At 47.3% G+C, this 69,596-nt stretch overlaps 2 protein-coding genes and 1 pseudogene across 3 annotated transcripts; 2 read left to right on the plus strand and 1 right to left on the minus strand.

Moving 5' to 3' along the window:
* Positions 1-25,491: 25,491 nt before the first annotated feature.
* On the plus strand, positions 25,492-43,213 carry SKIC8 (SKI8 subunit of superkiller complex). The gene is made up of 11 exons (XM_014780974.2): positions 25,492-25,542; positions 28,658-28,708; positions 29,614-29,641; positions 31,465-31,570; positions 31,974-32,146; positions 36,691-36,839; positions 37,067-37,160; positions 38,051-38,144; positions 39,940-40,032; positions 41,089-41,167; positions 42,927-43,213. Exons 2-11 carry the CDS (start codon positions 28,697-28,699, stop codon positions 43,014-43,016), a joined length of 918 nt encoding a protein of 305 aa, XP_014636460.1. The 5' UTR covers positions 25,492-25,542; positions 28,658-28,696; the 3' UTR covers positions 43,017-43,213.
* Positions 32,153-36,678, plus strand: LOC147917603 (zinc finger CCHC-type and RNA-binding motif-containing protein 1 pseudogene; annotated as a pseudogene).
* Positions 43,214-43,668: 455 nt separating the features above from the next.
* Positions 43,669-60,651, minus strand: DNAJA4 (DnaJ heat shock protein family (Hsp40) member A4). Of its 2 annotated transcripts, XM_004421870.3 has the most exons (8): positions 60,406-60,651; positions 59,915-60,053; positions 54,082-54,262; positions 52,165-52,269; positions 51,029-51,256; positions 49,722-49,952; positions 46,289-46,389; positions 43,669-46,192 (listed from the first exon to the last, which is right to left on the minus strand). In XM_004421870.3, exons 1-8 carry the CDS (start codon positions 60,483-60,485, stop codon positions 45,977-45,979), a joined length of 1,281 nt encoding a protein of 426 aa, XP_004421927.1. In that variant the 5' UTR covers positions 60,486-60,651; the 3' UTR covers positions 43,669-45,976. The 2 variants fall into 2 exon arrangements, with proteins under 2 accessions (XP_004421927.1, XP_087284895.1); XM_087428769.1 differs by lacking the exons at positions 59,915-60,053; positions 60,406-60,651 and adding an exon at positions 59,395-59,652 and having other exon boundaries at positions 43,670-46,192.
* Positions 60,652-69,596: the final 8,945 nt, after the last annotated feature.

Here is a 69,596-nt window from a genome sequence, read left to right on the forward strand (position 1 = left end):
ACCGCGGTCTCCTCCCTGCTGCCCAGCTTGTCCCTCTCAGCACCCGCACTCGCTCTGTCTTTCCCGGTGTCCCAGTGTTTCCCCAACACCCCATGTTCCTACAGCTCCCACTTCCCCCCAACCTCTATTCTTGAAGACCCACCTCCACATCCCCTGCTCTGTGAATCCTTCCCTTTCTCCCCCAGGCAGAGTGGAGCATTTCCTCCTCTGCCCTCCCACAGCCTAGGGTGGGTTTCACCAGAGGGGGTGGGAGCAGAGGAGAAAGAGAGGGAACTCACCATATATTGAGCCCCCAGGTGCGAGGCACTGGGCTAGGCCCTGTGCTGCACTGTCATTCAATTCTTATAACCATCCTGTGAGGCAGGTGTCCTCATGGCTGTTTTTCAGGTGAAGGAACTAAAGCTCAGAGAGGCTGAGGCACTGGCCCAAGGCCACACAGCTAGGTGGCTGTGTGGTGGCACTGGTTCCAAAGTCCAGACTCCCAGCAGGCTGCCTCGTCGCTGCCTTTTTTAACTGCTGGTGTGTATGTCTGCCTGACCCACCAGCCCATAGGCCTTTTGCGGGCTGAGACCACGTCCAATTTGTCTCCACATCCGCAGTGCTCAGTGCAGGCCTGGGCGCCTAGCAGGCACTCCATAAAGTTTACTGAACGAATGCCTGCTCTTGAAAATGACAACCTCAGCTTTCATTAGTCTGATTTATGCAAGGGCTGGGATCCTCTGGGCTGCAAGGCTGGGGAACGGGTGGCTATAATTTATCAGAAAACATGGCGACTGTTCCAGCTTCCCTTTCAGTGCAAAAGGAGAAAATAAATTGATGGCCAACAGCCCTGCACCGGGAAGGGCCCCCATCCTTGCTAACAGTGCACAGCATGTGACAGAGAGGCCCTCCGACCGTCCCCCACGTGGGGCCATCCACCTGCTGCCTGGAGGTGGCCACAGGGGGGTCAGCTGCCTCTCATTGATCGCCTTGCTCAGGATGCCAAATGGTGCCTTTGAAAGTCCATAAAGAAAGAGACACCCATGCGTCCCTGATCAATCACCTCTTGCTGCCCCTTGTGCGGCACGTGCGGGCGCAGCACAATGCCTGCCCGTCACGGGTGCTCAATCACCATTGCAGGATTAATGGTTTTTCAGATGAGAGCAACACCCACCTCCTTCTCCCTCGTCCTCAGGCCAGGCGTCTCCAGGACAGTGCTGCAGTGAGCAGAGAAGGCCCCAGCTCCCTGCGGCCCTCCTTAATCGAGATTGACGGATGTGGGGCATGTGAGTCTATAGAAGCCCCCGGGCTCCTGCAGGAGCCTGAGCCAGCTCCTCCTGGGGGCGGATGGGCAGGACAGCTGCCTCAGCCTTCCCAGATGTCCAGGGGAATCCATTCTCTTCTCCCCCTCAGTGAAGCAGCTGGGGGAGCCCTGGGAGCCCCACCTGAGGGGCTGCAGGCCCCAGGCCGGGCTGTCAGACCACATGGCCCCTGCTTGGGAAGGCCTTGGAGCATGAGAGCTGGGGCACTGGCTTGCTTCTCCTTCTTCCCCCCACTGACAAGCTCAGTGCCCCCTTCTTTCTCCTAAGGCTGCCCCAGCCTGGGCTTGAGTGATGAAGAGGGTTTTCCTGGCCTACGATAGGGATTGCGTTAGTGCTGATAACTTGAAAATTAATCATCATAATAAGACCTGCAGGGCTGCTGAGCGATACCGCCCTGCATTCCAGCAGCACCGCGCTTCCTGCCGAGCTGCAATCATGTCCTCATCTTCACGGCTCCCAGAGGCCCTGCAGGATGTGAATATTTAATTAACGTCCCTCTCCTGCTCACTGGAGTGTTTGTAAATATGATTCATGGGCCATATTGTTACCTCAGCTGAGCACTCCCGGCCTGCTTCCGTCGTCTGCCAGCCTCTCTCCGGCAGAGCCAGCTGTCTGGCAGCTTAACCCCTCCACGTCCCCCAAGAGCTGCCCACACCCCAGTGCCCACGCAGCATTGAGCATCGTCCTGGGGGGCGCTGGGCTTGGACACAGCCCACCTTCCCTTCCACAGAACCCCGGGTGGAAATCAGAGGCCAAATTTCACATTGCTTTTGGACCAGTTAGTTAACCGGCCTTTGAGGAGGGCCCCCCAGCAGCAGAGGCCTGACTCAGGCCAGTCGCTCTCCGGAGCAGGGAATGACCCCTCCCCCACCCCAAGGGAAGGCATGACTCCTCCCCACCCCCCACTTAGAAACAAATACCCACAAGAAAACTGGACGACTACTACCCAGCACCTTCCCCCCAGCATGAATGAGCAAGATGCCATTGCTCTGAGGGAAAAGCTTCAGATGGGGGAACAGGAGACTGGGGTCCTGGTCTGGCTTTACCATTATGTGCTTCCCTCCCAGATAGTCAGGGCTGGGAGGGCTAACTCGCTCACTGTACAGAGGGGGAACCAAGGCCCCAAGTGGGAAAGGGACACAGTCAAAGCTGGGTTAATGGTGGACCTGCTGACTCAGCTAGGGGCTTTTTCTGCAACAGAGTTTAGAAATGAACCATTTTATTCTTTCAGCTCAGTTCCCAGATTTGCTCGGTGGTTATCACTACAGGGAACTGAGGGAGGGCACTTCTCAAGACACAGTGCAGGCAGGAATTTTTTTTTGTTTTTTTGGTTTTGTTTGTTTTTTTGTTTTTATCTTCTCGAACGAGTGTCTTTATTGCTTGGATTGTACAAATACGAGGAATGCGGAAAAGCCAGTGGGGAGGAGGGAGAATTGTCAGATAAATGACATACACACACAAAAAAGAAAAAAGACCCCCCCAAACCAACCCCCACCCCACCCCAGGATGTCTTTCTGTGAACTATCTACTACAGGAGGTGGGGTAGGGAAACCAAACCCACAAAGACAAAATTCCAAACACCCGGAGATATTGGGAGTGTGAGGGGGGAAGGACAGGGCAGCAAATGTGCCTCAGCCGTGGCTTCCCCACCAGGTCAGCACCCCTCCTCCGGCAATATAAGTGGGTTCACCCAGGGGGTGCTGCAGCCATGGTTGGTGGTCGTGTGGTGGGCACCAAAGGCAGCTGGTAGTCTGGGCACATCCTCAGTCTTGGGGTCTATCATGGAGGACTGTCCTAAGCTGTCCCTGTACCTCCCTTAGAGCCCAGGCAGGGAGGACTTTGTGGGGTATCCATTTAACACCCAGGAACGGGCCCTGAGGACACCACAGGATGGGCCTTCCCTGTCCTCACAGCACTCGTACCTCCCTATGTCCCTTCTGCCTCTGCCCCCGCTGGGCCTCGTCCTCATTCTCGAGGAGGAGCCTCACGGATCTCCCAGCCTCCAAGTCAGTCTTCACTCGGCAGCTCACGGATTTGACTGCAGCATCCCCTGCCTGAAACCCTTCTGCCTGAAACCCTTCTACAGCACCCCAGCTTTGGAATCAGGTCCCCACCCTGGCCTCAAGGGCCTGTCTCATCTGGGTCCCTTCATCCCACTTTGCCTCATTTCCCGCTATGGTTGCTGCCTGGAAATCACATGCCTTTTTACCCTTCTTTTGCTTTGCACTGCTCTGCCTCATTCTGCCTGGCAAAACTCCCTTCTCACAATTCAAAACCAGCTCACATGTCCGCAACTTTGGAAGCTTCCTAGATCACGGCCTCTGCATCTCCCCCACCACACCCCGCCTCCCACAGCTCCCTGTCATACGCTCTCAGAGCACTCAGCCTATTTATTTATACATCTGTCTTTCCCTCAGTCTGATAGCAGCTCTGTGTCCAGTGCCCAGCCCAGGGCATGGTACAGAGTGGACTTCAGTGATGTCCAATGAGTAGATAAGATAGTGAATGACAGAGAATTTTCTAGGCAGGTTCTCAGGCTGCTTGCACACATATGCATTTCCACTTAGCAGCTGTTCTAGGGGCTGCATGCTTCCCTCCCACCCCAGGCTTTGTCTGCCCTACTCCTCAGGGCCGGGAGCCCAGGGGCCCTGGAAGAGGGAGGGGAAGGGGCAGAGGAGGAGAAGGGAGAGGTGGTGCCTGGAGCCCCATGCATCTGGAGCCCAGGCCCCATCAATGCAGTCCAGTGGGAGGCCCTGGGGTCTGAATGGCTGAGGCTCCTTATCTATCCCTCTCTCCCTGGGGGTGGGGCAGGTGGTAACGGTGGTCAGGGGCCTTTGATCGTTCTGTGTGTCCTGCCTTCCCCATGGTGGAAAGAAACAAAAATACGATCCCAGGAAGTTCTGCGGGGAAGCACCTGGTTTTGTGAGATGTGGGAGGCACTCAGGATGGAGTTCCTGCCTTCACCCAAACTGGAGGTTCCTCTGGGCTCAGGTGACCTCATACCTTGGCTGAGGAGGCCTTTGCCTGCCTCCTACCCTTTCCGCCTCCTTGAAATGCCGCCATTACTGATTCTGCCTTTGGCTTGTCCTTAACAAAGCTGTGATGCCCCTGTCCTACCTGGCCTGGGTGCCTCAGAGACAGGGAGAGTGTATCTTATAAGAGGAGGTGGGGGTTCCCTGCCTCAGTCATTTTGGGGGGCACAAATGAAGGATAGCAGTGGTCTGCTGCTGGTCTTCAGGGAAGCCAGGCCCAGTAGTCATTAGAGCCATCCACCCCAGCCCATGAGAGGGATCGGACTCACTAACTCATTAACGATGACCCATCCATCTTGGCTCTGCCCTGACACATCCATGGCCCCTGACAGCTGTCACGACTGTCCTGGAGGCATCATCCTCTGTGTGGGGCGGGGGGTAGCATTGTCCGGTGGGAGAATGAAAAGTCTGCTTGGGAAATTTCTTTATTGTTTCAACCACTTCAAAACCACAGAATGCTGTGGGGTCGGGATGGAGCGTGTTGGTGGAGTCGTGCAGCAGACTTGGGTTTGATGTGGGCTGCATCGCTCTCCTGCCATGTGGCTTTGGGCAAGTCACTTCCCCTCTCAAGGAGCTCAAGCATCCTCCCCTCTACAGTTTGGAGGCAAACCCCTTCCTTGATTGAGTGTTTGTAAAGTTAAGTAAGACAATGGATGGGACCTGCCAGCACTGCCCACCTTTAAGATGCCAGGATTGTTACCCTGAAAATGGCCACCGTCCTGCAGTTCACGTGCTGGGCTCACTTTGAAAAGTGGGCCAAGCTAGCCTGACCCAACAGGTTCGCATCCTGGGCCACAAGTCCTTGTGTGTGATTTATGAAGGGCCTTTGGAAACCAAGTCCAGGCATTGCCAACTTTCTAGAGGGGCACGAAAGTGATCAGTAATTGATGAGCTGTTTAATTCCCCAGTTGTCTGTGGTCCAGTCACCTGGATGGGGCTCTGCTTGCTCTTGTATAGATGTGGCTTTGGGTTGTCGAGCTGTTTTCTGAGTTTACTGACCCTGGACCTCTTCTCTCCAACCCCACAGCAGCCCTCAGCAGTGCTCACCAGAGACCCTCCAGTGGGCAAGTCCACTGCCAGGTATTAAGTTGTGTGGGCACAGAAGGGTTTCTCAGCTCTGTGTCTGAAGCCTCAGATTCCCAGGCTGGACTGGACCTTAGGCAGCTGGGGGAGACTCGCTCATCACGTGTGCACTCTGCCTGCACCCCTAGAGGTGCCCCCCACCCCCAGCAGCGCAAGCCACTGAGGGCCAGCGGCATAGCCTATGAGAAGCCCCTGCTCACCCACCTTCCCTTTGGGGGCCTCAGGCCTCAGCCCGTGGCGGCAATACAGAAATTTCAGAGAAAAGCCATGACTGGACCATGCTACCCGCTCCCTGAGCTTCCCACCGCCAGCACCCAAGCTTTCCTGATGGGACGGACACATTTGAGTTCCTTCCTCCTCCTGGTTTCCCTTTTGGGGATAGGTCCTGGTCTGTCAATGTCCAGAAAAATGTTTTACAGAAAAATTAGAAAATGGAGGAAAGAAAAACAAACCACTGTTTGCATTTTTGTATTTCCTTCCAGTTCCCCTTCACATCCATTATGGTGTGATCACACGGTACATGCAGTCATGAACCATATATTTTTTCTTAGTTTTATAGCATAAGCAGTTTCCATGCTGCTCTATGGTGTTCACTTTACTTTTTTTTTAATTTTCAAAAATAATACAATGGGATGATTCAATATTATAGAGCTTTCTATTCTGTCCCAAGGTACTAAATTCAGTTTAAGCACAATCAAAATGCTAATAGGATTTTTCATATTTGGCAGGTTGGCTTGAAAATTTATATGAAAGAATGAATATACAAGGATAACCAAGACAACTTTGAAAAGGAAGAATAAACAGGAGGAACTTGTCCCACCAGATGTAAAGCATTACCTTAAAGCTTTAGTATTATAAAACCATGGGAATTGGCATAGGAGTAAACAAACAGATCAGTAGAACAGATTTGAGAGTCCAGAAAAGTTTCGTCCATGCAGATGTAGAAATGCAGTACGTAAACAAGTGGCCCTTCAGACATGATGCACTTATATGATATTCAAACATTCCAGAATTAAGTACCTGTCTCCTCCTCCCTTTTCCTACCAGCTTCAGAGTCTTCAGTGTGGACCACTGCATCGTGAGACACTAATTTACTTCACAGCAGTCTCCTAGTGGACATTTAGGACTTGCCCATTTTTTAACATATGAGGGGCAATGCGATGAGCACCTATGTCTCTGAAGGTTTTTTCCTTCTGTTTTTGGATTATTTCTTTAAGAAACTGTCCCAGGAGTGGGAATCCTGGGGCAGAGGGTAGGGCTACGTGATGGCTCTTGGCAAGTCCGCCCAAAATCCTTTCCCAAAGGGTTGGCCTTCGGTCATTTCATTCATTCCTTCGTTTACCCATTGGGCTCCTACACTGGTGTCAGGACTAGGGACCTGGGTCAGACATAGCACGTACAATTCAGTCAGAGGAGAGACGAGGAAACGATGGTCTTCAAAGTCAGGCAGAGTGAAGTCACTCAGTGTGTCAGCACTTGGAGCTGTGCGTCGTGAGAGTCCAGAGGAAGGTTCCCCAGGGTTAGTGGCATTTAGACTGGGCTGCCTTCCCAAGTTGGGTGGGAGGTGGGCAGGATCACAGAGGGCCTCTGGTGCCAGGCCAAGGAGTTAGGACTGTGCCCTGTGTTCCCTGGGGAGCCATGGAATTGATGGCTGCTGAGTGATGTTGCAGCAGCTTCCTGGGGTGGCCTGGGGGCAGCTCCTCTGGCTTTGGGTCCTCCATTTCCCATCTCTGTTGTGCTGCTGGCTCTGCCTGACCCTCTGAAACAAGACAGCCTCCTACATCCAGCCCAGCCTCAGGCTCAACCTCTAAAAGCCCAGAAATGCACAAAAGCCCCATTCTGCCCTCTCTTGCCCTCCAGAACCTGCACCTTGTCTCAGGGGCACTGAAGGTGTGTTTAGTTGGATGTACACCGAATAGGGTGGGGGTCTCATCCTGGCCCTGCTGCTGATTCCTGAAGTGACGTTGGGCAAGTCCCAGGCTTTCTCAGGCCTCACTTTCCCCACCATAAAGTGAGGAGTTTGAATCAGCTGGTCTGAGAACTCTGTAAGCCTGGACCTAACACAGTGCAAATGGACCCCCACTCCACAAGGTCAAGCATCAGCTTTAATGGAAGAAACACTGGCATAGGTCAAGCAGAAACCCCACCTGACTCGTGTGGCTTCTCTGGGCCTCCTCTTCACTACTGCCTCCTTTCAGCTCTCTCTAGTTAAACCCGTTTGATCTGGTTCTGTTCGCAAAGGTGAACACAGGCTGCTTTCCACCCAACACCCAGCCCAGGTCTGTCGCAGGCCCCTGGTGTCCCCCAGGCAGCAGAGGCCTAGCACAGACAGGCCTCATTTATCTTCCTCACCACGCCCAGAGACAAAGGGCCTAATGTGTGTGCAGATGGGCCTGCCCCTCCATCATCCCTCACAAACAGCAGCTGATAATGGGCCTCCAATGAGTCCCCTGTGGCCACCCGCTGACCAGGGGGTGGCCAGGCAATGACACATGCAAACACAGGGACCGGATGACAAAGCAAACCTCTTAGGGGGAGGGAGTGGAGCGGGGAGGCATGATCATGGGCCCACGGCGAATCCCATAACTCATTTCTGACATGGATACATTATGCCCTTCAAAGACCACTTGCCCCTGGACACTCAGCTGCCAAATTAATTGACAAGAGATCTGCTGAGGCAGCTAGTACAGAGAGGAACCCCCATCCCCAGAGGCCTGGCCCAAGGAGCCATCATTTTCTGTGAGGACAAAATTATCCCCTGCCAGGGCAGAGCTCAGTGCCCTTCTGGGCTGACTGAGACCTCGGTCACTGCAGAGGTCCCATGCATGTGTGATTAAGAAAACTGCGCCGCAGGCAGAGCTGTGATGTGCTCCAAGCACACAGCAGGTTGGTGGTGGAGCTGAGGCTGGAACCCAAGTCTCCTGACTACCCTCCCCAGCCCTTTCTCTCACTGTGTGGACAAGTCCCAGAGCAGGCTGTGGAGGGCTCTGAGGCCACAGTTGGGCCACCCCACCCTCTGGAGGCCAGGGCCCATGCCTCTAGCCTGTCCTCCCACAGAGCCAGCACAGGGCCTGGACCTTCCTGGAGACCAGGGCCTGGTTTCCTCCCTTGGTAAAGCCACAGAAGGCAAGGTCCTTCTTTTTTTTTTTTTCAATAATTTTATTTATTTATTTTTTTCCCCCAAAGCCCCCGTAGATAATTGTATGTTATAGCTGCACATCCTTCTAGTTGCTGTATGTGGGACGCGGCCTCAGCATGGCCGGAGGAGCTGTGCGTCGGTGCGTGCCCAGGATCTGAACCCAGGCCGCCAGCAGCGGAGCGCACGCACTGGGATCCAAACCCCAGCCAGCCGCCAGCAGCTGAGCGAGCACGCACTTAACCGCTAAGCCATGGCTCTGGCCAGGCAAGGTCCATCTTAACAGCAGATACAGGGTGGATGAGGAGGGTGGGAGAAAGGGTGAAGGGAGTGCCAGCAGCCCAGAAGTCATCGTTGGCCACTCCCTGAAAGCCCAAGGACCGGTACTAGAGGGGCAGAGGCCTGCAGATGGGAGTGGGCATCAGGGGCCTCAACTCACATCTGGGCTCTGCCACTGGCCCACTGCGGGACCTCTTGTCACATCGTGCCCTCTCTTCAGACTTCAGTTTGCCTTTCAGCGAAATGAAAGATTGAAACAAGAATGGATGGTTCAATGAGTAATAGCTCCTGTTTGTGGAGCACTTTCTGGGAGCCAAGCCCTGTGCTGAGAGTGGCATGGTTATCATATTAATTTACTTCCTAACGACCCCAAGAAGAAGTTGTCTCTCTTTTACAGATGAGAAAACTGAGGTTTAAATAGCTGAAGTCACTTCTCTCAGAAGTGGCTGAGCCCGAGTTAGAACCCAGCCTGACACCAAAGTGGGTGTCACTCCATTGGGCTGCCTCTGGGCACTCCTCTGGCTTAGGGACAAGGATAGAGGGCGCCAGGGAACAGGGAGGGACAGACTTCCAGAGGCCCAGCTCCTGCCAGGAGGGCAGGTCAGGGTGGGTTCCAGAGGGGGGAGGCCCACCAGCCGCCAGGCCCTTGGCCCCTGGAGAGAGGCACATGCAGAGGGAACAGTGTGGTGTCACCATTCTGAGCTTCCCTGCCCACCCAGGAGGACAAGCTGAAGCCCCCTCCATTCCCCTCCTGAATCTCTGCCTCCAGCCCCCACCCCACAACAGGGTCCCCTTGGCCCCTCCTGCAGGTTAGTCCCACCTTCCTAGTCTCAGCCTGGTTGTTATGGCGATTTCAACCCACCCAGGCCTAGAGCCCTGCATGCTCTGGTCCTGGCCCTGATGCCCACTCTACCCTTGCTGGTTACATGTCCTGGGGCTGGGTCATGGGACTAAGTCACCTCGTGCCCCTTCAGCACCCAGAAACCCCACCGGTCCATCAGCTGAGTGCATCTACCCCTAGTACTCCCCTCCCTTCTCCTTCCTCTCAGAGTAGCTTTGTCTCTCTCCATCCTGGTCCCTCGGGAAAAAGACACAAAAGGAGCCCATGATGGGGCTAGGGCCTCAGAGGAGGATTCCTGCGTGCCCTGGCAAGGGCACTGAGTGACCACCTGGACTTGGGGACTACAAGGGGAGGAGACAGTGTGTGAGGGGAGAGGGGTCTGCTTGTAAGGAGAGTCAGCCTTGAAGTCAGAGAGGCGGGGCCTACATGCAGACTTTGCCTGGATCTTACAGCTATGCGCAGCAGAAATCCCCAAGATCTGGTTGCTGGGAGGGGTAGGGCACCTGGAGGGGAGATCCTGGTGTGGATTCAGCGGATCCTGGGGGTATTGGGGATTGCTGTGCTTACAGCTCATCCTGGATCTAAGGCTCCTTCAGCCTTCTGCAGCCCTCCCACCAACAGGAGCAATTTCAAAGTGACTGGGGAGGAGGGGAGGCATGTGGGTGTGGAGGGGGGAGAGCCTAGGAGGCTGCACTGTGGTCCTGGGGTCCTCTCTGCCAGCCTGCATTTGGCTGTTCAGCCCCAGTTTTTGCATCCCCCGGGACACGAGGCTTACCCCTCCGAGGCAGTCCCTGCCCTGTGAAATGGTTCTGCCTGTGAGAAAGACCCTTCTCACTGTGGGTCCCAGACACCTCTCTGTGGCCTTGCCTTGAGGTCAGAGTCCATATTCACCCGCTCCAGCCAGCATTGCCCTGTAGAAGTCTGTGGAGGAAGCTCAGCACCCACCCCCACCCCTCCCTTTCCACTGGTCTCTGAGGTCAGAGATGCTATTATTATTATTATTATTACCATTTATTTATTTATTTATTTAGTGAGGAAGATTAGCTCTGAGCTTATGTCTGTGCCCACCTTCCTTTATTTTGTATGCCGCCACAGCATGGCTTGATGAAGCAGTGTGTATGTCCACGCCCAGGATCTGGACCCACGAGCCCCAGGCCGCAGAAGTGGAGTGTGCAAACTTAACCACTACACCATGGGGCGGGCCTCAAGATGCTATTATTTTTTCAACTGTTCCTTGGGCACAACCTCCTCACCCCACCTCTGGAGACCCTAATTGAACAGGCCCCCTGCCCTCGTGACTAAGTGCTCAGAGCTGATATCTACAGGCTGGGGGCCTCTTTTACTTGACCCTCTGCTCCCCCTGATTCTGCAGGAGCCTGGAATTGAGGTCCATGGAGGACCTGGGTCAGTTCCTTTACATCTAGACCTTTGTTCAGAGAAGAACACAGTTCTCCAGGCACAAGACACCCCCAACAACAACTACTCACCCCCACCAGTTTGACGAGTTTCCAGACACCCCCACCCACCCAGCGCAGGCTCCTCACTGATCTCCCCGGTTCCAGACTTCTTCTAACACTCCCTCCCCAGGGCTGAGCAAGGCTCCTCAGAGCTTCTGCATTCCACAGGCCTTCTTACTCCTCCAGAAATCACCTCTGAATGCAGGGGAGTGAGAACCTCATTAGCACACAAAGAGTCACCCCACTTCATCAAAATAGTAGATTATTCTCAGCCATGGGCCCTTGGAAACTGTCCCAGCCTGGATTCTCCCTACAGCAGAGCCTGAGACAAAGACCCCCAGCTGGGGAGCTTATTTAGGAATGTGATGGGGAGCAGAAGTGAGGGAATGGAGGGAGGGAGGTGAAAGAGGGGAAGAAGAAAAAGCCAAATCAAGGATGCGTTATTGAGTTGGCCATAAGTGCCCGTGACTGGTGTTCAATACTGGTGTTCAATCCTTGTGACCAGTGTCTCAGAACTGTCCCTCAGGGGACAGAGGGGAAATGCTCACTGACTTCCATTCCCCATTGGTCAGGGCTGCCCCCCAGGCCATAATTCCCCCACCCTCTGAGTGAATGAGGAGGATCCCCAGGCAGAAAGATAGAGGTAGAGACTCAGGGGGAGGGGAGGTGCTGTCAGCTTACACTTGGGCTGAGCTGGTTGAAACCTGTGTGGACCCAGGGGAGTGGCTGGACTAGGCGGTGAGGCTGAGAGGATGTGCAGTGGTATACAAATGCCTCCAACACAGGAAAGAATACAGTTTAATTGTGCACAAGGCAGCTCACAGCCAAAGTGGCAAACCAGTGGCAGAACACCTTGGTCAAGAACAGCTGAGGTGGATGCAAAGGTCATCCGGAGGCACCCTAGAGCCAGTGGTCTCACTGGACAGACAGATGAGGAAACAAGACCCAGAGAGGGCTCTGGCAGAGGCAGGCTAGAGGCCTTCTCCGTCAAAGAAACTCCAATGGTTAAAGGAGGCAATTTGGGTGAAATGCTGAGCTTCATGCCTGACACACAGCAAGCGCTCAGAAATGGGAATGATAGCAACAACAGCGACAATAATAATAATAACAGCTCCCTAGGTGAGCTTCCATGTCCTGGCTGCTACACCTCCTGTGGCACTTTTGGTATAACTGCACAAGTTCTCCACGTGCCTTAATTTTTCTGCTCTTTTTTTGGTGCAGTGGCAGACAAAGAGAAAAGTTGGTTTTTTCAGCTGGAAATCCTAGCTCCATCATCAGAATGCTCTTTATACATCACTCACGTCCATTGTGTGGCCTGGACCCCAGCTGGGTCTGAGTTAAGGGCTGCGGGAGGGAGGAGCTTTGTGGTGAGGCTGTTCTAAAGCCACCTTCATCTCCTTGAATGCCCTTTATCCTTCAGAAGTACACTGGATACAGGATCCCTGGTGCTTCCCCAAGCTTTCTGGCTTAGTGCTAGCACCTGTTTGTCCGGGCAAGAGACTGTGCTTAAGGCGCAGAGGGGAAGGGATTCCCAAGTTCTACGGAAAGCTCCAAGCAGGAGTTCTCTTCCCAGAGCGCCTTTTGCCCCCTCGCCTCCGCAGTCCAGGCCACTTGGGTCAGCGTTTCCCTGCAGCCTGCACCCTGCCCTCAATCCTTTGACTCCCCTAACTTTGTCAATAAAAGTCCCCGTATTTTCAGCTCTTTTGTCGTCCCTTACTCCAACCCTGCTTTCCTCAGAGGACACCTCTTCCGGGCAGCCTCTGGAGTGGACATTGCAGGGTGCGCACATGCCTGCGCTCTGGGGTCAGGAGGGACATGGCCAACGATATGTCAGAATCACGAGGGGTGAGCTGGAGCGGCACATACCAGCCTACTATAGCAGGTTCTATGCGTTGTTCAACGACATCATGTCAGTAACTTGGAACCCCGCCGTGGGAGCTATATTTACACAACAGCAACTGGCATATGCTGTGAACCAGCTTTAGTTTTTTTCCCTGAAGAGCCTTGTTGAACATTTATCAGCACACCACTGGAACCCCTGCTCCTCCTCCCTCTGCTCCTTTGAGACTCACATGGTCCAGGTAGACCCCCTCCACCTTCGTCATCACCCTCATCTAGCAACCTCTCCCATCTCATTCACTGCAGACTGTGGCACTGGCTCACAGCTTCCCCACCCAATTCCCACCAACCCAGCCCACCACCCTCGCCTCCCTGGCTCCTCCTCCTACACTCTCAATTTCTTCCGTAGCCTGTTTTTGCAGCCTGACTCTGCTGCTTCCTCTGTCAGTAGGTAAATGCCAACAAGGCCCGAACGTCCTGGGCTGGGCCCCAGCTGCAGCAGAATTTTATGCGCTGCTGGGCTTGCCCAGCCCCTGCCCCTTCCCCCAGCACAAGGCCTCGTTCCCTCCAGCTGCACTTTGGCTCCCCTGAGCGTGTGGCTCAGGCCCCCAGTGTAGGCTGAGTCCACCCCTGGCTCCTGCCCATTTCTGGGGAGTGGGGGTATTGCAGGCTGTTGGAGATGGGGCTCTGGCCCTCAGGGGCAGACAGGCGGCCTGTACTGGGATTCAGGGGGCCTGGGTTCTAGTCTCCATTCTGCCACAGCTTTATTAGGCACTCTGGATTAACCTTGTGCTCTCTCTGTGCCAACTTTTCTCTTCTATAATGTGGGAATATTTAATATCTATAGCTCTGATGTAGGGAGAATCAGGCGGGCTCGGGCTTTTCTGACTGGAAGGCTGATCCCTGTTGAGGATGGTCTAGAGTCCTGGTGAGAGTCACTGTGAGCTCCTTGGTGGCAGGGATTCCATCTGATTCCTTTCTGGAGTCCCAGCCTGGCCCCACCCAGGCCAAGTCAGTGGACACTGGCAGAGTAGCCATGAGCAGGCAGTGACAGCCAACCCCTGGCCAGCAGCTGGGGGATCAAATAGAACTGAACCACCCTGAACAGTTGTTGGGTGCAAGGCAAGTCAGTTCCCAGGCCCTTTGGTCAGGTGTGTGCAGAGGGTGGAGGCCTCAGCTGCCCCTCCCCAGGCTCGCTCTCTCCTGCTCCTACCATCTGCTCTAACTCCCTTGGGGGATCTCCCTGCCAGCATCTAAGGGGATTACAAGTGAGAAGCCCATAGTTTTGTTTTGTTTTTTTTTTGTGAGGAAGACTGGCCCTGAACTAACATCTCTTGCCAATCCTCCTCTTTTTTGCTGAGGACGATTGGCCCTGAGCTGACATCTGTGCCCATCTTTCTCCATTTTGTACATAGGACACCACCACAGCATGGCTTGATGAGTGGTGCATTGGTCTGCGCCTGGGGTTTGAACCTGTGAACCCCAGACCACCAAAGCAGAGCGTGCAAACTTAACCACTACACCACTGGGCCGGCCCCTGAGAAGCCCATAGTTTGGTCTCCAAGGCCCCCAAAGCATTTCCATCATCCTCACTCCAGGCTTTGTGGGAACTTCTGCACCATTCCAAGAAGCTTAGCAACAATCCTTGGTGGTACCCAGCTTTCTTCCTCCATCTTCTCATTGGGTAGAGAGCAGTGGTTCTCACACTTCAGCCTGCATCAGAATCACCCTGGATGGGCCGGCCCTGTGGCTTGGTGGTTAAGTGCGCGCGCTGCGATGCTGGTGGCCCGGGTTTGGATCCCGGGTGCGCATCGAGGCACCACTTCTCCATTCATCCTGAGGCCGAGTCCCACATACAACAACTAGAAGGATGTGCAGCTACGACACACAACTATCCACTGGGGCTTTGGGAAAAATAAAATAAATAAAATCTTTAAAAAAAAAAAAAAGAATCACCCTGGAGGGCTTGTTAAAACACAGATTGCTGGGCCCACTCCCAGGTCTGGGGTGGAGCCTGAGAATTTCGCATTTTGAACAAGTTTCCAGTTGCTGCCGGTTATGGAAATCACGGTTTGAAAACCACTTGCAGTTAACGCCATGGTGTTACGACCTCCATTTTCTAGAGGAGAAAATTGAGGCCCAAAAGGCCCTTGCTCAGGGTCCCAGAACAGTAGGCAGTTACTGCCTCTGGTGTCTGGAGGAGCCCAGGAGGGCAGGTGTCTCCTATTCCATCCCTGTGGGCAGACACTGGTCAAATGGCTATGGGCAGGCAGTGACTGCCACCCTCTGGCCAATAGTGGTAAAGCCCCAAGCTGGTGGCTCCACTGCTGCCGCCTGTTCCCCAGACTGAGGCCTGCCCAGGGACCCTGGTTGCAGGGCAGGAAGCCAGTTCCAGGAGGTTCCCTGGCTCAGCCTCCCTGGACGAGCTGGTGAAAGAGCGATAGGGTCCCCTGTGGGTTTGGATATGAACCCAGACTCCTGCCTCTGGCCCAGTAACAGTCCTGCCCCCACCCTCTCAGCCAGCCCTGTTCTTCCTCACCTCCTGTTCCCTATCTTCCCCTCTCCTAACACTGTAGAATTGGGAATGAAGAAAGAAATAGCCATCTCCCAATTTGGCCTAGGCTTAAACCTTACTCTGCAACATGCTGGCTGAGTGACCCTGGAGAAGTCACTTTGCCTCCCTTAGGGTCAGTTTCCTTCTCTGTGTAAAGTAACGTTAATCTCTATGCCACAGCATTATTCTGTGCCATTGTGTTTCTTAGTGCATGGCTCGGTCCATACATCTGACAAGAAATTTTCACATATTGAGGTACATGGAGTAGCCATTCTGGTTTAAAACTGATTTGGCTTGAGCTAAAGAAGCTGGCTCACGGCTTATCAAACATACATTGTACATCTGCTTTAACTATTAAAGAGTGCATTAAACATTATCTCAGAGTAAAAGAATCACTCTCAAGATAAGAATGCATACTTCCCCTCCTATGCCCTATCAGTCAGCCCCCTTTCCCAGATATCAGGATCATGCTGACTTGCTAATTTGCAACTGAATACCTTTTTGAAACTTTGATGAATATGTATCCTGTGCATGTTTAATGTATGTTCTTTGTTCTAAAAAGGTATAAGACTATACTGAAAACCATACTTCTCCGGAACGCTTTCTTCCTTTGTGGGAACTCTTTCCCAGATTACAGTCCTCACCCTGGCTCAAGTAAAACTCACCTTACCTCTCTTATCTATAGAATGGTTATTGGTTATTTGCATCAACACATAGCTCTCCAAATGTTTAAAACCAAAACAAAAATTTGGAGATACTAGGGTCTTCAAAGTGGGATTTCTGTACCCCAGGTGGTGAGCAAGGCCATCCACTGGGGCATAGGAAGAAAATATTAGACCTGATTATATTTATTTTTATCTCATCCTTTTGAATTCTATTTTTGTGTTTGTTTTATAATAGATATAAATATATTAGCAGAATAGTGTATGCACATGATATATTAATAATATACACATATGAGAGTGCATGGTAAAAAACTTATAACAATATATATATACGTGGTCACTGCTGGGGGTGGTGTTGTCCTGTAACTTTCTAGAAGTTTCCCTGTGAGGAAATGTCCAGAGTAGATCATATCTGGGTGATGTCTGGGAGTTGCCCTGGCTACTAGCTTCAGAGATGCAAATACCGTTAGTTGTCCAGGGAGCCAGTGAAGGAAGGAGACCTCAGGGCTTTCAGGGCCTTCCTAAGAGTGGGATGTATGTTTATGACTTCCCAGAAAAACAATTGTATATGTAATAGCATTTACTCTTTATTGAGTATTTACTATGTGCCAGACCCTATTCTGAGTACTTTACATATGTTAACTCTTTTAATCCTTGTATCAGCTCTAAAAGGAAGGTACTACGATTACCCCCATTTTAGAGATAAGGAAATGAGGCCAGTGAGGTTGCATAATTTACCTAGAGCAGCCAAGATTGAACTAGCCAGTGTAACTGGCGTCCTGGCCCTAGAGCCCGAGTTGTTTAACCCCTATGTGCCCAACCTGCAAACAAGAAGGGCCTGGGGGCCTGTCTGTGGGGGCAAGGAGGAGAGAAGGAGGTGCAAGTTGATCCAAGAGTGGGAGAGTCTTGGGGGGCAGAGCGAGGGGTGGCAGACATAGGAGACGGGCAGCATGTGAGATACTGCAGACTGCAGGAGGGGAGGGCGAAGGGACAACAGGAAGAAGGAGGGGGGTGTCAGCTATGGGGGCCAAGGAGGGAGCCTGGGATGAACATCAGAAAGGTGGGGTGGGCGACAGCAAGCCCTCGGGCAACTTGTGGGCCCACATAGGTGGGGTGTGTGGGACCTCTGCCACGGGGTGAGTGGGTCGACCTATGTGGGGGCAGTGCATGCACAAGGGGCGGGCCTGTGTTTGCGGAGTGTGTGGGGCCTTTGCAGCTAGGCGACTGGGTCTGCTTCAGTGGGCGGGGCATGTGCATGGAGCAGGACTGTGTTGACAGGGTGTGTGGGCCTGCGGGCAGTGAGGCTTGTCAGCTGCAGCAGACTTGTTCTTCTCAAAGAGCCACATAGGGGATCTTTGCCACCTTCCAATGCCTGAAACAATTGTGTGCTGACATGCCTGGGGCCTGCCCCACCTAGCTGCACTCCTGAAAGAGCTGACAACAGCCTTACAGGCCAGAGGCCTACAGCAATTGTAAGCCCCTGAGCCTAGGAACCAGCCACGCTGTGCGCCTACATGCTTAGCAGAAAAACTGCAGTAGAAATGTGCTATTAGACCTTGCGGCCAACTGTGCTGGGGCTCACCCCCACTCCCCCTGCTTGATAAAGTGACTTAAGGGACCGTAGCAGCCACATGCAGCTGAGCATTACAACCAGCTGGCCAGGGGGACAGCCTAGCCTCTCTGTGCACCTGCAGCAAGAGCAACTCTGCCACAACAGAACGACACATGTAGCTCACACAAGGGACACTCCTGGAACACTTGGAACCGGTGACAAGAGTGAAGCACACTGCTGGGTCTCATAAGGCATCTCTTACATAGCCCACTTCTCTAAGATCGGGAGACATAGCTGATCTACCTAATACATAGATATAAGCCCAGAGAAGATGGCAAAATGAGGAGGCAAAGGAATACATTCCAGGTAAGGGAACAGGACAAAACTCCAGAAAAAGAAGTAAATGAAACAGAAATAAACAATCTACCTGACAAAGTAGACTAATAGTCTACTAATAGTCTAGCAGACTAATAGTCATAAGGATGCTCACTGATTTTGGGAGAAGAATGGATGAATACAGTGAGAACTTCAACAAAGAATTGGAGGGCCGGCCCCGTGGCTTAGTGGTTAAGTGAGCGCGCTCCACTGCTGGCGACCCGGGTTCGGATCCCGGGCTTGCACCGACGCGCTGCTTCTCCAGCCATGCTGAGGCCGCGTCCCACATGCAGCAACTAGAAGGATGTGCAGCTATGACACACAACTATCTACTGGGGCTTTGGGGGGAAAAATAAATAAATAAAATCTTTAAAAAAAAAAAAGAATTGGAAAATACAAGAAAGAACCAATCAGAACTGAAGAATACAATAGTGGGAAATGAAAAATTCACTAGAGGGAATCAATAGCAGAGTAGATGATACAGAAGAACAGATCAGCAAGCTGGATGCAAGACTAGAGGAAATCACTCAAGCTGAACAGAAAAAAGAGAAAAGAATTAAAAAGAATGAGAACAGTCTAAGGGACCTCTGGGACAACACCAAGCACACTAATATCTGTATTATAGGTGTCCCAGAAGGAGAAGAGAGAGACAAAGGAGCAGAGAATCTATGTGAAGAAATAATAGCTGAAAACTTTCCTAACCTAAGGAAGGAAACGAACATCCAGGTACAAGAAGCACAGAGAGCACCAAACAAGATGAACCCAAAGAGGCCCACACCAAGACACATTGTAATTAAAATGTTAAGAATGAAAGATAAAGAGAGAATCCTAAAAGCTGCAAGAGAAAGGCAACAACTTACATACAAAGGTAACCCCATAAGTCTATCAGTTGACTTCTCAGCAGAAACCTTACAGGCTAGAAGTGAGTGGCACGATCTATTTAAAATACTGAAAAGAAAAAACCTACTGCCAAGAATACTTTACCCAGCGAGGTTATCATTCAGAATGGAAGGAGAGATAAAGAGTTTTCCAGACAAGCAAAAACTAAAGGAGTTTATCACCAAGAAACCAGGCTTACAAGAAATGCTAAAGGGACTTATTTAAGTGGAAAAGAAAAGGCCACAAGTAGGAATAAGAAAATTATCAAAAAACAAAACAAAACAATAAGATCACTAGTAGAGGCAAATATACAGTAAAGATAGCAGATCAACTAGCTATGAAGCTAATATGAAGGTCAAAAGACAAAAGTACTAAAATCGTCTATTTCCATGATAAGAGGGTAATGGACACATATGCACAAAAACATAAAATGTGGCAGGAGGGGAATAAAAGAGTAGAGCTTTTGGGCCGGCCCTGTGGCTTAACGGTTAAGTGTGCACGCTCCACTGCTGGTGGCCCGGGTTCAGATCCTGGGCGCGCACCAAATCACTGCTTCTCCGGCCATGCTGAGGCCGCGTCCCACATACAGCAACTAGAAGGATGTGCAGCTATGACATACAACTATCTACTGGGGCTTTGGGGGAAAAAATAAAATAAATAAATAAAATTATAAAAAAAAAAAAGAGTAGACCTTTTAGCATGAGGTCAAACTTAAGAGACCATCAACTTAATATAGGTTGCTATACATGTAGGTTATTATGTATGAACCTCATGGTAATCACAAACCAGAAACCTATAATAAATACACAAAAAATTAATAGAAAGGAACCCAACATAATACTAAAGAAAGCCATCAAACTACAAAGGAAGAGAGCAAGAGAAGAAGAAAGGAACAGAAGAACTACTAAAACACCCAAAAAATAGTAACAAAGTGGCAATAAGTACATACTTATCAATAGCTACTTTAAATGTCAATGGACTAAATGCTCCAATCAAAAGACATAGGGTGGCTGATTGGACAAAGAAACAAGACCCATATATATGCTGCATACAAGAGACACAATTCAGACCTAAAGACACTCACAAATTGAAAGTGAAGGGATGGGGGCCGGCCTGGTGGCGCAAGCGGTTAAGTGCGCGCGCTCCGCTGTGGCGGCCCGGGGTTCGCTGGTTCGGATCCCGGGCGTACATCGACGCACTGCTTGGCAAGCCATGCTGTGGCGGCGTCCCATATAAAGTGGAGGAAGATGGGCACAGATGTTAGCCCAGGGCCGTCTTCCTCAGCAAAAAAAGAGGAGGATTGGCAGATGTTAGCACAGGGCTGATCTCCTCACAAAAAAAAAAAAAAAAAAGAAAGTGAAGGGATGGAAAAAGATACTCCATGCAAATGGTAACAGAAAGAAAGCTGCAGTAGTAATACTTATATCAGACAAAATAGACTTTAAAACAAAAACTGGGGGCCAGCCTGGTGGTGTAGCAGATAAGTTCACATGCTCCGCTTCAGCGGCTTGGGGTTCGCAGGTTTGGACCCCGGGCACGGACCGATGCACCACTTGTCAAGCCATGCTGTGGCAACGTCCCACATAAAGTAGAGGAAGATGGGCATGGATGTTAGCCCAGGGCCAATCTCCCTCAGCAAGAAGAGGAGGATTGGCAACAGATGTTAGCTCAGGACTAACCTTCCTCACACACACAAAAAACTGTAACAAGAGACGAAGAAGGGCAATATGTAATGATAAAGGGAATAATCCAACAAGAGGATATCACACTTGTAAACATCTATGCACCAAACATAGGAGCACCTAAATATATAAAGCAATTATTAATAGACATAAAAGGAGAAATAGACAGCAACACAGTAATAGTAGGGGACTTTAACACTCCACTTACACCAATGGATAGATCATCCAACCAGAAGATCAATAAGGAAACATTGGCTTTAAATGACACACTAGACCAGATGGACTTAATAGATAAATACAGAACATTCCATCCAAAAACTGCAGAATACACATTCCTTTTGAATGCACATGGAACATTCTCCAGGATAGATCACATATTAGGCCACAAAACAAGTCTCCATAAATTTAAGAAGATTGAAATAATACCAAGCATCTTTTCTGACAACAACGGTATGAAACTAGAAATCAACTACAGAAAGAAAATTGGAAAAGCCAGAAATATGTGGAGATTAAACAAAATGCTACTGAACAACTATTGGGCCAATGAAGAAATCAAAGGAGAAATCAAAAAATACCTGGAGACAAATGAAAATGAAAATATGACATGCCAAAATTTATGAGATACAGCAAAAGAGGTGCTAAGAGGGAAGTTTATAGCAATATCGGCTTACCTCAACAAACAAGAAAAATCTCAAATAAGCAATGTAACAGTGCAGCTAAAGGAACTGGAGAAAAGAACAAACAAAGCCCAAAATCAGTAGAAGGAAGGAGATACTAAAAACTAGAGAAGAAATAAATGAAATAGAGACTAAAAAAACAATAGAAAACAATCAAGGAAACCCAGAGCTGGTTCTTTGAAAAGATAAACAGAATCAACAAACCTTTAGCCAGACTCACCAAGAAAAAAAAGAGAGAAGGCTCAAATAAATAAAATCAGAAATGAAAGAGGTGGGGCTGGCCCCGTGGCTTAGCGGTTAAGTGTGCGCGCTCCGCTACTGGTGGCCCAGGTTCGGATCCCGGGCGCGCACCGATGCACTGCTTCTCCGGCTATGCTGAGGCCACGTCCCACATACAGCAACTAGAAGGATGTGCAACTATGACATACAACTATCTACTGGGGCTTTGGGGGAAAAAAGGAGGAGGATTGGCAATAGATGTTAGCTCAGAGCCAGTCTTCCTCAGCAAAAAGAGGAGGATTGGCATGGATGTTAGCTCAGGGCTGATCTTCCTCACAAAAAAAAAAAGAAACGAAAGAGGAGAAATTACAACAGACACATCAGAAATACAAAAGACTATAAGACAATACTATGAAAAGCTATATGCCAACAAATTGGATAATCTAGAAGAAATGGATAAATTCTTAGAATTATACAAACTTCCAAAACTGAATCAAGAAGAAATAGAGAATTTGAATACACAAATCACCAGTAAGGAGATTGAAACAGTAATCAAAAACCTCCCAAAAAATAAAAGTCCAGGACCAGATGGCTTCCCTGGTGAACTCTACCAAACATTCAAAGAAGACTTAATACCTATCCTTCTCAAACTGTTCCAAAAAATTGCAGAGGAGGGGAAGATTTCTAATTCATTCTATGAGGCCAAAATTACCCTGATACAAAACCAGACAAGAAGAACACAAAAAAAGAAAATTACAGGCCAATATCACTGATGAACATCAATGCAAAAATCCTCAACAGAGGCAGGCCCAGTGGCATAGTGGTTAAGTTCATGCACTCCACTTCAGCAGCCTGGGGTTCAGATCCTGGATGTGGACCTACACACTGATCATCAAGCCATGCTGTGGCAGCATCCCACATACAAAATAGAGGAAGATTGGCACAGAAGTTATCTCAGGGACAATCTTCCTCACACACACACAAACACTCAAATCCTCAACAAAATACTAGCAAATCGAATATGATAATACATTAAAAAGATCAGACACCATGATCAAGTGGGATTTATTCCAGGGATTCAGGGATGGTTCAACATCCACAAATCAATCAACGTGATATACCACATTAACAAAATGAAGAATAAAAATGACATGATCATCTCAATAGATGCAGAGAAAACATTTGACAAGATACAGCATCCTTTTAGGATAAAAAAAAACTCTGAATAAAATGAGTATAGAAGCAAAATATCTCAACATAATAAAGGCCATATACGACAAACCCACAGCTAATATCATACTCAAAGGAGAAAAACTGAAAGCTATCCAGCCAAGAACAGAAACCAAACAAGGATGCCCATTTTTGCCACTGTTATTTAACATAGTATTGGAAGTCCTAGCCAGAGCAATCAGGCAAGAAAAAGAAATAGAAGGTATCCGATTTGGAAAGGAAGAAGTGAAACTGTCACTCTTTGCAGACAACATGATTTTATATACAGAAAACCCTAAAGAATCCACCAAAAAAATTTTAGAAATTATAAACGAATACAGTACAGTTGCAGGATACAAAATCAATATGCAAAAATCAGTTGCATTTCTATACACTAACAATGAAGTCGCAGAAAGAGAAATTAAGAATATAATCCCATTTAAAACTTCAACAAAAAGAATAAAATACCTAGGAATAAATTTAACCAAAGAGGTGAAAGACCTGCACACTGAAAACTATAAAACATTGTTGAAAGAAATTGAAGAAGACACAAAGAAATGGAAAGATACTCCATGCTCCTGGATTGGAAGAATTAACATAGTTAAAATGTTCATACTTCTTAAAGCAATCTACAGATTCAATGCAATCCCTATCAAAGTTCTAATGACACTTTTCACATAAATAGGACAAATAATCCTAAAATTTATGTGGAACAATAAAAGATCCCGAATAGCCAAAGGAATCCTGAGAACAAAGAACAAAGCTGGAGGCATCACACTCCCTGATTTCAAAATATACTATGAAGCTATGGTAATCAAAACAGCATGGTATTGGCACAAAAACAGACACACAGATCAATGGAAGAAAATCAGGAGCCCAGAAATAAACCCACACATCTATGGAGAGCTAATTTTTGACAAGGGAGTGAAGAACATTCAATGGATAAAGGAAAGTCTCTTCAATAAATGGTGTTGGGAAACTGGACAGCCATATGCAAAAGAATAAAAGTAGACCATAATCTTACACCATATGCAAAAATTAACTCAACATGAATTAAAGACTTTCATGTACGACCTGAAACCATAAAACTTCCAGAAGAAAACATAGGCAGTATGTTCATAAACATTGGTCTTAGCAACACATTTTCAAATACCATGTCTGACCAGGCAAGGGAAACAATAGAAAAAATAAACAAATGGGACTACATCAAACTAAAAACCTTCTGCACAGCAAAGGAAACCATCAACAAAATGAAAAGACAACCCAACAATTGGGAGAAGATATTTGCAAACCATATATCTAATAAAGGGTTAATGTCCAAAATATATAAAGAACTCATACATCTCAACAACAAAAAAACTAACAACTCAATTAAAGAATGGGCAAAAGATCTGAACAGACATTTTTCCAAAGAAGATATACAGATATGGCAACAGGCACATGAAAAGATGTTCAACATCACTTATTATTAGGGAAATGCAAATCAAAACTACAATGAGATATCACCTGACACCTGTCAGAATGGCTATAATTAATAAGACAAGAAATAAGTGTTGGAGAGGATGTGGAGAGAAGGGAACTTTCATACACTGCTGGTAGTGGTGCAGCCACTACGGAAAACAGTATGGAGATTCCTCAAAAAATTAAGAATAGACCTACCATACGAGCCAGCTATTCCACTTCTGGGTGTTTATCCAAAGAACATGAAAACACGAATGCGTTAGGATATGTGCACCCCTATGTTTGTTGTGGCATTATTCACAATAGCCAAGACTTGGAAACAACCTAAGTGCCCATCAAGGGACAAATGGATAAAGAAGATGTGTTACACACACACACACACACACACACACACACACACACACACACAGTGGAATACTACTCAGCCATAAAAAATGAAATCTTGCCATTTGCCACAAGATGGACCTTGGGGATATTTTGCTAAGTGATATAAGTCACAGGGAGAAAGTCAAATACCATATGATCTCACTCATAAATAGAAGATAAAAACAACAACAACAACAAACAAACACATAGATATAGAGATTAGATTGGTGGTTACCAGAGGGGAAGGGGGGATGGAGGAGGGTGAAAGGGATAATTCGGTACATGTGTGTGATGATGGGTTGTAATTAGTATTTTGGTGGTGAACGTGATGTAATCTATGCAGAAATAGAAGTACAATGATGTACACCTGAAATTTTTACAATGTTATAAACCAATGTTACTGCAATAAACAAAAAATTAAAAAAAAAAACAGAAAACCAAAGGGTCAGATTGGTCAAAATTAAGGCAACTGGTTGTACAGGAAGACAGCAGATCACTAATCATTTCACTGCTAAAAGCCATTGCTTTGGCGACAGATATTAAGTCTTTTCCGCACTTTAGGAATCGGGGTCCCAGCCATTGCACGGTCAGTTTCTATGTATTTCGCTCTGGAACGTGCCTGAACACCAGAGCCCACTCAGCACTTAGATCAATGTGTTGACAACCGCCTCCAATTGCAGGCGTTGGAACCTAAAACTGCGCTTCCAGAAGCAGGTACGCAGATGCGAGGCGGGGAAATAAGCGTCCCTGGGGCGCGCCCTCTCCCCTCTTCTCCCCGCCCACCCTCCTCCGCGTCTGCCCTGCGTGCGGCGTAGCGGCGGCAGGGGGCGCTGTGGCGTGCGAGATGCCCCGCCCCTTCGCTAGCTCATCGCCGCGCGACGCGGGCCTACCCGGCGTCAGAGGTGCCGCCGGGCAGTGCAGCGGGGCAGTGCGGGGTGAGTTGCACTGCACGGCCGTTGGGGTTGGGGGTCCTTGGCCCGTGGAGGCCCCGGGCCGGAGGGCGGATTAGCGAGGTTGGGCCCGAGGCTGCCTCTAAGCAGATTTCTTCAGGGATGCTCCAGGCCGCGGGAGGCTTCTGTGACTCCGCTTACCTTTGCTGCCTCTTGGTGTGCCGGGCCTGAGGAGAGGGAAGGCCCTGGGTGGCTTCCTCTTGCATCCTGAGAATGTTCTGTGCAGCCTAGAGATGAGAGCTGGTTTTTCTGCGGGAGAGGTCTCTGCGTGTAGATGGAAGGGCTGTCTTAACCGAAGTTTTCCAGTGGTGGGCCTCGCTGTCTGCGGTAGCGAACTTCCCATCCCTGGACGGGTACAAGCACAGGCCGGGTTCTCTTTACTTCCAGCACCATGTAGTATTGTGGGTCATTGACTTGCCTGAGTACTTTAATAGAGGCGTGTGTAGTGTTCTTTGGAAACAATGAGGAGCGAGCAATGAATTCTGCCTGGGAAATTGGGGGAAAGTTTCCTAAAGAAAGAAGGTGGCAAAAGGGCTTTGGTGTCCTCTTAGCTCTGAAATAAGAGACTGGTGTAAGATGTACTCTAGCTTGGTAACCTGTACTATAGCTTGTATCCACCTTCTACTGTCAGACTAACCTTGGGGAAGCTTCCTTAACCTCTCTAAGTCTGACTTTCCTTATCAGGAAGGTGGAGGTGATAATAAGAATGCCTACTAAATGGGAGTATGAGGGTTCAGTGGGCTACTCCATGTGTAGTACTTAAAACGGCCTGACTCATGCTACAGCCTCAAATGTGCACTTGTTGGTAGAAGCACACCTCTGTCTTGAGGAGGCTGGCTTCTTGGCATTTGGCTTCCTTCAACCCTTCCTACTCTTTTTTTTTCCTCTGTGTTGCTAAACGTGAGGCCGGGATTGGAAGGGGAGAGGGCAGGCCTGTGCTTCACTGGGCAGAGGGCTGGTGCCAGAGCAGAGGTTGAATGCCATTCACTTCAGCGAAAGTGGCTTGAGCTCGTTCCTGTCTTTCCTGCCTTGGGCAGGACTCTGTTCTTGGGTCGCAAATTGGTTAAGCACTACCAACCTGATTGCGATCTTCACAGGCAAAGATTGTTTAGAAATCGTTTGTTTTTTCTGTTATTCTTGGAAAACCTTCACAGTAGCATTTTTGGGTTTGCAGATTTAAAGCAAATAACCTGAACCTGGATCTCTTAGCGGTATGGTCTCTTCTGTCTGTGGGTAGCATTGAGGGGGCCGTGAACTTGGATGAGAAGAAAAATTGCATCCTTATGTTCTGTAACCTCTAATTGAAATTTAGCATTTTCTTCAATTAAGAATGTAGGCAACAAATCACAGTATTAACAGTGTGACTTTGTCACCAATAGAAATCACAGATATTTTCATATCGTAGGATATTGTCTAAGTTCATCACAATGTTAAAATTATGGTAATTAGACTTGCTGCTAGATCTTGTTATATAATGTATTAACAAAGAGTCACGTGTTACGCTATCACAAATTTAATTTTCGTATTTTGGCAACATTTTCTTTCAGTATACAGTCAATCCTTTTTATTCTCAGGTTCTGTATTTGCGAATTAGTGCCAGTTTGAAGCCCCAAGGTAAATACTTGGAGTACTTTTGTGGACGTGTGGGAGCTGGTGAAAAATTTGAGTCGCCTGACGCAAACATTCTCAGCTGCAGCTGAACAAGGAGACGTTCTGCCTTCTTGTTTTAGCTCTCATACTGTAAACAAGTGTCCTTTTTTTCAGTCTATTTAGTGTCATGATTTTTCCATTTTTGTGCTTTTGTTGGTGATTTCACTATTTAAAATAGCCCCCAAGCACAGTGCTAAAGTGCTATCTTAGTGTTCCTGTGGAGTTTCTTATGGAGAAAATACATGTGTTAGATAAGCTTCATTTAGGCCTGAATTGTAGTGGTATTGGCTGTGAGTTTAATATTAATGAATTGTGAATCTATTAAATAAGATGTCTTTAAACAGAAACATACATAAAACAAAGTTACGTATTGATCAGTTGACAAAAAAGTTGTTACCAGAGGCTTACAGGAACTTAACCCAGTATTTCCCCTAAGAGCGATGGATTGGTATTTGCTAATTCAGTTTTCGCGGCAACTTTATAGAATATAACTACCTTGAATAACAAGAATCAACTGTACTTGGCTTGTTTCTAATCCTATGTATTTAAAAACAAACTGGGGACCAGCCTGGTGGCGTAGTGGTTGAGTTCGTGCACTCTGCTTTAGTGGCCCGGGGTTCACCAGTTCGGATCCTGGGTACGGACCTACGCATTGCTCATCAAGCCATGCTGAGGTGGCATCCCCCATAGAGCAACTAGAAGGATGTACAACTATGACATACAACTGTCTACTGGGGCTTTGGGGAGAAAAGGAAGAAAGGAAGATTGGCAACAGATACTAGCTCAGGGCCAATCTTCCTGAAAAATAAATAAATAATAAATAAAAATAAAAACATCCTGAGAAGGGGTTTATAGGCTTTACAAGGCTGCTAAAGGGGGTCTATGGCACATACACAAACCATATTAAGAACCCTTATTATAGCCCCGAGAAATTAAATCTGTTGTTAAAGTAAGAATGTGTTTAGCTGAGCTAAGTCCTGGAAGACTTTGATGTCTTTTGGGAGACCTGTGTCTCCTTTCAGCCCCTGCTCTCATTTTACGTGCCTGTAGGCTCTTGTAGGCACTTTTGGCTGAGACTCCTGCAAGGACTGTAAGAAGCTTGCTCCCCCATATTTGCTTGTTGAGTTTTGAATAAATATTTAAAATTAAAAGGGCTTGTGGTTTTCTCTCTGAAGAGTAGCAAGGGACAGAGACTGGTCCCTCTCTGTAGTCAGACTTGTAGAGAAGAAAACATGGGATAGAGATAGAATAGGTGTTAGTTGAGTCCCTGGGCTTCAAGGGAAAAGGAAGACCATACCACCTGGTAGGGCTTGTGAAGGGGATTCATAAAAAAGTGGCAGGGCAGCTCTCTGGCAAAGGGTTGCCTTATTTTCTTGGTCAAGGAGAACGTCCTGTAGCCCCCTCGGTCCTGGTGACACCTCCTTACTGAAACCCTGTGTTATTTCCACAGAGCTGTCTGGCCTTTAGGCCTTCATCCTTGGCTAAGGAAATGACCAACCAGGTAAGGCCTGTGGCAAGGGGAGAACATCTGTTGGTCTCTGGCAGGTTTGAGCCCAGTGTGTTGTCTGGGTGTGTAGTTAGGAAACTAGCGTCTGGTTCCTGCTCTGCTCCTGAAGAGCTGGGTGACCCTGGACACCTAGTCACCAGAGGGTGAGGTGGCACTAGTAAAATGCATAACACTAAGAGGAGGATTGTTTTATCTGAGTCTTTACCACAGTTTACAGAGGGATTGAGGATGTTTAAAAGAATTTGTACACAAAAACAAGAAAGAAACAAAGATCAGAAAAGGAGAAACCTATCTTTGTAATAAGATTAGGGACTGGGGCAGCCCCATGGCGTAGTGGTCAATTTCGGCCCTCTCGGCTTCGGTGGCCCCGGGTTTGCAGGTTCGGATCCCAGGCACAGGCGTAGAACACTCGTCAGCCGCGCTGTGGTGGCAACCTACATATTAAAAAAGTGGAGGAAGATTGGCACAGATGTTAGCTCAGGGAAAATCTTCCTCAGCAAAAAAAAAAAGATAAGGGACAAAGTTAACAGGTTATTCTGAGTCTATGTGGTTCTATACAACTGCAAAAATTAGCCACAAACTGGACTCTGAGCTTTCTAGTGATCAGAGCAGGAAAATTTATTAGTCTCCTACTGGAGTGGGGGATGGTAGTGGGGGAGGAGAGACTACAGTTTCTTTAAGAACTAACTTTTTTCTGGTATGGCTTTACAAATCCTGCACAAGCAGGAATCAAGGAGCTTGCAGGATGGGGTGGTGGCAGGGGAAGTAGTTAACACAATGGTGACTATATTTACTGGAGGGCTGGGTGGTGAGTTGGGTGCCAGGGGGTGTTTTAGGGAGGGGATGGGGTATATCTGAAATGTGACCATTGGTTTAATGTGTCTTCTGTTCTTTTTTAGTATAGTATTCTCTTCAAACAAGAGCAAGGTAAGCACCCTGCATGTTCAAGCAAATTCACCTGTGAAAAATTGTGTTGTCCCTAGTTTCTTTAAGATTTTTGTCATGTTGACCAGACATGCAATTCCCAAGTAGACTCACTTTGCAGAAGAATTGGCAGAGGCAGCTGAAAACAAATACAGTTAAAAACAAATGAACAACAGCAAAAAAAACAAACAACTAAAAAGAAAAAGCAGGGGTTTCATAATAGACTGGAAAATTGCAAGCTTGGAAAGCTTTCCCACCTGAGGGAGATGTAACTGTGAGCTTCTCAGCCACCAAGGTGCAAGAAGGAAACACTTTGAGCCTCAGAACTCTGTTAATGCCACCTCGTCTGGGGAGGTGAACTTGAGCCTGGCTCTAAACTCAGAACTTGCCTTGGGGGTCTTGAGTCAGGTCCTCCACTTACAACAAGTACAAGGACTCCCACAGAGGACCTTTGACCCTTAATGAAAGTGGAGGATATAACAGTGAAGTGAATTTCTGTCAAGGCCACTGAGTGTGGGGAGGGCTGGGGGCTGTGCAGCAGTGCAGTGGCAGTGGCGGGATGGGAGCAGGAAGCAGGTCTGAGTTCAGTCTGGGAATGTAGCTCACCAGTGATACTGGGCTTCATACCTGAAAGGAGTGTGTGCATGGACTATTCACACGTGTCTCATATCTTCACCACAGCCTGGATGAGTTAGGTAAAGCCTGCAGGAATTTGTGGGATGCCTAATAAAAGCTCTTCTACTCTAAGGAGGTAACTTTTAGGTAGTCTGAAGTTGAAGCCAAAAGCATTCTTCCAGGTTAGCTGGTATGGGTAACTAGCAGTGAATCAGGCATGGCAGTCAACAACCTTGTATGCGGCTAATGCCATCTAGGTGGCATGCTAGCAGGCTTGGGTCAGATGGGATTGTAATTGAAGCGATGATGCTGTATGTAACTCAGAGCTGTTGAATGCCCTTTTAGTTACGTCTTGGAAAAGGTGTTCCTGGAGAATTGCTGCCAAGTGTGAATAAAGCCTCCTTGTGCATTTGTCATTTATATACCTGCACCAGCTCTGCAGACCTGACAGAGTGGCCCCCCAAACATGCACCTTGCAGACTTAGAATTTAAGGTGGACTTTAGTTAGTGGAGATATTGGGTTTGAATCCCAGCTCTGCTCCTTCTTAGCTTTTGACTTAGGGTAAACTACTAGGCTTCTCTAAGCCTCTGATTTCTTGTCTGTAAAATGAGGATGATATTAACAGTAGCTACTTCATTGGGTTGTTGTGGTGATTAATTGAGATAATACTTATAAAAGGACTAATGTAATAACTGGCCTTAATCGTAATAGACATTTGTGGCAAAAGGCAGCTCATGTGTGGAGGCTGTATCAGGTATTTATTTTCAGACCTGTATTGTTTACAGTTGAGCTCCCTACTGATTTCCAAAGATTTCTAAAAGATAACTCTTATCAAGTTTAGGTCTCTTTTTTGGGGGTGGTGGGAGGGTTCCCTGCTAGTTTCACTTGTTTCAGTCGAGTGATAGCCATTCCAGACTGCTCTATGCTGGACAACATGCCAAAGTAGAAGGGAACTTGGATTATTCTGGTACTGCCTCCCCTCCTAGGAAACCTATGATTTGGAGTAAGTGGCTTCTTCAGAACCTTCAGTTTTCATGTGTGCCCCGACAGTTTCAATAAAAGGTGTATGGGAAAGCACTTTGCAAAACAGTAAAGCACATACAGGTGGCTGTTACCTCCGAATTACTGGAACAGTAGTCCAGCTTCATTTTCTCACATTCAGTTTAGAAGATGCAGGAAGACTTTTTAAATGAAGCACTTTCCATTCTAGCTCATGATGATGCCATATGGTCAGTTGCCTGGGGGACAAACAAGAAAGAAAACTCTGAGACGGTGGTCACAGGATCCCTGGATGACCTGGTGAAGGTCTGGAAATGGTGAGCATCCTCTCCCCAAACATATCGCCTTGGAAATGGGGCTTAGGATTTTGTCTCTGGGTTCCCAAGTTGCAATCAGGGAAGTATTAACTGTTTTCTAGGCAAGAAGCAATAGCAGTATGGTGGTATAAAAAGGCAGCTTATTTTTTCTCTTGTTTTCCTATTATTCAGAGGATAATTGTATTCCTATTTAATACAGAGTATTAAAGCTCTGTAGTTTTTTAAACAAAAGTCCCATGGTTAAAAACTTGGCTGCATTTGATGTTCTATGGCTCTTCGGTTCCTCTCTGATTCTGCATTTCACAGACCACTGGTAATGCATAGTCACAGGAACCCAGACTTTCAAATACTAGGTACAGTATGTTGTGTGTGAAGAAATCCATTTCTCTGTCCCCCATTGAAGGCGTGATGAGAGGTTGGACCTACAGTGGAGTCTGGAGGGACATCAGCTGGGCGTAGTGTCTGTGGACATCAGCCACACCCTGCCCATTGCTGCATCCAGTTCTCTTGATGCTCATATTCGTCTCTGGGACTTGGAAAACGGCAAACAGATAAAGTCTATAGATGCAGGACCTGGTAAGAGTTTTACTTTTAGGGAAGATGATGGAAGTTCATGATCCCTTTTCACTTACCTACTATGCGACAGGGCCGGCCCAACACGATCCCTTTTCAAAAACTTTAGGGATGGATGTGTTTTACAGTTGAGTTTTTCAGATTTAGAGGGGTAATATGGGTGTATGAACTGTATGTTATTCCTTCAGTGGGGCGGGGACAGCACTCTAATCAAACACTAATATCTCTACAACTAAACATGAGTATTTATACTAAGAGAAATAGAGGCTATAAATAGCGTTATATCAATTTGGGGCAGGTTTTGCTGCCAAATGAATTTTGGTACTAAACTTCTGAAAAAACTCCTAGTTTTCAGAGCCTTTTGGATTTCAGAATTGCCAGTCTGGGATTGTGGACCTGTATTTGGATGGTCCAGAGGTTCTCTGTTTGCCATATTCTGAGTTGATACATTCACTGCCTTCTAGAAGTCTAGAATGTAAAGCACCATGTCTTCGTAGATCTGTATCGTGGTAATTTCTACTAATTATGATTAAAGTGCCTGATTTCTAGTATATGCTAGATATGAAACTTTTTTAAGAAACAACTTTATTGATTTTTTTAAAAAATATTGTAGGACAGTATAATCTTGTCTGTCAACCTTGATAAACATTATCTGGGGTAATGGGAGTGAATTATTTCAGTGGGCTGGATTAGCAACATGACATTTTGGGGTTCCTTTTTTAGTCTTATAGTTACTTGTAAATAACTACAGCATTTCATGAGCAAAGCCTGTTTGGCCAGAATGGGTGGTGACCGCTAGAGGGCGCAGAGAGCCTGGCACCTCTCTGGCACACCCCTTTGTGGGTTGACTACAGAAGAGCTGCTCAGGTGTTTCCTTAACATAATTCCCTTGGTTGGAGCCCCAGATGGATTTGCCTCCCACCAGTTATGCTCAGTAGCTGCCTATAGGCCATCCTTGTATTAGAAAGGATGATGGTCCCAGAATTTGTAAGGAGGCTGGGTTGTCTGGAAACTGAGTGCATTTCCCCACAGGGGCAATAATCCATGTCTATGATTCTTACCACTGGAGCTTTTTAAAAAATACACATGCCCAGTCCCTGTTTTGGATCCATTGAATCACAGTTATTTGGGTGTATAGGCTGGGATATGCATTTGGAAAAAGCTACCCAGACATTCTGACTCCCGAGGTTGTTGTCTTTGCACGTGCCTTTACCCTACTGACATCGCTTACAGAGGACTTGGGTCTCCAAACCAGCCCACAAAGTCTTTTAAGACTCTGCTATATAGAGGAAGAGAGGAGGAAGGGGCAGATCTGTTGCTGCCTTTCCATCTCAAGCACCTAAGCCCTCCCTGGACCCATGATGCTAAGGTCACTGCATGGTTGTCGTGACCTAGGGCATACCACATTGAAGAAATGAGTACGGGATTGGCCCAGGAAAAGGATGGCATCTGCATCAACTTGCCTTCTCTGACAAACCTTAAACTGCATGTTGGTTCCACGTGTGCCGAATGGTCATTGTAAAGGTTACTGTTAGAAAAAAGAAGCTGAGAAGAGTAAAGGGGTTGGGTTTATTTATTTATTTTTTGGATAGGAATCTGCATAAAACTATACCAGCCATTAAACAGCAGTTATTTGGTTGAGTAATAGAAGCAAGCATTGCCATTGACAACTAAAGAGCAGCTGAATTCATCTGAAGATAAAACTACTTTGATAAATCTAGGTCTAACAAATGTAAGGGAAATGGACACTTATGTTATACCTGTCTTGAAAATATGCACGGAGAATGTGAACCACCACAAAAGAAAGAGAAAAAGAAAAGAGAGAAAATCCCAGATCCTGAAGAAGAAAGTGAGGAAGTAGAAGAAAGTGAAGATGAAGGGGAAGATCCTGCATTTGGCACCTCAGCCAGGTTATAGCTTTCCAGCAAAGCAACATTGGAAAAGATGGAAGGTGGGCGTATAGGGGCCTGTCAACATTAGGTGGTTCAAGATGCCCAAGAGTAGGGCCGGCCCCGTGGCTTAGCGGTTGGGTGCGTGTGCTCCGCTGCCGGCGGCCCGGGTTCGGATCCCGGGCACGCACCAACGCACCGCTCCTCCGGCCATGCTGAGGCCGCGTCCCACATACAGCAACTAGAAGGATGTGCAGCTATGACAGACAACTATCTACTGGGGCTTTGGAGGAAAAATAAATAAATAAAATCTTTAAAAAAAAAAAGAAAAAAAAAAAAGATGCCCAAGAGTAAAGAGGAGCAACTCGTTCAGAATGAGGTGGAACTTAGTGATTAAAATAAATATTTATTTTGCATATATTAAAAGAAAAAATCTTAGAGTGCAAGGTTTAATTAAAGAATAAAAATTGTTCCTTCTATTTTGGTATAGGGGTATTTAGTACTAAAAGTTAGATATTGGAAAACAGTTAATAGGGAAATGTAAAAACAATTTAGGAGTGTCATTTTATTAAACTCCAAGGAATAAAAATATATTTTCTAATAACTTTATTCCTTTAACAGCAAATTATAATAGGAATAAGAAAACATAATCCTGTTAGAATAAGTGCTACTGTCATTTAGCAGTGGAGATAGATATTAAAAAGCAGCTATTTGAGAGATTGATTCTAAAAGCTTTTTCAGATCTTGGTTAACTGAGCACTATTGAAGTTAATTTCATTTTTAAAACAAACATTTCATAAGAAAAGTGATAGAGCTAAATGATTTATTATTACTTTGAATATGTATATTAAAGTTTGCCAGAAATTATTTTAAAACTTACCCTGGTATATGGTGCTGACATATCTGTGTTCGCTGTCTACCATGAGTCAAGCTCACAGAGGCCTCACCTTCACTCTCCCGTGGGCTGAGAAGGGCATGACCCAGGAATGAGGAGAGTGATTGGGAAGGAGCCTTTCTCTTCTCTCCCTGACAAGCACTATTCCTGGGTGGATGCAGGAGGGGCAGGACTTAGGGCATGTTCCTGTATAAGAGTGGGCATGAGCAAAGGGACCTAGGGGGGTAATGGACCACTAGATCATTGCATGGCCTCCAGGCTCTGGCCCCAAAGGCTCCCAACACTCTTTGGGATGTAGGGCAGAGATTCCTTTGTAGCTGAGAAAAGAAATGGTAAGATACCATCAATGGTCCAGATGGAAATATAAAGCACATGTGCTTACCCAGGCTGCACATGAGTCTGGAGACCATTACATTCCAGCTGAAGAAGCACTGTGCTGCTCAAATATCATTTGAATAGAACTCTTTGAAATTAAGTTGTGTAGTGTAACTGAAAAACTAGTTGACTTTTTTTTTGTAACAAAGATTGCCTCTTTCCAGTCCTTATTCCCTACTAATTTGTGGTAAATACTTTTATCATATTATAGTTTTATATAAGAGTATTTCTGGTACATCTTCATTTATTTACAGCTTTATTGAGGTAAAATTTCACCTCTATAATTGCACTGTGAAATTTACCCATTGTAGGTATACAGTTCAACCAATTTTAGTAAATTTCTACGATTGTGCAACCATCACTCCAATTCAGTTTTAGAACACTTTCTTACCCCCAAAACGCTCCCTTGTGCCCATTTGTAGTTAGTCCCTGCTCCCACCCTCAGCCTCAGACAACCACTGATCTGCTTTGCCTCTGTAGTTTTGCCTTTTTTTTTTTTTTTGGTAAGGAAGATTGGCCCTGAGCTAACATCTGTGCCAGTCTTCTTCTTTTTGTTTGAGGAAGATTTGCACTGAGCTAACATCTGTGCCAGTCTTCCTCTGTTTTGTATGTGGGATGCCGCCACAGCATGGCTTGATGAGCAGTGTGTAGGTCCGTGCCTGGGATCCAAACCCGTGAACCCTGGGCTGCTGAAGTGGAGCACACAAACTCAACCACTATGCCACTGGGCCAGCCCCTATAGTTTTGCCTTTTTGAAAGATTTCATATAAGTGGAATTGTATTGTCTTGCACATCTTCAGTCTGTCTTTGGCATAATGTTTTTGAGGTTCACCCATGTTGTGGCTTATATCAGTGGTTTGTTCCTTTTTATTGCTGAGTAGTATTCCATTATAAGGGTATACCACATTTTGTTCATTTACCAGTTGATGGACATTTGGATTCTTTCCAGTTTTTGACTATTATGAGTAATGCTGCTGTGAACATTCACGTACAAGTCTTTGAATGGACGTATGTTTCATTTCTCTTGGGTAGATACCTAGGAGTGAAATTGCTGGGTGTTGTGGTAAGTGTTTGTTTTCACTTAAGAAACTGTTAAACTCTTTTTCAAAGTGGCAGTACCATTTTACATTCCCACTAGTGTGTGAGGATTTGGGCTTCTCCCAACATCCTTGCTAACACTTGGTATTTTCCTGTCTGTCTATTTTTATTAAAAACTTAAGAAGCCCTTAAATTAAATTGGTAAAGAATTAGCATCTTTACAACAGTTTTATGAATCAGGAGACTGTTTCTCTAATTTTAAAAAATGTATCTTTTGGTAAAACTTTAAAAGTTTTAAAAATTGTCACATCTTTTCTCACTGTATTTTTTTCCTTCTTTTTTCTGTTCAGTGGATGCCTGGACTTTGGCCTTTTCTCCTGATTCCCAGTATCTGGCCACAGGAACTCATGTGGGGAAAGTGAACATTTTTGGTGTGGAAAGTGGGAAAAAGGAATATTCTTTGGACACGAGAGGAAAATTCATTCTTAGTATTGCATATGTAAGGAAACTTTGCTCTTTTTTCTCTCCGATGCTTTCAGTTTACCTTTCCAGCCTGTTGAATTCCTTGGTACAGTTCTACACTGGTCTTATCAGGCAACTGCTGTCTCACTGGTGCGGTTTGCCAGCTAGCCAGTTAGACCTGTGGCCAGCAGGAGGTTTGCTTGTGTTTGGTGGGGATGGCTGAAAAACATGGATTCTCAAATGTTCTCTGTATGTTCTCTGCAGAGTCCTGATGGAAAGTATCTGGCCAGTGGAGCCATAGATGGAATCATCAATATTTTTGATATTGCAACTGGAAAACTTCTGCATACGCTGGAAGGTATGACTCATCATTTTATCTTGTGCAAACTGGGTTATCACATCACATAGGAAGAATTATTCTTTCATTAAAATGCTACTAAATGGTAAATGAGCATTAAATTTGCAAAATATCAATCTCAGTTGGAATTCTGAAATGCCTCCAAGTTTTAGTTTGGTCACTGTGGTTTCACTGAGACATGTTAGTTAGCACTGAGGCACCAGTGTTAAATGCTTGTTTTGGTGAACAAGCTTTTTATTTATATGTTAATAAATCTTAGTTATATGAATGTCTCATTTTTGTCATGTTTGCTTCTAAAGAACTTTGTGATTAGAAAACAACTTCTTTTGTTGATAATTTGGGGATAGATGAAAATGCTGTGCCTACCCTCTGCACTGGCAGCCTCTGGGCAGGAACACTGGGTGCTCTAGAACAGGGGTGGGGTGGGAGGGAGATTTGTACTATGTATTCTTCTGTACTATTTTGAGTTCTAACCAAGTGAATATGTTACCTCCTCACTTTATCCTTTACCCTACAACAAAGGATTTGGTAGGGAAATAGCATCTTATTTGTTTAACTGTACAAATCAGAAGCAAATCATATTTCCATGTTTGGCCATATCTGTAGCAGAGGAGTTAGAATTTTCTAAGCAATGTGTGTTGAGGTCCAGCTGGTCCTCAGGGAAGGGAACTGAGGAGAAGTGGCTTTAGGAGGAGGGGCCTAGGTTATGTGGATGTCTCTAGAACATTAGGAGGACGGCCCAGTCAGTACCCTCCTTCTCTGACTGAGCACCTGGGCAGTCCAAATCAGTGACTTATGGTCAGTAAAAGGGATATAGTGAGTGGGAAGACTGTCTGAGGAGACAGGAGACAAAGATTCGCTAGATTAACAAGGGCCTCTGTGAATTTCAGGCCATGCCATGCCCATTCGCTCCTTGACCTTTTCCCCGGACTCTCAGCTTCTGGTCACTGCTTCAGATGATGGCTACATCAAGATCTATGATGTGTAAGTTACCCGTCGAGATTCACGGCTTCTCACCTAATACCAATGCTTTGTCCCTTATTGTTAGGAGGAGCCCTAGCAAGTGTGCTGCTCCCGTTCCTGGGTCTAGTAAAGACTTGAGTTCAGGTCATATCAGACACTCTTGTCCCCCAGTCATTCCTCCCCCGCTCGGCAGTCCTCTCTTTGAGCTTAGAATGTCATGGAGGAAGATGTGCATAGGTAGGATCAGATACTCGCTACTTCTTCTCAAGCATCCTGTCTTGTAGGGCTCACAGATTTTAAATTCTTTTGGGTGGGTAAGTAGTGTACAGATAATGATATGGAGCCATGGGCTGTAGCTGGCCTGGAGTGATGGTAAAAAATTAGAACATCCGTTTTCTAGGGGTGGGGCTGTTCTAGCAGGCAGGCACTCTTCTGCCCTAGTTAGAGAACTGTCAGTTTATAAGCTGCCTTACTGTAGGTCTAGATGAGGAAGCCTTTTGTTGTTGGTTTTTGATTGCAGGTATAGAAGTGAGTTAATCATTCTCTTCAGTTCATGGCTCTCGATCATTATAAGCCTGTGCAAGTCTCCTTTCACTTGTCGTTTCCCCCATCAGTTCCCATTCTCAGTTCCCAACCTTGTTTCCCACTAAAGTCCCCCCTATAATGTGTTTGATACATATCCTTGATACTTTGACTCAGTACTGTGATCAGTTTGTCTCTGCCTTGCAGCTTCCCAATGCAGCATTCTAATCCACTGGGTGCATATGTCCTAATTCTCCATCACCCAGCGATGGTGCTGCAGTTGCTACCACCTGCATGTGCCACAACCGTGACATTCATATGCATGTCCTTTTTTGGGTCTGTGAGAGTTTTGCGGGAGTTTAATCTTGGGAGTAGGAATACTGCTCCTTTTAACCTACTTCTGGCAGCTTTGGAGGACAAAAAGTTGTCAGATAGACATGGGATTAGAACTGCAGCTTTGGGCATTAGAGCAGAATGAGGGTGCCAGGGCCCAGAGCGGAAGATGCCTCTCTAAAGCTGTCTGCTTGCTTGTTGGTAGCAGAGCCAGTATAAATAGGAGCAATTCCTTAAGTATCCAACTTTATTTTATAAGGCGTTCATGGCCACTGTTTCTTCCATCCTCCCAACAGCTGGTGAGGTAGCAGCGTGGATCAGTGTCCCCGTATTGCAGGGGAGGAGCCCAGCTGAGGTGGTGATTTGGCTAAAGTGGTCCTGCTGAACGAAGACCCAGGACTTTCCCTTCTCGTGGTCCCACTGCATTCCCCTGAGGCCACCTCTCCTTGTACCTAACTGAGGTCGATTCTACTCTGCTAGGGTCAGAAGCCACATCTGTTCTAAAGAGTGCTTCTTGATTCATACCTTGGACATAAGGCACTGGGCCCGTGTGGAAAGAATTCTGGTGCAGGCGGGGGTGCGAACCTGCTGCTGTCCTGAGGAGGCTTACTCACCCCTGCTCCTTCTCCATTTCCTCCAATCTTGGGAGTTGGCTGCTGAGCCTCTGTAGTATGGTTCCTTCTTTATCTTGAGCTTTTAAGCTCTTTGCTTGTTATGGATCTTATTCTTGGCTCTTGGTGGCATTAACACATTTTGAGTTAATGCTGCTATAAAAATTTGTTTCTGCAACGTGTGATGCTAACTTGACTGAAAAGAGAATTTTTAATATAGTAATACTGTCAGTATAAGGAGAGCAGATGTGGTCCAATTAAACAGGCAGAATTAATAATATACCTTCCACTTCAGTGACTGTATTCCAAAAGTTAATATCTCTGTCTTGTTTGACACTTTTCCATTTCAGACAACATGCCAACTTGGCTGGCACACTGAGTGGCCACGCATCCTGGGTGCTGAACGTTGCGTTTTGTCCTGACGACACTCACTTCGTGTCCAGGTACTTAAGATTGTCAGCAGTTTCTAAAATGCGAGGAAGGGCCGGCCCCGTGGCTTAGCGGTTAGGTGTGTGCACTCTGCTGCCGGCCGCCCGGGTTCAGATCCCGGGCGCGCACCGACGCACTGCTTCTCCAGCCATGCTGAGGCCACATCCCACATACAGCAACTAGAAGGATGTGCAACTATGACATGCAACTATCTACTGGGGCTTTGGGGAAAAAAAAAGGAGGAGGATTGGCAATAGATGTTAGCTCAGAGTCGGTCTTCCTCAGCAAAAAGAGGAGGATTAGCACGGATGTTAGCTCAGGGCTGATCTTTCTCACACATACCAAAACAAAAAATAAAATAAAATAAAATGCTAGGAAGATGAAAAGGATGGTCTTGTATGAATCGCCTTAAAATTTGAATAGTGTGACCCTTTTTTTATTCAAGTAGCCTCTGTTTTCTGTAGTGTTTTTTATATTTAAGTAGTGAAGTTAGTTGTCCTTAGCTGGAACAAAGGTGGATTCTTTTGAACAGTTAAACTCTTAGTTTTTCCTTATAAATCTAGGACTCTACCTACAGTTACTTTAAGGGTTACTTGTGTTTACATATTTAAAATATGCAAATCTGTTTGTAAAATGTTGTGCTTTTAGACTGCAGTGTTATTCAGATCCAGGATGGCCAAGACAGTTGAAAAACATGAGATCGACAATGGCACAGAGGTTTACAGAAGCCTCTGAGAGCCTTTATTTTGAAGTGTTAACAAGCCTCCCTGTTAAATACGTAGATTTGTCTGAGACTTCTGATGAGAGCACTTCATGTTTGGGCCAGGCAGATCAAAATTGCAGGACAATGGCTACTCCCTGAGTAGGGAAAGCCACCCGGTGATGCTGACACCCTCGCCACCCCCTGGGGCCCAGGTCAGCCACTTGTGCATACAGGCACCAAGGGGGTCCTCTGAAGGTAGGCAGAGTATAGGTGAGTGAAGGGGTGTGGAATTTTTGGTCAGATAACTTCCAATTTCAGACCAGTCTGAAAATTGTTTTCTGACACTAGTGTTCCCTTTTTTAAATAGTTCATCTGACAAAAGTGTAAAAGTTTGGGATGTTGGGACGAGGACTTGTGTTCACACCTTCTTTGATCACCAGGATCAGGTATGGCATAATTAACATTTAAATTCCTTTGTCTTTGGATTGCTAGCATTGTCTGACCACCATGCCCCAACTCTTTCCTTTTCCTGCCTTGCTGCTTGAGTTGTCAAGACGGGTAGACTCCCAGGGCTGAGCCACTCTGACTGCTTGGGTGTCCGTCCAGCCACTGTTCCTGTGTGCACTGTCCAGGGTACAGAGCCTAGGGATGTGCTGTCAGCCTAGCAACCCATGAGGCGTGATGTCCCTCGGAAGGCCAGAAAACATGGTACTAGGCACACAGCCTTTAAATGCCTTGTTTGGAAAATGCTGCAGCTGGTGCCTTGGGCATACCTGGGGCCCTTTTTTGGGGCTAGCCCAGCCATGGCTGGCTCAGGAAGAACTTTTCTCCTCAAAAGCTTCCATTGCTTAAACACAGTCATCACTTGTCATTTTTGGAGCTGTCCAAAGAAGTGATGTGTTTTTTTTTTTTTTTAATGAAGCCAGAAATTCTTATAGGTTGTTTGGTGATATTGATAACTTTTGTTTTAGTCTTTAAGTTAGGAAAAGGAGGCTCTGTTCTCACAGGAGTCTTTTTTGCCAACGTAAATGTGAAATGGTGAAGGTGTTCTAGTGCAGTGCCTCTCAATCTTAATGTGTACGGAAATGCCCTGGGGATCTGGTCAAAGTGCAGGTGCTGATTCAGTAGGTCTGGCCTGGGGCCTGTGATTCTGCGTTTCTAACAAGCTCCAGGTGAGGTCAGTGCCGCTGGTCCCAGCCACTTGGAGTAGCAGGGGTCTTGGGGGACTAGTCAGTATAAAAAATGAAATGCTCATCGCAGTATCAAGTTGGCTTTTAATATGTTTTAAATGTTTTTATAATGATCTCATAGATTTCCCCTGTTTGGAATGCAACTTCAAGTTAACATAATTGTTCATGCTTTTTTACATTTAATCTTAAATCATTGCCAATAAAGTTGAGGGGATTTAGTCTTGACATTCCACTCCTGGGTTTAAACACTTGACTCAGGGAGTAAGTCCTGGCTGTCTGTTGCCTTGTGTGTGGGGGTCAGAGCGTGGTGCTGCCTCAGAGGAAGATGTTTGGAGTAGAAGTGAGGCCATCACCTGGCCCAACCACATGCTGAAATCAGGGCTAGAACACCTGACTCAGGGTTAGGGTGTCAGGCCGACCTGACGAAGCTCCAACCACATCAATTCTGTCTGGGAAGGAGGTGTGAATCTGTTAATTCAACACATAGCAAATTAAATCGATCCACAATGTCAGGTTGTCTAGCTCCTGGGGACGGGCAGGCTCTGCAGGCCTCTAATAACAAGAGTGAGAATTACTGACTGTAGGCAGGCGGGCACAAGAAGTTAGGTGAGGAGCAGTTTGCAGTTGTCCCTGTAGGCAGTGACCTCGGGGTAGTGGTGGGGCCTTTTTCTTCCTGGAAACGTAAATGAGCACCCACGCTGGTCCCTTGCGGGTTACATCGTCATGGCATTAGGTCCTCCCTGGATTCTGAATCTTTGAAAGGTTGGTAGATATCTTGTGTTTAGAAATGAAATTTTCTAGAGTATGGGAGTTGAAGGGAGTGATAATTAAATAGTAGTAATGGAAGATGCCTGGTTAAAGAAAAGGCCCTATTCTCTCTGGTTCAGAAAGCACGAGAACATCCTCATCTCAGTATTTTTCTAGATTAAGTATAATGAGAAGAGAGTAAGGATGTTTTTTCATAAAGAATAAAGGCGTTGGTAGAACTTTTTTTTTCTTTTTATTTTATTTACAGGTCTGGGGAGTAAAATACAATGGAAATGGCTCAAAAATTGTATCTGTCGGAGATGACCAGGAAATTCACATCTATGATTGTCCGATTTAAACATCAAAGTCTTCCAGGCTAATGCTGCAAAGAGAATGTATAGATTGATCATGACATTCCTTACCTTTCTAGCTTATTTAAAAAATATATAGCATTTATTGTAGCAAAGACTTAAATTTTGTAGATACAATATAAATCTTTTCATGTTTTATTGGATATGCTGTTCATACTTTATCATAAAGTGTTCTTAATGCAAACACCCGTGTTCTTGAACATGCTTCTTTTTTCATTTGCCCTGTTACTGGTAGAACAGTTGGAAGAATTGGCATTGTTATGTGAAAGTGAATATCTGCCTCAGAGATTAAGAGATCCAGGCACTTACTGAACTTTACAGCTTAGAAATACAGGCTCACTCTTCCAGGGGACTGAGTCATGCAGAAGCTGTGATAAGGAAACTAATCTATTTCAGAACAGGGTCCTGAAGGAAACAGGATATTTGGGTGGGAATGTTCTGTATTCTTACCTATCTGGGCATCCTTCTATTTGATATATTAAAAATGTCCCCTGCTACACTCTTTTTGACCCTATTAATTTTAGAGAAGTCTATAACTCACTGGGTAGATATTCCTGCCTTAACATTGTCTCCAGGCTCAAGCCTACGCCTACTATGGTGGAACCCCAGCCCTGCCCCCGTTTCCCCAGACTACCTGTACCTCAGTTTTCTCTTCAGCAGCCCCCTGAGACTTGGTCTGCCTGTGAAGGGGAAAGGTGTAAGTAGCTAACACTCTGAAGTTTGTTGCTTTTTATGGGCCATAGATTCATATGCCTATAAGTCAGGTTGTGTGGTTTTCCTCCAAACTCCCCATCACCCTTAGAACAAAGCCTATGCTCTTTACCGTAGCCGCCTGCTTCTCTCTCCTGCCTGGTTGCCTTGCTCACCCTCCCATATACACATAGCCCTTGCCGTTTCCTCTGCTGGGATGCCCCTTCCTCAGAACTTCAGAGGTCTACTCACTGCGCTCAGGTAGCTGCTCAGATGTCAGCTCCCGGTGGAGGCCTGCCCATCCCTTCCCAGCTACTCTTTTTCTTCATAGCAGTTGTCACTGCCTGATGTTGGCGTTTGTCCCCACCTCCAAAATATAAGCTCCACGAGGGTGGAAACTTCATTCCATTATATCAACCAACATGAGGCAAGCTGGCACTTAACACTGTTCATTTGAGCTCAGGAAAAGAAAAAAACCAAAGCCATTTTTCTCTCATACCAGCTCAGTTTTAATTTTAAAGTGACAAATGTACAGGTGGAATAAATTTTAAGCAACACCCTCCACATTCCATTTACATGACAAGGAAGGAGCTGAATGTAATTTTGCCCCATCATCAACTAAACAGTAGTTCTCTAGCAGTAATTTATTAGGAAGTCACAGCACAGAAACAGAACACCCTGGAGTCGTGGTCCATTTGTGAATTGACTTTCACATAGGCTTAGTTGGAAGAATAGGTTTTATGTCGTCTATCCTGACCAATGGTCAAAGCGGGCACAGGTGGTCTCTTTCTGTGTCTACTTTGAGCAAATTATGCCCACCCACTGTCCAGCAATGTTCTGCTGGAGCCTGGTCCATCCAGCTGGCTCACCCTACCTGCCGTGGGTCTGATCTGCCCCTTTGACCCTCCACCCTCCTAGGGGCGGTCCCTGGTCTGAATCAAACTCAGGTACTGTATAACTAAGGGTGGATCCGACAGGTGGCCCCTGCTTTAACCCAGCAGCTCGGAAAGTAGCAGTTTTTCTTCATGACTGTCATGGAAGGAAAGGAGCAGTAATAGCTAAAGGTTGAGGTAACCCTAAGTTTAAATTGTAGTCTACCTGCCAAGAGTAAAATAATGTCTAATATCCCTCCAAACAAGCTATCATTTACAGTGGTAGTCCATACAGACTGCAGTCCATAGTGGAGCTCGGTCAGTGCAGTTCTCACCAAAACATTATGATGTGAGCAGGAAGCCCTTTGTAATATGGCTGTGCAACAAGAGGAATGATCCTTTGGAAGGGAGTTGAATCTGGGAGAATGAGGTGGAAAACGCTGAGAAGTTCCATGCCTTTCCAGACCCTCAAGTTATCCAGGATCACTGGTCAGGTGGGAAGCTGGCTGTGCCATGGGGCCAAACCACCAGCATTCTCCCATGGCTTCTGTTGCTGTACTGAGGCTGCTGGGGACATGGTTTAGTTTTCTTTACAAGTAAGCACTTTGGTGGGAGAGCACTGCAAAGGTTGTCACAGAAAATCATTAAAACCACAAAGCACAAGGTACAGGGGTCACAGGCAAATTTATATCGGCATTTCATTGAAAACACTGGTTTGTCATCACCACAAGGCTTGGAAGGTTCAGGAAGCTTCCAAAAGAGGTGATCAGACACACTCACACCCCATTCCAACCACTCAAGGGCACAGAACAGTGAACCAGGCACTAGAGCCAAGTCCAATCCACAGATGTGCTTTTATTCTTGAGGAGGATCATCTAGAATCTAGATTCAGAAGGGTCACATTAGCAGCCCTGAGACCATGCCCTCAGTAACTCTGCCACAGGAGGGACGGAGGGGAGAGAAACCACAGAGCTAGAGATGGGCCAGGATGCCCACTTGGTGCCTGGAGGTTTGCTAGGGGGCTAAGAGCTGCTATCTGGGCGTGCTTTATTGGTGGACTGAATTATGGCAAAGCCACTAGAAGCACAAAGTGTCAGTGCAGTCACTGGCATCTCAAAGGTATCCCAAAAATGTAAATAAAAAGATTTCATATGCAGACTAGAGGTGATTTACACTTAAAACATTTAAATATAAATTAAGCTTAACTTAAATTACAACCAAAAGAAAAACAAAAGGAAAACCAAAAAGATACTCAGCAATTGAGAATGCTGAACACATACACAGGACACCCCAAACACGAGGCCATTAAAGCGATGCCATTTTCATTGTGCCAACTTTACATTCATCATGTGCTAGTCCGGCCGGGCCATGCTGCTGGTGGCACGTCACGCCGTCTGGCACTGCACTCCGCCCCGGGGCCCGTCGTCGTCCTCCTCATAGGCCTCCCTGTGCTGGCGCCAGTTCTGCTCGTTGGGATTAAACTCCTTCAGCTCCACCTGATCCATGTCATCTGTAATCCTCACTTTCTGTCGAGGAGGGAGTAGAGCTTCCAGCTGAGGAAGCTTGTCTTGAGAAAGCCAGTGTTTTTCAGGAAAGATTACCTGCAAAAGGTGAGGTGGGAAAAAATGGTGGTTGTTTTTTCCCTTCCCAATTAAGGCACTTAATATGTCTCATGAGAATAAAACACGTGAACTTACTAAAAACTGTATGATCAGAATCCCTTTCTCCAGAGGTGCCTTGTAGATAGGCATTCCTTCATTACGCACACATTTCAGGTCCCCGTGCTTTATCACATCACCTGCCGCAGAAAAGGCTTAGTTATGAAACACGAAGGTGGAGGGCAGCCTGGAGAGGTCAGTCTCCCTTTTGGGAGAGCGTAGGGGCAGGCCCTGGCGCCAGCATGGCAGCAGGCAAAGGAAGGGAGAATGTTGCATCTGACTGGAAGCTGGCCTCAGCCAGAATGATCCTCATCAGAGGTCCTGTCTGGGTGAAGGGCATGAGGGTGAGGGGTCGGGGCGTGGAACTCTGGCCCACGCTCTGGGCTCCAGCACTGTGTCAAGGAGACAGCATGCTGGAGCCTCCATCATAAGGTAGGATGGTTTAAAAAAAGTGAAGCAATCAGACCACTCAAGTCTGGGTAAATAGGGCTAATACCTATCAGCCTGCCTCTTCACGTCATGACACATATCCCTACCATGAGTGGGAGGAGAACCTGCTCACAGATTCAAGCAGAACTCAGAGCAGGAAAGGGCCTCAGAGTCGTCCAACCAGCCCCTACCCGGCCTGAGAGCCTCCTGCGGCTGCTGGCGGTCTCCTTCATAGCTGAGAGGCGCTCACTTCCTCCTGGCGGCTGGGCTGGGGTCACCCTACCTTGTGCTCACTGGGTCTTACACCTACACTTTTTCAAAAGGCATCATGGGAGTTTAGACCCCCCCAGAGCACTAACGTTCTCCCCCAAGTCTAAAAGTGTTATTTCCCCCCAAACATGAAAAGAAAAGGGACTAAAGAGTCTCTGAAAAAGTATGCTCTTCAGCTCAGTAATGAAAATGCACAAAGAAGGAAAGAAATGTTCAGAAAAAATAAGAGAAGGGAGGGGAAGCTAAACACTCATTTACTCAGCAGCCCACTCTCCTAGGTGAAATCTCTAACAGTATCTCATGGGAGTTTCAAAAATAAAGCATGCCGAGGACTCTATCCTTGGGGGTCACTCTGTGCAGGGCTGTGACTCAGATGTGGCCTCAGAGCTACTGACTGCAGGACAGGGCACTTAGCTAAATGGCCCGAGGCTGCTGGGCTTTTAGTTTTTCTGTTTCTCTGGTCCTATCAGGTGTCACTTCTGGTTGCTCTCAAGCACAACTCCTCACGTTTCTGCTTCTCAACCGGGGGCTTGGGGGCTGGGAAACCGTGAGACCAAGCATGGAAAACCACATGTAAGAGAAGGACAGGACAATGAGTCAGGCTCTTCCAGGAGATAAGTATCTGTCCTCAGTCAGGGCATCACACCCTTAGGCAGCTCTTAGGGCACTTTTTTCATTAATCTCCTAATTCTCAGCAAGGCTCAAGACAGCCTAAGGGCCTCTGGTGAGGAAAGCATTTCAAAAGCAGAAGAGAGGAGGGAGAAGAGAGAAGAGGAAATGAAGGAATGCGAAATAAGCCAAAACAAGAAAAGAAGGGGTGAAGGAAAAGGAGAGGACACAGAAAAGGATAAAGGAGCAAAAAGAACAAACACAGAAGAGAAATTTCCAGCAGAAGGTTTTCTGGACACCCCGCCCTTCCTTAGAGCTAAGCAAGGAAATGGGCTTCCCGGGCTTTACCACTTCCTTGCCCCTGGCTCACTTCCTCTCTTCTGTCCTTGGCTCCCTGGTTCCCTGTGGCTGGGATGAGTGCGAGGCAGCAAGGAGTGCTGGGCTCCAATCCCACAGCGGGGGCCCGGCTCCAGGGAGCTCTGCCACACTGACCAGGGCCAGCCCCCTCTAGGCCAAGGACGAGCTTTCCCAAAGAAGTTACACACAGATGCTGCCGGCTCCTGCTCCCAGAAGGGCTGGAATCAGGGCTGAGACAATGTCAGGGGCCTTGAACATGACTCCAGGGGGTGCTGGGCACACACCTACTCACAACAGGTGGCCAAGGGCTTGTGTGAACTGTGAACCTCACAGTTCACAGTTAGAGGTGTGAACCTCAAACTTTCCTACTCTAGACAGGGGAAGAAATGGGTACCTTGGGAGGTCTATGGAATGGAACCTAAAGGAAGGTGTTGTATTTAAAGTTTTCTTGCCAATTCTGCATTATACTACAGTGCTTTCCCCAATCCTTAAGTATATGTATATAAACACACATACAGAGCACAAATGAAAAAAAATCAAATTGGGTTAAATGTTAACAATAGGCAAATCATACATGGGTGATCCTTGGACTATTTTTATTTTTACAACTTTTTGTTTGTTTCCAAATAAAAAGTAAAAAAAAAAACTGATCAAGGCTTGGATATATAATTCCATTTCATATTATGTTCAGAAAAGAAGGCAACAGAAAGAGCCAAAGAAAAAAGTGGCAGAGGAAGAGAACAAGGCCAGAAAGGGGAAAAGAAATGGGCAGAGGCAGGAAAGGTCTGGAAGGTGGTCAGGCAGGTGAGGTGTCCACTGCTCATGCCACTGGACTTCAGTCTTATCACCAGCTACCACTGCCCTTGGACAGGCTTATTGGCTAGTTACCTCCATTGCAGCCCCGAACCGCCCTTCTAGCCTTAAACCTCACATGCCCATAGGAAGTTACTCCCTGACCCCGTGGCCAGGGGGCACCAGAGCAGCACTGCTCACGGCCAGTGATGGGGTCGAGGGCGCCTGGGTGGCCTGGGTGGCTTAGCCACCACCACGCTGTCCAGACATTCTTTGACCTGAACAATTGACCTTAGGTGCTATTCAGAGGCAGCTTCAATTCAAGGTCCCTAGCCTGGCCTTGCTCCCTTTTCCAATCTGCCTGCCCTCCCCCTCAGCCCCTTCTAGGCAGGTGCTCTGGTGCCCATATGGCCTCTCACTGCCATGAACACTAGCCTTCCCGGAGCTGGGAGCCCGGAATCCATACACTGCTGGCAGGCTGAGGCTCAGGCCCTTGGGAACCCTTTTGGTCCAGGGGCAGCTCTGTCCAGCTCCTGTGGGTGTGCAGACAGGTACTTCTCTGGAAGCTTCCAAGGATAAGCTGATAGGCAGTGTCTTTTTTCAAGGAAAATTCTGTCTTAGAATGTCTCACGAGTAATCGACAGCACAGGAACATGTGGATGAATCAGCACAGATCACCAGGTGATAGAAAAACACCTCCTATTATCAGCTGTGTTATCTTATTAAACAAAAACAAAAATTTAAGTTTAATTGGCAAGTTCCGGTTAGAATTTTAGACCCTCAAGATTCCTATTTGAGGCTTTTCCCCTGACTCTGAATTTTTTTTCTAGGAGAATATAAAAGAAATTCATAAAATTCTTAGGAGTCAGTGGTGATGACTTTAAATTTAGAGGAAATTATGTCACACTAGCTTGTGTGACAGAAGTCAACCTGACACGTAAAACCAGGCTAAGCGGCCAGTAGTATTATGCCAAACATACAGAACAGTTACAATGAAACACATTGGAAATATTACCTGATTTGGATGTAATAATAAGGATTCGATCATCCAGTGTTTTTATCGTCTTCTTGAAGCCACAAAGGGCTTCAGAAAGCTGAATTTTCATTTTCATGATCAAGTCATGGCCTCGTCTCTGAAAGACACTATGATCCTTCTGATCAAGCACAATGATGACATCACCAGGCTCCAGCTCAGGCTCCTGATCTCCTTCTCCATGAAACAGTATCTTTTGCCCATCTTTCATACCTATGAAACATCATCCCTTTCTGATTAGCTATTTCTCTTAAAAACCATACTTTTGACAAAGCTTTTGAAGACAGCACACAGAGTTCTTTGGGGGTTCTTTACCCATCAAACCTCCCAACCTCGTGCAGGCATGGGGAGGAGAGTGGTGGCTGGGATTATCACTGAGAAAGAGGCCACGTTTCCCTCAGCGTAACGCGGGTCCTCAGCACAGCATGCAGCAGGGCAAGCGGGAAACGAGGCCGACACATCACAGGTTCATGGCACGCTCCCCACCCGCCCAGGGCCTGTGATGCCACAACTGACCTCACACTGCCAGTGCGAGGTCACTACCCACTGCCCATTGCACACACAGTGCACGGTTCTGGGGGCTTTCTGATCATCAGTGTGTGCACACAGGCACAGCATAAGGCCTGTTTACACAAGAAGTCCTGTAACAACAGCTGTGGTGGTTGGGGGTTCATTCTGTACTTTGGTTTCATCTCTCAGGCAGGATATATTCACCAGATTAGGAAGCCACAGAATAATCAGGGAATACTTGGAAAACAGCTAAGACTGGAAAAGGCCTTAAAATGATGGTGCCAGGCAAGATGAATAGTGGGGGAAGGCACTGTATTTGGGAGAATCTGATGCAACAGAGGGGAAACGTGTGGAGAAAATGAACGTACAGCTACAAAGACTTAAACAAGCTCTTATGGCCAATGAGCAATAAAAACTATTGGAAAGAATTCTCCAAATGATTCTAAAGGAATGATCTGAGAATGGCAGGAGAGGGCAGTTAACCAAAATTAAGGTCAAGTGACTTTCAGAACATTAGAAAACCTTAAAAAGAGGTTATTTTTGATCTCCAGGAAGCAGGCCTCAGCAAGAAAACCTGGGCAGGTGACACGGGATGGAAATAAAGCCAGGGAGGGTCAAGAGAAGATGACTTGGAAATAGGAATTTACGGCACATTCTAATAACACTTAAATACCTGCTGTCATATATCTCATTTCCCTGATACCTAACCCATGTGCCCCATGATTAGCACCCAAGAAGCATTTCCAGCCGAGTGGAGCACTATTTCCACGCAGCCTCACCTTTTTCCACGTGTACCTCGATAATCTTCTTCTCTCGGATCACCTTGGCACCATTGCAGCTTTCGCAGCGGTCCTTGGGGTTGATGCGCTCGCCCTGGCCCTTGCACTCGATGCACATGGTTTGGATCTGCTGCACCATGCCCGGCCCGATCTGCTGGATGTGAATCTGCATCCCTCGCCCCTTGCACAATGGGCACTTCTCCACAGATCCCTTCTTCCCACCGACGCCTGTGAGGAGGGGGATAGGAGTGACAGCTGTGCTCTTCCCTTAGGAGCACCCCTACTGGGTACCACAGCAGATGGGTAATGAGCCATTAAATGGGACACTGGGGGTTGAATTCTGACTATTTACAATCATGAAAAGCAATGTGGAAGAACCTGGATGACTTTAGCCAAGCAGATAATATCCAGATGTTAGCATGTGATCTCAAACATTTGTGTTTTGCCAAATTCATTACTTGAGCTTCATCAACTGTGTTTTCTTCCACCCCAGGGTGGAAAAACACCCATGCTTACAGGTGACTGAGTAGGCTATGGAGAACTGGAGAACACAGCCCTGTCCACAGGGGTGGCTACCCAGCTCAGCCAATTCCTTATGTGACAATGTGGTCTGGGGTCACCAGATCTGACTTTTCTCGAAAAATCAGATTTAATAAAATTACATTAATTATATTTACATTTAAGTCAAGCGTCAGTAAACTATGGCCAGCTGCCTGGTTTTGTAAAGAAAGCTTTACTGGAACATAGGCACGTCCACTCATTTATGCATTGTCTGTGGCTGCTTTTGCATTAAGAGTTATATGGTTACAACAGAGACCATATGGCCCACAAAGCCTAAGTTATTTACTATCTGGCCCTTTCCAGAAAAAGTTTGCTGACCCCTAGGTTGGGTGAACAGTCTTGATTTTTAAATTTTTAAAATAACTGTCAACATATTAAATAAATGTGCAGTCCAAATAAAAAATGTACATGTCCAAATAAAACAGATTTGGCCCTCAGGCCACCTATCTGCAATCTCTGTTTGACTCTCACATTTGAAAAAACAAATTATTTTTCTCTGAAATGTAAAACAATCAGAATTGTTTCCAGGTCTAGGGGATCAGAACTATGAGATTCATTCAAAAATTAATTTTTACCTTCACATTTCTCACAAATTACATTTTTCTGGAGGGCCAATTTCTTTGTGACTCCATTATATAAATCTTCAAGAGTTACAGACAACTGATGTACAACATTCTTGCCTTACCAAGGGGAAAAAAACACAATTAGTAATGCTGTATTACATACAACACTGCATTAAATACCACCCACGTGACACGTAGTGTTATGACGTCTCCAGAGACTCAAAGCCGTGCCTGTGTCATTCAGTCCCCTCCCTGCAGGAAGCAACGCTTCTATTCCACCTGGCCCATCCTTCTGGCCCTCTGCCAAGGATGAGAACTAACACCATCCCTAGCTATGAGCTAATTATTCAATCATTTATGGAGGTCAACAAAAAGCCTTTCCACCTTTATTTTCTAAGAACAAATCTGAGGAGACAGAGAGCTCTGAGAAAACCTAAGGTGATGTTAACCAACGAAACTGGTTAACTAGGTTCTCCCTATGAGAGGAGCCTTTTCCTCACAGGTGAACGCACGACAACGTCTCTGGACCTGTAATTGAAACTCTTCCTTGAGCACAAAGCTCTCTGCTTTCTCAGCCCTTCTGTAATTTGTGGCCAAGTGGGAACTCTTTCATCTGCTGAAATCTTGTCTGTGCATTCAGGACGGTGGGCCTCTCGTCTTCAGGGTGGGAGTCTGTCTGCCTTGGTGCTATGCCAGCCTTCAGGACCCACAGCCTCAGGTCCCTCACTGCTGCCCGCAGGGCTCTGGCAGTCACTGAGACAAACTGTTCTTGTTTATTGGCTGTCAACTCTGAGAGACAACTTAATTAAAGGCGTGAAGTTGTTCATCTCAAGACAGTGAGAGAGCTGGGCAAGAGCATACCCAAGGTTTTTATAACATCCACATTGTCAATTATGCGAGCAGGCAACATACCCAGACAACAGGGCAAGGATTTTTCCCTAATAAACACTTTGTGATTTTCAGCACACTGTGTTCACAGAATTGACAGCCAGGCTTTTTGAAGCTCAAAGTCAATTATAATGTGAGAACAATAACAGCCTTATTTATCCAGGGGCCTCCCGCTGACCCAAACTGCCCTTCTTAAACTCCAATGCAGAGCTTATTTCTTCTGATTTTATCCAGGACTGTAGTAAGCTTAGCTATCTATCTGGTTTCAAGGTCCAAAGCAGATTATCAACAGTAAACTGGACAGGAGGAAGGGGGCTATTAGAGACCACTGATGACAGTCAGAGGTGGCAGCTCATAGCCTGGCAGGAAGTAAGAGGTAGGAAAATTAGGAGGAGCACACCTCAGAACTCAACCAGCGGCCTGGGGCATTCAGCAAGGGCTAAGTCCCTCACTCCCCTCCTGGGGATGAAGGTGCTCAGCACAATACATTCTGAAGAGAGGCAGGTAGGTTCTTTTACAAAGACGTCCAAACATGAAGGGGTAAACTTTGTTACCTAGAAAATCTCCAAGCAAGCTGAGAAAATGAGGCCACACTGCACATGGCAGAGAGCCAGCCAGAAATAGAGCCCGTGGGCGCTGGCCCAGGTCAGGAGGCACGGGAAAGAGGGCAGGCAGAAGGGGAGAAAAGCTCTCTTGGCAGAGGCATCACCAACAACCACAGGAGGTCCATCTATGTCCCTCAGGACATTCAAGGGCCTGAGCCCAACAGAGAAAAAGAGAGCAAGATGAACTTGACCTTCCTCCATTCTACTCATCACCATTTGCCCCTTTCTATGTGGTGTTTGGAGGGTGTCAGGTAATTGCTAAATGTGCTAAGAGATTCCAGGTAGCCTAGATACTAGACAAGTGATGAACTATTTAAAGCCAATGATCCCAAAACATGACAACTGTATCCTTTTAAGGCACGATCCATCCCGATTCCAATAACACGTACCATTTGGAGACTACAAAACTTGCTTACGTGTCTTTACAAGCATTTACCTCTTCTCTCTCTAGCCATCCGTCCTCCGCCACCAAAGAACATGTCGAAGATGTCCATGGGTGAAGAGAAGCTGGGGCTGCCTGAGCCGCCTTCCTTAATTGCCTGTTCACCTCCCTGGTCATAAATGTCCCTTTTCTTTGGATCTGAAAGTACTTCATATGCCTGAGATATGAGCTTAAACTTTAAAAAAGAAAAAAAGAGAGAGATTTAAAAGAGAGAGAGAAGGTTTGAGTTCTTTTATTAAGCAAACCCACCATATGAACGTTACACAATAACAGAGGTATTCCACCCAACCCCCCAACTAGCTGCTCTAGACATTACCTGCAACCTGATTTTCCATTTACTCCCCTCCTAAAGTGGGAACCAGAGGGCAAACATTATCAAGGCTGTGGCGGCAGGGAACGGCAGAGACGAAGGGAGAGAGAGCAGCAGGGAAGGGGCTTCTCCTACTCTGGCTGCCCGGGACAGGAAGAAGTCGAGCGGAGCCGGGATGCAGGCTACGACTCCACAACGGGATAGAGCCTGGCACTCGGGGTGCTACTCCTGGCTTTCCAGCTCAAGAGGACTGCTCTACTAGTTTACTGGCATGAACTTCCACTACAGACATCTTGTGAGCACCTGTCCGTGCACAGGTGGCAGACATGCTGCGCAAACCTGTACTCCTGATCTCCCCCCCAAAGTCTTGTCCCTCCCACGGTCTCCCCCACATCTCAGTAATCGGCAACACCAAAACCTCGCTTCTTCTCTCCCTCCCTTCTCGCATCAACAAATCCTTCATATGTAGGTCTCCAGGACCCCGAGACAGACACAGCACCCCAGGTGTCACACTCCTGCCAAAAATGTACCACTGGAATCCAATCTTAAGAAGCAGAAACCCCAAAGTGAGGGACATTCTGCAAAACTAAAATACAGGAAAACTAAATAAAATGTGTGATCCTGAAGTGGCTCTTGCACTAAGGAAAAAACGGCTACAAAGGACATTACTGGAACAACTGGAGCAATGTGAATTTTTTCTCAACATTAAAGTCTTTAAACGTGACAATTGTACTGTGGTTATGTACAAGGAAGTCATTCCTAGAAGAAACATGTTGAAGTATTTACGGCTGAAAGGTTATGATGTATGCAACTTACTCTTCAAAGCTTTAGAAAATAATAATAATAGAGATAAAGAAATGCGGCAACATATTTACAATTGGTGAAGCTGGTGAAGGAAATGCAAGTATTCAGTCTCCCACTCTCGTCTTTTCTGTAGGTATATGGAAGTTTTTAAAATAAAATCAGAACACTATAAAATATCCAAAATTCATCCGTTCTGATCATGACCACCACGTCTGCTCTGGCCGACGACACCATCTCTTGCCTTGATCACCCCAGTAACCTCCTCAACGGTCTCCTATCTCTGTCCTCATCCCGGCTTTCAGTCTGTTCGCCACAGAGCAGCCAGAATAAGCCTGTTAATCGTGCCAACCCTCTGCCCCAAACACTCCAAGGCGGCCCATTTCACTGGGTAGAAGCCAGCCCTTCCTCTCATCTACAAGCCCAACCTGATAACTCTGCCTCCATCTCCCGGCAACTCTGTGCCTGCTCTGCCGGCCTCCTCGCTGTTCCTTCACCACAGCGCTTACTGCTCAGAGTGTATCCCCCATTGCTACAGCAGCTCCATGAGGACGGAGAGTTTGGTCAGCTTTGTCCACTGCTGTATCCCTAGAATGGTGTCCAGCATGTGGAAGGCACTTGGAAAATATTTGTTAGATGAATGGCTCAATTCTGGGAATTCAGAAATAAATGAGATAGGGTCTTGGCCCTCCAGGGGTACAGTCTAATCTGAGAGACAGATGTATATAAACACATCCTAGAATGCAGCTGGCTCTATAAAATATATGGAAAAAGAAAGGGCCATGAAGATACAAATATGGAAGCTGACAGAGATACTAGGTTTCCTCTTATATTACAGATCCCTAATAGAGATCTAATAAGTAACTAATAATAAATAATAGCTAACAAATAACTGGGCAATTTTAAAAATTAAGTCTGAAAGAGGTATCAGAATCATACCCAAGGCAGTCACATCTTTTGATATGTTAATTATCACACCATTTCTGCAAAGAAGTAGATATCATTCACTACTACCCCTTTCCATAGCAAAAAAATTGAGGTGTAGGGATTACATGCCTGGTATGCAGGATCAGAAAACAACTAGGTCTTGCTGCCCCCAGAGAGTTTCTGGGCCTGTCTGTAGGCCAGGGACTAGGTAAATATGATTCATGAGAATGTCCACTAGAAACACTCACCAAGGGGGCTGACCCCGTGGCTTACAGCGCGCTCTGCTACTGGAGGCCTGGGCTCGGATCCCAGGCGCGCACTGACGCACCGCTTCTCCGGCCATGCGGAGGCCACGTCCCACATACAGCAACTAGAAGGATGTGCAACTATGACATGCAACTATCTACTGGGGCTTCGGGGAGAAAAAAGGAGGAGGATTGGCAATAGATGTTAGCTCAGAGCCGGTCTTCCTCAGCAAAAAGAGGAGGATTAGCACGGTTGTTAGCTCAGGGCTGATCTTCCTCACAAAAAAAAAAAAGAGAGAGAGAGAGAAACACTCACCAAATACCCTGGAAACTCACAAGACACTTGGACTTAACAGAATTAATGATTAATCTAAGAAGGAAAAGGAACGCCCTGTCACTTGGGGCATTCAGTCGGAGGCCAGATCTCACATGGGATGGGGGCTCCCACCACCACTAGTGGACCCACCGACCTCTGGGGTCCCAGCACTCCAGAGTCTAATGCAGCTTCCTGCCTGCACCCCCGTCGGAGATTAGTGCTCTGACCAGCTCACCTTTCAGACTGTGATAATTTGCCATGGGACCTTAATGAGATTACTATGTGGCTGGAAAAAATGTCTTTGGAGACTACGTAGCAACTTGGAAAAGTATTCGTGATTAAATATTAAGTGGTGAGAAAAAAAAAGTATGTACCAGAAAGACCACGTATGATCATCCGGGAAAAAGCCTGGAAGCAGCACAGTGGTAGCAGTTAGGGTCACGTGTACTTGGTGGGCTTTCCTCTGTATTCTGAAATTTCCGCACTGTTATGCTCGTTTTTGTGATTTTTTTAACTTGAAAATCTATTATTCAAACTAAAAGTTACAGTGAAATTGGCCAAAAGACCAAACTCATCTCAAAAGCCAGTTAGGGTAAAAGAATTGTCCCCATCACTGCCCCTGAAAGGGACTCGCTTACTGACCCGCCAGCCGGGTGTCTCACAGAAAACCAGCCGCAGTTGAGTACAGACTCCATACTGAGCACCTGACAACAGACACGGGCTGCCCACTGCTTAGCAACACAGGACAACAGGGCACAAAACAAAGAGCAACACCCCAACAGCCTCCTCAGTTGTCCCGGAGCAAGGAGGGAAACGACTGCCTTAATCTATTTTTGAAGAGACATTAATAATACAGTGACAAACTCAGGAAGAAAAAAAAAGATTCCACCTGTGACAGATAAGGTGGACAAGCACTACACATAGACTGGCACAAAAAAAGAAAAGGTCTACACAGTAGGACCAGAAAGGAGGTATCTGATGAATGAATGAATGAGTCCTCTCCAGGGAACTTTATAGCAGAGTTTCTATAAATTGAGGCCCCAGTCTCCTTATCCCCTTTGATTTCCAATCCAGATTTCCATTGCTCTCCCAATTCCCTCCGCTTCACCACAACAATTCCCCTCCCAAACTATGCTTTTTCAGGGCTCTCTCCTCCTCCCACATAGAATTCTTTAAACTGTATTTCTTCTCATGACATCTCCATTCATTCAGCCAGCCAAGAAACATTTTAGAACCTACACCGCACAGCTAGACACAAGGCCCATGAGTGGGCGGGGGGCCGTGGTCCCTGCCCTGCTTACTCTGCAGTGGGGAACACAGGTATCAAACAAGGAATCGCAATAAGGCAGGATGAGGACTGGGCCAGTGGTTCAGTCTACAGGTCAGAGGCAGCCTCCTGGAAGAAGTTTTAGCTGAGAACTAAATTAAAGGGTTTTATCCCCTTCATGGAAGGTGGGGAGGGGAAAGTATTCCTGGCAGTGGGAACATCACAGAAGCCCCCTTTCCCCAAATGAGAGGGACTTGCCAGACCTCACCACCAAGAGCCTCACTTTTGTGACACTAATCCAGTGCCTGGCTATAAATAAATACTAGTTTAAAACAAACCAGACAATCTGTTCAGACAGGTATTTACAGGGTGACACCTACAGAAATGTAGTAGAAGTCAAGTCCAATTTAAAAAAAGCTTCAGAACATCAAAAGCAGACTCACTCCAACTATATGCACACAGCTGTGAACTCACTCTTGGAGAGAGCTATGAGATTTGACCTGAGACCAGGGTCAGAAGGCTTTCCCACATGCCACCTTTAGCCAGCCTCCCAAAATGTGAAATGAGAAGCCTGGGTGTGCTCTCCTTAGAGGAGATTGTCAGACACAGCAACAGTGAATTTAGGGAGCACGTCTGTGAATCACCAACACCACGTAGAAAGCCAGCAACTTTAAAAGCTACAGTAAGCCACCTAAATATAGATGAGAAAGAAGACAAGCGAGTAACAGACAAATGGTCTTACAGGAAGGCATTTTAAACTTGTGACAGCCACAGTCGGCACATGTGGCTAAATATAAATATTCTATCACTGTTGCCACCCAGCCAACCTTCCCTAAACAGCTCTCTCCAGCTTCGAATAGCTAACCAGACAGGTATTTTGATATTAGCATCGTTTCCCCAGGTCTAAACGTCAGAGGGGTGATCTGTGACTTCAAAAGTGGCCTGGGTGTCACTGCTATCAGCTACTACAAAAGCCCCACCTCCCCCAAACCGGGACATCCAAAGTTTTATAAGAAAATGGCAAGTGAAAGGAGGAGCAGGAAGGCCAAGCTTTCCCAAGGATCAATGTCTGATCCTTCAAGTCACCTCTTCAGGTGGATAATGAGCCTCCTTGGGGATAAAAAGCGGGCTTGACTCTGTTCCTGTGAACAGGATGGAAAAGTTTAATTTAGGTCTCTATTATGAAGAGCATTTTTCAGCCTAATATTGGTACTTAGGACCAACTGTGGGTCATCTGTCACAGAAAACCTGGAATGTTTGTATAAAATGATGCGTCAGGTTAAAGATCCCCGTGTTCCTGTTTAATAAAGAAAATGTAATCATTCAATGTCTCACAACCTTGATCAGGCCGGAGATAGGCACACAGACCAAATCCAGTCACTCTTCCTCAAGAGGGACACCAGGTCTGTCCAAGGTACCAGCTCGGGTTAAAGAAACTCACCCCCAGGGTTTATGCATCAACAGTGCATACGAGCACAAAAATCATCCAATGCCGGTCGTTCCCAGCAAATACACAACTTCTGGTCGCGCGTGCCTCGGTGTCCCGGGTTGGGGGCTGCCTCTCCTACAGGAATGCCCTCAAACCCTACGAGCACCGGGCGCGTTCCAGCCGCAGCCCTCCCCGGCGTTCGGAGCACCCCGGAGGGGCCCATGAACACTTGTGGAGTGAACGGAGGAATGAATGAGCTGCGCGAGGGGGCCCAGTGCCTCGCGCCCCCGCACCAGCCGCGACCCTCCCACGGCGAGGCTGCGCTGGGCGAGGCGCCCTCCACCTGCCCGCGCCGCGACCCCTCGGCCCCGGGCCACCCCGGCCGGGCCCCGCGGCGGGGCGCGCGGCGCCTGGTGACCGCCTCACCAACAAACGCAGCTCGGGTTCCCCGCCGCGTCAGTAATTCACGGCCCCGCGCGCCCGGGCCGAATAATGGACGGCGGGCCCCGCGCCGCCCGGCCCCGGCCCGCACCTTCTCGCCCTCATCCGGGTTCTTGTCCGGGTGGTACTTGAGCGCCAGCTTGCGATAGGCCTTCTTGATCTCCTCCGGGGAGGCGCTGGGCTTCACCCCCAGGATGTCATAGTACTGGGTCTCCTTCACCATCTTGCCTCTGCGGGGCGGGCGGGCGAGGACGGTCAGCGCGCCCCGGACGTCCCCGCCCGGCCCCTGGCCCGCGCCCCCGCCGCCCGCGCGTCACGGTCACGGCCGCCGCCGCCGCCGGGCCCCCTCCCGCCCGCGCCGGGCCAACCTCCGCGCCGGCCGCCGCACTCGAGCCGCCGGCTCCTCCGCGGCGGGTTTTATTCGGCGCCGGCGGAAGGTTCCGCAAGGAGACAGTGACGCCACAAAGGCCCAGAACCTTCGCGGAGGCTCCGGCGGCGCCTGGGCTCGGCGGGCTGGGGCGCGGCGGCGGGTTCGCGACCCCGGACCCCGACGCGGGGCCCGGGGCGACCCCGCTGCTTCACCTGGTCTCCTCGGACGCCTGCTCCTCCGGCCGCCTGTCCGACTCCCTGGAACTCCAGCTCGGCCCGCCGCCCCGGGCCATGTTGGGGGGCTTGGAAGGCGGCTTCGGCGTGGAGGGCGCCCTCCGACGACCGTCCCGCCGTCCCGGGGCCGCCCCCTTGCCCTTCCGTGGGTCCGTGGGGCCAGCTGGCGCGAGGATCCGGTGGCCTGGAGGGCAGCGTCGACGGGAACCCTGGCCCGAGGGGTTGGACTGGGAGAGCAGCCTCCTGCGGTCCCCACCCGGCCTCTCCCTGGGGTGTGGCCGCCCTCTGTGTTGGGTCACGGCTGGGATGCGCCCTGAGGCGGATTATTGTGTTTTTGAGGGGTTTGGAGTGGGTAGGGGCCCTCTACCGTGGTGGGGCCTCGTTTCCCGGGGCCCTCCAGCTGCTGGCGTCCCTCGGGGCATCTTCAGGGCTGGGGTGAACCCTCCAGATACGTAACCGTGGTGCTTTGCTGGCCCCAGCTGTGGGCCACAATTGGGAACTCCTGAAGTCCCCCAAGGGTGGGCAGTGACCCCTCTTCTCCTAGAGGTGGGAAACCGCCCCCTCTCCTCCGCACATCATTACTGCACCAACCACCAAGGCTGGACCAGGCTCGTGAGCCTACTCTTGTGCACAGTGGGTGGGGGGAGTGGCTCTGGAGTGCACGTGGACCCTAACGGGGCTGGGACGCTGCCTGGGAGGGTATGATAACAGGTCCCCGACTTCCCTAGGCTGTACCCTGCTACCTGTAAATGCCCAGAAGCCATGATCACCACCCACCGCAGAAACGTGGGTGTGGAGAACAGCGCTATCAGAGAACTGCAGGCCCTCTGCTCTGGCCCGCCCTTGGCTTCTGCCGCTGGAACAGTTTGTCAGGGAGGGGAGACCTCTCTGGGATCCCTTGGCCTTGTTTCGGCTCCTGTGGCTGAGGCGAGCACTATCCGTCCTCCAAGTGTTCGGTGGCAGTGAGAAACGACTTTTAATGTCCAAGAGAAATTAAATTGCTCATTTCCGGTTTTGGAGATATTGCTTTTTTCCTCTCAATTATGTGCCTGTAGAGCAGTAACTTCTGGGCAGAAAACTCAGAGCTGGAGGTCAGGAAGCTTGGATTCCAAACCTGGATGTTATTGACTATATGAGCCTTAGCCTCTCTGAGCTTGGTTCCCCATCAGCAGGACATGGTCATCGCCACCTGCCTTCCTCACAGGGCTCTTGTAAGGATCAAGTGGGATGATAACCCTGAAGGCTTCTAGCACAGTGGGTCTCAAAGCTGGCTGCTCATAGGGATCACCTGGGAGCTTCTAAAAATCCCCATGTCCAGGCTGCACCCCAGACCAATTACATCAGAGCTGCTGGGGGCAGAACCCAGGCATCAGTATTTTCAAAGCTCCCCAGGTGATTCTGGTGCAACCAGAGCTGAGAAACGATGCCCAGCACCAGATTCAATACTCTGGACCAGTGAGATTGGCAGGATGGGGATGTGTGAGTGGTCAGAGCCTAGACGCATAGAATGCAGCTATGAACTCTGGAACCAGTGAGACCTAGGTTCAAATCCTAGCACTGCTACTTCGGGCTATGTGACCTGGGGCAAGTGACTTAACCTTTCAGAACCTTAGTTTCCTCAACCTTTTAATGAAGATGATATTAATAGTATCCACTTCATAAACTTGTGAAGCACCTGGCGAGTAGTCTCAATACACATTGATGCTTTTTTTTTTTTTTTTGCTTTCGTCTAAGCTAAAGAAGTTGACAAAGATTCTCTCCTTTATCAAGCTCTATCCAGGCTCCTCTGAGCCCTCCTCTGGACTAGGCCTCATCCTTGGCCTATAAAGACTTGAATAAACATTAGCATAGTTTCTAACAGCTCAAGGCCCCATCCCTAAGGACTCTTGCCCTCTAAAATGCTTGCCTGAGAAAACTCAAGGCTGCCAAAAAAGTTTACTGTTTGTTTCAGCAATACCTGAGGATAGGGCCCCTGTCTCCCAGCCTCTGTGGGAGGACAGAATCCTAACTTCCATACTTGCGGGCTAGCAAGCAGCAGGACTAACCGCACTTACGCTGACCGCTGACCGCCCCTTTGTAATTCTCGCTTCCCTGGCTCCACTGAGCCCCAGTGGCCCCGCTCCCTACTCCTGCAGTCTTCCTTTAAAACACCCAGTTATTTCTGTACAAATTGAAGTTGGCTTCAGTTCATGCGGGACTCTTTTCCCTATTGCAATGGTGTATTACTGATTAAAGCCTGTCCTTACCACTGTGTCTAGTGCCCGACTTTGTTGACCTTTGACAAAGGCTTTGATGATCTAAGACATTGTTTCCCAGAATTATACATGGGAGATGGAGGCTGTACACAGACATTTCTTTTTTTTTTTTTTTTTTTTTTTAAAGATTTTATTTATTTATTTTTTCCCCCCAAAGCCCCAGTAGATAGTTGTGTGTCATAGCTGCACATCCTTCTAGTTGCTGTATGTGGGACGCGGCCTCAGCATGGCCGGAGAAGCAGCGCGCCGGTGGGAGCCCGGGATCCGAACTCGGGTCGCCAGCAGTGGAGCGCGCTCACTTAACCACCAAGCCACGGGGCCGGCCCTACACAGACATTTCTTACTTTATGAGTTATGTGTTTATTTTCATGGTTACCTTTTCTTTATTGCAAACTTTATTGCAAGTGACGTTGGTTTTCCAGTCACAGTAAGCAATGTATAGTTTCCTTTTTATATAGCTGAAAAAAACCAGTACATAAATAAGTAAAGTAAGTAATACTTGTAAGTATATGATAATACGGATGGTACAAGGATAAAGCAAAAATGATGGTACTTCAGTGACTGAAATCAGGGAGATGCTGATCCAATTCCACAACCTCACTTTACAGCTGAGAAGATTTTTAGACGAAGAGGCAAATCTACAAGGTGTAGGATGGGCATGATCCCCGACTCCCAGTGCTGGGCTCCCTTTGTGATCCAGAGGGAAGGAGAGACTAAGCAAGCATGGAAGTAGCTTCTGCCTAGGTGGCTTGGGACACGTTCTCCAAGGAGTCCACTGAAGAGGGAGAGCCCCTTTCGACTGGGGAGGAGGTCAGGAAGGTGCCATAGACCGGGAGGGGAGAACTGCCCTGAGCAGAGGTAGGAGGGAGGGGAGCCATGCCGAAGAGACAGCAGAATAAAGGCAGAGAGCACAGTGCTAGGACGGACGAAGGCTCTGAATTGGGAGAGAAGCAGAGACAGGTACACTGGAGCCATGAGTATCTTAGGGAGGAGTTTGTTCCTCCTCTCATGGACCCTGGGAGCCACTGAAGGTCTCAGAGCAGGAGCTGCGTTCTGGGAGGTATAACCAGCAGCAGTCATCAGGGGCTGGGTGGGTCTGGACCTGCTGGGAGAGCTCTGAGCCGGACACGCAGATTTGAGGGGCCAGGTGGTTGCAGAGAGAGGATGTAGAGAGAGGAAGAAAGCTCCGAGGAGAAGCCGCGGGGAGCACCTGCCTTTAGGAAGTGAGAGGAGGAAGAACAGCCATCAGAGAGGCAAGAGAAGAGGCAGGAATGTGGAGAGGAGCAGAAACCATGAAAGGAGCAGAGGGGACAGTGCCCAGCTGGCAGAGAGGCCAGGAATAGAGCAACTAGTGCTTTGAGGGGTGGTCACAGGGTTTCTCCAATGAGAGGATGTTAACTTGTTGGTCTCCAAGATAGCAGTTGTCACTCCAGGCCATTGTTTCAATATTGCAAGGGACTTCTGCTTTCCTGCCTCTCACAGGCTGTGTGACTTTGGGCAAATTACTTTACCTCTCTCTGAGCGTCAATTTCCCCCTCGGTAAAACGAGGATAAGAACACCAATTTCATGTTGTAGCAGAGAGCCAATGTTCACGAGATGGAGTTTATTGATTTTGTCACAACAGATGGTTGGTGTGTGCCTCTGTGAGCCTGGCTTGGGGCTGGGTACCAACAGTACAGTGTGGGATTCAGGTGGTGCCTGCCCTGGAGGGGCACACAGCCTGGCCGTGCCCGAACGCCTGCATCTAAGCAATCTGGGTGACCCTCAGTGTGGGCCTGTTTTGCCAGCACTCAGGCCCTAAGGACTCGAATTGAAATGTTAAGCATTGTCACCTTGCTTTAACAGACAAAACCCAAGCTTCTGGCAATGTTTCTGTGGGTTAGGGCATGGTCTCTGAGAGCCCACTTCCTCCTGGAACTCAGCCCTCACCCAGAGCTGCTGCCACCACAGGTCGGGGTGCCTCTGTTTGGGGAGAAAGAACTAAGAAAGTGAGGGAGTGGTCTTCCTGGTGCACATTTGTGCTTTACAAACAGCATTCTGAGGTCTTCTCAGCAGCCACCTGTCTCCCGAGGTCACTCAGCCCGGAGAGAAGACATCCATTCATCCCTTGGGCATGTCAATAAAGCATCTTTTGTGTCCTAGCACCGTGGGAGGCTTTGGAGCACAGCAGGCAACAGACTGGGGAGCAGATTGCGTTCTCCCTTGCACGAGGCTCACATGGACCAGCTGGGAAATAACCTCTAACTATGTACTGTAATGACAGCCAGGAGGGAAAACTATTCTGTTGAGTTCTTGGTGGTCTGGGAGGTTGTGTGTGTGTGTGTGTGTGTGTGTCTGTCTGTGTTTGTGTATGTGTGTGTGGTGTTTCTGCTGAAACCTGGAGGTTGAGACGGAGCCTGCCATGCAGGGCCATCATTAGAGAGTTCCAGGCACAGGCAAGAGCACGCATGAAGGCCCCAAGGCATGTAAGACCTTGGCCTCTTCCAGGAACCAGAAAGGAACCAGTTTTTCTGGAACACAGATGGAGCAGGGTGTGGACCACTGGGCAGAGTTGGAGTCTAAGTGTTGATCCTTAGGGAACAAAGGAGACCCAAAAGGGCTTTAAGCAGCACACTTTAAAAAAATTGTTATGTATTTATATTCCATAATATTTCTTTTTTTAAACTTTATTTCAGCAAAATCACTATATTGTTATAAACAGCATCTTTGCATACTTTGTGTTCTATTTTCAGTAATGCCAGATTACAAAACATTTCTTGAGTCAGTGTAGCTCTTAGTCTTAATTTGGAGACACTTTGCTCTTCTGAGGCATAGCAAAATTCTCGAAGCAATGCTTAGATTCAGAAATGAATCATGAATTTTATGCATCGTGCTCACACATTATAATGGGGTCACATAACAGAAATATTACAAATATTTTAATTTCATCATATAATTATCATCAGTTTTTAAAAACAGCTTAATTGAGGTATAATTGACATACAATGAATTGCACATATTTAAAGTGTACCGTTTGATAAGGTTTGATGTGTATGTATATATATACATGTATATATATACATACACATGAAACCATCATCTTAATCATCACCAAGGTGGTGAACATATCCGTCACTCCCCAAAGTGTCCTCGTGACTGAGTGTACTTTTGAAAGGTGGTCTATCCAAGCTTGTAATGGTTAGCAGCTGAGCTAGGGCCAGAGGAGAGGGCTGTTCTGCTATCTCCTAGTTTGGTTCTTTCCAAGAAATAAACCCATCAGCACCGTTGGGTGTGATGCTGGCTCTGCCACTTCCTAGCCATGTGACCTTGGGCAAGTTACTTAACTTCTCTGCCTCAGTTTCTCATCTGTAAAAGAGTACCTACTTCACAGGGCTATGAAGAGTATATAAGATTATGTATATGATTACACACACACACGCATCTATAAATTATGCAATAAAAATACCTTATGACAGTACTTGGCACAACATGCAGTAAATGTTGGCCATTGTTGTTATTTGATGCAAAGAGCTCTGTAGATGCATCTGTCTAGAAGTATGACATTTGGAAATACAAAAAGCCCAATAAGATGGAAGGCTGAAATATCTTTCCCTTCTCCAGGGACATTGAGCTGAGACACCTTAATTACGCCACCGTTCCAGGATGCCCTGTGTGTCTCGTTAATGCTACGCTTATCGAATGGTTTCTTCAGATCTTTCCATGGCTTTGGCTGGTCCTGTCTCAGCAGTAACGGCCCATGTTAAGTATGGTTTCTAGCAAATTACAGACTATTCCAGATGAGGAGAGAGGAGCTGGCTTCACCCTTAGATATTCAGACTCTCATCTCGTCCTCTCTCACTCCTTCCCTATTACCGAAGGCTGTGGATATTCCTCAGAAAAGTCTCCCAGATCTGTCCTCTGCCTTAAGACAAGCCCTCATTATCCTTGCCTAGCCCTCTAATCACTCTCCTTCCATGCCAGCTACTTATGCAGCAGCCAGATTATAAAATTTAGAGAAGCCCAGTTCTGTTCAAGTCACAGCCCTGCTCTAAAAGCTTTGCTAAATCCCTGAATAGAATAATCACATCCAAATTCTTTCCCTTGGCATGGAAGTTTCTCCATGGTCTGAACCCAACTCATCCTTCTTGGCTCCAAGTCCCACTCAGAACTCTTATTTGGGGCCTGCCTGTGGCGCAAGCGGTTAAGTGTGCGCGCTCCGCTGCTGCGGCCCGGGGTTCGGCGGTTCTGATCCCGGGAGCGCACCGACACACCGCTTGGCAAGCCATGCTGTGGCGGCGTCCCATATAAAGTGGAGGAAGATGGGCACGGATGTTAGCCCAGGGCCAGCCTTCCTCAGCAAAAAAAGAGGAGGATTGGCAGATGTTAGCACAGGGCTGATCTTCCTCACAAAAAAAAAAAAAAAAAAAAGAACTCTTATTTGCACTGTCAGAATAGTGCAGTGCTGTTCACCAGCTCGGGAGTTGAGAGAACAAGCTTGGAATCTGTTCAGAAGCAGAGAGACGCCGCAGATCTGTTATGACGATGGTGAAGTAACATTTAAAGAAATGTACATCTAAATAGCTGGCTTTGAGTTGTTCTTAGAATGGGAACCATCTTTGGAAAAATACATCGATAAGCGGTTTAGAGAGGAGTTTGTGATTCTAAGGGTAAGGCCTTGAAAGATGATGGTTAAATTGCCTGGTGTGACACAGAGGAGAGATTCATGCTGTGAGGAAGGAGTGTGGAGGCAAATGAGAAGGGAGGAGGGAGAAGAGCTGGTAAGATAAAGAGCAGCTTGGACGAGGTGGGCTCCGTCTCCTTACCTCCACCTACCCCGTCTTCCGTGTGCTAAACTCACAAATATTTGGAGGATGTGTGTGAGTGAGTGTGAGTGTGTTTAGGGTAGGGTAGATCTGGCAGGAGGGGCTGAGCGTGCTCAGAGGAGGCCACAGGATCCTCAGCCTCTGGAAAGGCATAGGAATTGTGGGGAGAGCTCTGGAGTGCTACAGGCTGTCGAATTTGTGGGATTTGAGCCTATTTTACCTACTCTTGATGATCATCTGGTTCCGTTTATTATTGTTTTTACAAGAAAATACTCTCTAAAAAGATACTTTCTCCTGGGAGAAGCACAGAAGAAAGAAGAGCAGAATCTTGCTGCAAAAAAAAGATCCTCTAGAAATGCTGCTTGGCAGAAGTATATCTTTCGTTTCTGCTTAGCTGACAAGTGGCTTATGGAACAGGGCCCTCGAAAACATCAGGGTCTGAACAAAGAAATGAAAATGGCCAGTAACCGTATTTTTGAAGTTCAACCTCACTACTCATCAAATAAATGCATATTACAACAGCAGTGTGATAGCATTTTTTGCCAGTGAGGACCAGGAGGGGCCAAGTCAACAAGGAAACTGCTGCTTACAGCGGAGAGAGAGCGCTCCACGTTCCCCCGCGGCAGGCCTTGCAGAGGAGGCCAGCAGGGCCAGTGGGGACCAGGCGACAGGCATCCCAAATTTGGGTCCAAGTCTTGCTCCCAGCATCCACAAAGAGCAAATCCCCCTACACGCCCGGAGGCTGGGGGCCAGACCTGGAGGTAAGAACTCAGAAAAGCCCAGCATTAACCTGAACGAGACCATTGTAATCCCAAAAGAGACCAATCTTTTTAATTTTTAGATTTTCATAGTACTTTATTAACATATAAATTAGATAGTAATTTAGTAAGATGTAAAACACAGTAAAATGCACAAAACTTAAGTGGACTGCTCAATGACTTTTTACACATGTGTATACCCATGTGACCACCACCCAGATCAAGATATGGAGTATTTCCATCACCTCAGAATGTTTCCTCATTATTCTGAGTTCTATCTCCACAGGTTGAGTTTGTCTGTTGTGGACCTCCATATCCACAGACCACACAGTATGTACTCTTTTGGTCTGGTTACTTTCGCCCCAGTAACCAGTAACCAGATGTGTCATCATCTGTTTTTTGGGTTTTTTTTAATTGAGGTCATAAACGTTTATAACATTGTAAAATTTCAGTTGTACATTATCATTTGTCGGTCACCATTTAATGTGCCCCTTTACCCCTTACACCCATCCCCCAACCCCCTTCTCCTCTCATAACCACTAATCTGTTCTCTTTGTCCATGTATTTGTTTATCTTTCACATATGAGTGAAATCATATGATGTTTGTCTTTCTCTGTCTTATTTTGCTTAACATAATACCTTCAAGGTCCATCTATGTTGTTGCAAATGGGACGATTTTGTCTTTTTTTTTTTCCCCCAAAGCCCCAGTAGATAGTTGTATGTCATAGCTGCACATCCTTCTAGTTGCTGTATGTGCGACACGGCCTCAGCATGGCCGGAGAAGCAGTGCGTTGGTGTGCGCCCGGAATCCGAACCTGGGCCGCTGGCAGCGGAGCACGCGCACTCAACCGCTAAGCCACGGGGCCGGCCCGATTTTGTCTTTTTTAATGGCTGAATAGTATTCCATTGTATATGTACACCACATCTTCTTTATCCATTCATCAGTCAATGGGCACTTGGGTTGCTTCCATGTCTTGGCTATTGCGAATAGTGCTGCCATGAACATAGGGGTGCATAAGTCCCTTTGAAGTGTTGATTTCAAGTTCTTTGGATAGATACCCAGTAGTGAAATAGCTGGGTTGTATGGTATTTAGATTTTTAATTTTTTGAGAAATCTTACAGTTTCCATAATGGCTGCACCAGTTTGCATTCTCACCAGCAGGGTATGAGGGTTCTCTTTTCTCCACATCCTCTCCAAAATTTGTTGTTTTTTGTCTTGGTAATTATAGCCGTTCTAACACGTGTAAGGTGATATCTCATTATAGTTTTGATTTGCATTTCCCTGATGATTAGTGATATTGAACATCTTTTCATGTACCTGTTGGGTCTCCATTATATCTTCTTTGGAAAAATG

This window comes from Ceratotherium simum, chromosome 3, assembly GCF_057802395.1.
Source record: "Ceratotherium simum simum isolate JZ-2026a chromosome 3, ASM5780239v1, whole genome shotgun sequence".
Lineage (NCBI taxonomy): Eukaryota > Metazoa > Chordata > Mammalia > Perissodactyla > Rhinocerotidae > Ceratotherium > Ceratotherium simum.

What these genes read in the sequence shown, in the direction of transcription:
- SKIC8 (XM_014780974.2), top strand. An exon ending in CTGGTGAAGGTCTGGAAATG is followed by an intron (nt 31,571 to 31,973) that starts GTGAGCATCCTC and finishes CCCCCATTGAAG; the next exon opens with GCGTGATGAGAGGTTGGACC. An exon ending in GACACTCACTTCGTGTCCAG is followed by an intron (nt 40,033 to 41,088) that starts GTACTTAAGATT and finishes TTTTTTAAATAG; the next exon opens with TTCATCTGACAAAAGTGTAA.
- DNAJA4 (XM_004421870.3), bottom strand. Translation starts at nt 60,485, where the DNA reads ATGGCCCGGGGCGGCGGGCCGAGCTGGAGTTCCAGGGAGTCGGACAGG. An exon ending in CAGGCGTCCGAGGAGACCAG is followed by an intron (nt 60,054 to 60,405) that starts GTGAAGCAGCGG and finishes CCCGCCCCGCAG; the next exon opens with AGGCAAGATGGTGAAGGAGA. An exon ending in GATGGCTAGAGAGAGAAGAG is followed by an intron (nt 52,270 to 54,081) that starts GTAAATGCTTGT and finishes CCCCTTGGTAAG; the next exon opens with GCAAGAATGTTGTACATCAG.